The sequence below is a fragment of the Myxocyprinus asiaticus genome, chromosome 11, assembly GCF_019703515.2.
Source record: "Myxocyprinus asiaticus isolate MX2 ecotype Aquarium Trade chromosome 11, UBuf_Myxa_2, whole genome shotgun sequence".
NCBI classification, from domain to species: domain Eukaryota; kingdom Metazoa; phylum Chordata; class Actinopteri; order Cypriniformes; family Catostomidae; genus Myxocyprinus; species Myxocyprinus asiaticus.
The window spans coordinates 6,431,089-6,503,177 of NC_059354.1; the positions used below are offsets into that span (position 1 = coordinate 6,431,089).

Genomic DNA, 72,089 nt, shown 5'->3' on the forward strand with positions numbered 1-72,089 from the left:
AAAAGCTAAATCAATATTTGGTGTGACCACCTTTGCCTTTAAAACAGCACCCATTCTCCTAGGGACACCTGGACACAGTTTTTCTTGGTTGTTGGCAGATAGGATGTTCCAAACTTCTTGGAGAATTCACCACAGTTCTTTTATCTATGTAGGCTGTCTCAATTGCTTCTGTCTCTTTATGTAATCTCAGACTGACTCGATGTTCAATTGGGGGCCATGACATCTGTTGCAGGGCTCCCTGTTCTTCTATTCTAATCTTTTCTATTTGCAAAAGTAATGTTTGGGAGTCTAACATTTATATTTCCTATTGACACACTAAAGCTGAAGATATAATTAACCATCTTAAGACAAATGCTTTTGTGAAACATCTTATGTTCCTAAGACTTTTGCACAGTACTGTCTAATATATATATATAATATATATATATATATATATATATATATATATATAAAAAATAAAGAAATAGCACACGAGAAAGAGTGTGATATGGCCCTATATCAGCACTGGTGCCATAGAATATGCATCTGCCGTTGTTGGATCAGAATCTGTCGTTGCTGGTTCAAACCAAATGATGCGTCCAAGTCTCTCAAAAACATCACTTCAGAACTTCTAGTATCACAGCTTGGGCTTTTTCTAACATGTTATTGGAGATGGATATGTGTGTGTGTGTGTGTGTGTGTGTGTGAGAAAGAGAGAGAAAGAGAAAGAAATGGAGTGAGTGTGATCACCTGTTGATGATGCTGTGAAATTCATCCTATTTTCTCAGTGGAAAAGTAGCCGTTCAAGTGGGGGTATTCCTCCCTATTTCGTGGTAGCTGGTGCGCAGTAGTATTTTACTATAGAAACTAAAGTCTCCTCCACCATTTTGTCCTCTCCAATGTGGCAACTCCAGTTAGAGGTAAGCGCCTTGAGTTTTTGTAATTAATAAGTCTGTTGTGTCTCTCAGCTGTGATGAGCCTTAATGCTGTAGTTGTTAGTTTAAAGCCATTTAAAGCAATTTCCTAGCTTTAGTAGTGCAGTAGTAATACGAGCGATCAAGGAGTGCTGTTGAATTTAAACACTGAGTGACGCTGACACACTTCTCATCACCAAGTGGCTCATATTACACACAAAAAAATGGTCTTTTGCCTCCACCTACTGGCTAAAATATGTAATGTCACAAAATTAAATGTAAAGAGACAGATATACAGTAGCTCTTAACACTTCTGCGGCACAAACACAAGCGGGGTGATACACACAATGAAGCGTCCGAGTGCTGATGGTGTGAGACCATCAGTACTCATGGAACGTTTCTCGTCCAATCAGATTTGACGACCGGAACTAACTGTTGTATGTATGTGTATATATATATATGCAGTATATAGAAAATTGTTGAAAAATGTTTTAAAGAGACCACTTTTTAGAAGTTCACAGTGCTAAAAGCGCCCGGAGTTGAAAAACACCCATACAGAAGCACATTTTGTATGGACTACATACTGTATGGCCCTTTTTGGAGTAACTTGGAGGTTGGACATTCTTCATAATATCTTCTTTTGTGTTCCACAGAAAAAAGAAAGTCAAATATTTTGAAACGAAAGAGGATGAATAAAGGTTGACAGAACTGAAATTTTTCAATGAACTATTCCATTAATTAAATGCCAGATATCACTGATAATGTGAACTCTACTGTCACCTAACTGCACTGAATATTACTCAGCGAACCCCTCAGATCAAACGGCATAGTCCTTGAGACAAAAGACATAGTTCCCTTGTTGAGAGAGAGACAGAGAGATAGAGTAACCCAGGGAGGTAGAGAGAAGCGAATCAAAATAGTGGAAAAGCATGCTAGAGAGTAAACGCTGACTTTGCCCTGAGGTGATTTGTCTTTACCCTACTCTAGCTACAGATGTCGGAGCCCCTTTTTTCCACTAAAGACCTGAGGTTCTTTGCTAGGACTTTGATATCATGCTCGAATTCAATATGTGAAATAGTAGAGCCACTCTGTGACTTGGAGCACATCGCCGAGCTTTGAAGTCTGATCCAATTTTTGCTGCTCGCCATTTGATGTTGGAAGGATGAGATGAAGAAAACGTACAGTTTTTGCCAGTAACTCTGCTGAGCATATGTAAGATTAAAACAGCCCGCTCCTTTGGAGGGTGTATAGAAATGTTAAGCAGATTAATTCTTTCCTTTAGCTCTTTTATTCAAAGATAAAAATAAATGTGTGTGGAAGGCTGCTAGGACGGCCTCTGTTATTTCCTGCATAACAATGAAGCCGGCATGACTGAGAGAGAAAGAAAGAGAGAGAGATAGAGAGAGAGTGTGTGTGTGTGTTTGAGAGAGAGAGAGAGAGAGAGATAAACACACTTTACACTCATAGAACAGATACTGCCTGAATTCAGCAGAATAAATAATAGAGAAACTCTCATATGTTCTTGGAGAGAAGACTGAATGTATACGTAGATTTTTACTGTTACTCATTGTTCTCTGTAGTTACTTCTCTTTACACCTTGTGCACTTACCTATATGTTGTTTTAGGTATGTAATACATGTTTTTTTGTTTTTTAAATTATTTATTTATTTGTATTATTATTACTATTACAGAATGCTTTGGCAACACTGTACATTGTATGCAGTCATGCCAATAAAGCTAATTTTAATTTGAGAGAGAGAGAGAGAGAGTAGCAATGCATTAGCACACACTGTTGCCAAACACTGTGTTAATGGAGGCTGGTAAAATAAAGCTTCTCTTAATAAATGACTATAATTAAATCACACAAAAGACCTGCTTCTGTTTTATTTATTATGATGCGCTTGTTAGTATTTGTCTGCTTTGTTTCCTGACGTGTTTTCTGTTGGTGTGCATGTGTGTAAGTGTGTGTCTGTTCTTTCAGGCTGCACAAAAAGAATAAGTCAGTACATACGACAGCTCCAGTGATGTGTCTTTGCTGAAAACAGACATACAGGATAATAGAAAAGAGAGAGACAGACCTGCACTGAGCAAACAAGGTGAAAACACAAATATCATAAAAGGAAAGTCCCAGAATGCACACAGAACCACACATTTACAAAAGATTAAACCACAGACACTTGACACAAAACAGACACAAACAGGGTTGGTTTTGAAATGTATTCCACTACAGATTACAGAATACATGCTGTAAAATGTAATTTGTAATGTATTCCGTTAGATTACTCAAGGTCAGTAACGTATTCTAAATACTTTGGATTACTTCTTCAGCACTGGTAGATTTTTTTCACAGAGTTTTGACTAAAAACTCTGCCAGTTCAGTAAGACAAAATACATTCTCTGAAAAACCTAAATATCTTATGCAGTGTTGTTTCTAAAACAAGATAAATCAAATTGATCTTGTTTTAAAGATTTTTAGATGTTTTTACATGAAAACAATACAAAAATTATCAAGAATAAGATTTTGCCCTAATATCAAAGGTCTTACTAGAAAATCTAACTTGAATTTTCTTGATAAAATATGATTGTGCCTGGTAACATGTGCATGTAAAATGTCTAGAAATAGCATTTTATCTTAGCGTAAAGCTGACAATTTACACAAGGTTTATTTCTATTTCTTGTGCTCCAAACTTACTTCAAACTTACTTCTCTGTCTGCTCATATGAATGTAACACATCATAAGAAAGTGTTTCACCGCTGTTCAAATGCACTTTGGATCGCATCATTTATATGTGTAAATGTTTTCCATCTGAAAGGACTAAATATTAAATGAAACAAATGACAATAAAATGCAAAGTAATCTCTTCAGTAATCAAAATACTTTTTAAATGTAACTAATTACCAATGATTTAAATTGTAACTGTAGTGGAATACAGTTACTTATATTTTGTATTTTAAATATGTAATCCTGTTACATGTATTCCGTTACTCCCCAACCTTGCACACAAATTACTGCACATAAACACACACAGAACAGACACCAATTACTACATATGTACACACTACACAGAACAGACACACAAATTACTGCACATAAACACACTACACAGAACAGACACACAAATTACTGCATACACTGATCAGCCACAACATTAAAACCACTGACAGGTGAAGTGAATAAAATTGATTATATTGTTACAATGGCACCTGTCAAGGGGTGGGATATATTAGGCAGCAAGTGAAGTCAGTTCTTGAATTTCATGTGTTGGAAGCAGGAAAAATGGGCAAGCATAAGGATCTGAGCGACTTTGACAAGGGCCAAATTGTGATGGCTAGACGATTGGGTCAGAGCATCTCCATAACACCAGGTCTTGTGGGGTGTTCCCGGTATGCAGTGTTAGTACCTACCAAAAGTGGTCCAGGGAAGTACAACTGGTGAACCGGCGACAGGATCATGGGTGCCTAAGGCTCATTGATGCGCATGGGGTGCAAAGGCTAGCCCATCTGGTCTGATCCCACAGAAGGGCTACTGCAGCACAGATTGATGACAAACTTGATGCTGGCTATGATAGAAAGGTGTCAGAACACACAGTGCATCGCAGCTTGCTGCGTATGGGGCTGCACAGCCGCAGACTGGTCATAGTGCCGAAAAGTTCCTACAATGGGCACGTGAGTGTCAGAACTGAAAGATGGAGCAATGGAAGAAGGTGGCCTAGTCTGATGAATCACGTTCTCTCTTAGATCTTGTGGACGGCCGGGTGCGTGTGTGTCATTTACCTGGGGAAGAGATGGCAGCAGAATGCACCATGGGAAGAAGGCAGGCCGGTGGAGGAGTGTGATGCTCTGGGCAATGTTCTGCTGGGAAACCTTGTGTCCTGGCATTCATGTGGATGTTACTTTGACATGTACCACCTACCTAAAGATTGTTGCAGACCACGTACACCCCTTCATGGCAAGGGTATTCCCTAATGGTAGTGGCCTCATTCAGCAGGATAATGCGCCCTGCCACACTGCAAAAATTGTTCAGGAATGGTTTGAGGAACATGACAAAGAGTTCAAGGTGTTGACTTGGCAGCCAAATTCCCCAGATCTCAATCCGATTGAGCATCTATGGGATGTGCTGGACCAACAAGTCCGATCCATGGAGGCCCTGTCTCGCAACTTACAGGACTTAAAGGATCTACTGCTGAAGTCTTGGTGCCAGATACCACAGGACAACTTCAGAGGTCTTGTGGAGTCCATGCCTTGATGTGTCAGAGCTGTTTTGGCAGCACGAGGGGAACCTACACAATACTAGGCAGGTGGTTTTAATGTTGTTGCTGATCGGTGTATGTACACACTACACAAAACAGACACACAAAATAGAGCATTGTGAAGAGGAGGAGGGCGGGGCCGGGCCGTGACTACACACGCCCAGCCCCCATTCAGGCTAATCAGCCAAGGAGAGGGTAAGTGCACAAGATGCGGCAGTTCGAGAGAGAGAGAGCTACAGGCAGCTACCCTGTATGCGTTTGTGTTTTGTCTTTATGGTTATTAAAACATTACTTTGCTTCGTCCGGTTCCCACCTCCTCCTTTCCATTGAACCCAGTTACAAGCATATGTACACACTACACAAAACAGACACACAAATTACAGCATATGTACACGTTACAAAAAACAGACAAACACATTGCTGCACATAAACACACTACACAAAACAGACACACAAATTACTACACAAACATTACACAAAACAGACACACAAATTACTGCATATGTACACACTACACAAAACAGACACACAAAATAGAGCATTGTTATGAGAAGGATGGTGGGGCCGGGCCGTGACTATGCACGCCCTTCCCAGTCAGGCTAATCAGCTGAGGGATAAGTGCGCGAGATGCGGCAGTTCGAGAGAGAGAGAGCGCTACAGGAAGCTGCCCTGTATGCGTTTGTGTTTATGTTTTGTCTTTATGTTTATTAAAACATTACTTTGATGCTTCGGCCGGTTCCCACCTCCTCCTTTCCATTGAACCCTGTTACAAGCATATGTACACACTACACAAAACAGACTCACAAATTACTGCACATATACACACACTAAACAAAACAGACACACAAATTACCGTATATATACACACACACACACACACTAAACAAAACAGACACAACAATTACTGCACATAAACACACTATACTAAACAGACACAAATTACAGCATATGTACACACTACACGAAACAGCCTCACATATTACTGTGCATAAACACTACACAGATTACTGCACACACACACACACACACACACACACACACACACACACACTACACCAAACAGACACACAAATTTCTGTACATAAACACACTACACAAAACACACACACACACACACACCACTGCACAAAAACACACTAAACAAAACAGATATACAAATTACTGCATATGTACACACTACACAAAACAGATGCACAAGTTAGAGCATATGTGTATACTACACAAAACAGACTCACAAATTACTGCACATAAACACACGACACAAAACAGACACACAAAGTCCCACACATACACACACTCTTCACAAATATCGCTCAAACTCCACAAAACAAAGCACCACACACAAAATAGACACACAAACACAATTAGCAAATACACATTACACCAAACAGACACACAAAGCAACACATACATGCTACATTAAACAGACACACACACACACACTATACAAAACAGGCACAAAGTGCCACACCCACAGTATGTTTCCGCAGCTATATACAAGACACAGAGGGTTTCTGCCTAGTCGAGCTACAGCCTTCATCCATCCAAGTATACATGAAACAATGTGTAATGTTTGAGGTTGCGTGTCACCTCTGAGCAATTCCAGCATTACGGACATGACACTGGCCGTATGAACGTGAAATTTAAGTTTTCATGGAAAGTACTCACTATTAGTATATCAAACCATATATATCATAATCAGAAACATCTGTAGATAGAGTCCAAACATCAAAAAAAACATTAAGTCAAATATTCAGTAAAGACGACGTTTTTTTTTTCGATAGGGAAATGAACTTGCATTACAAATGTGACAAAAACAAACATTGAAAACAGAAATAACGTCCAATCCTGCAGACTCTGAGACATCAGTATGGTATCCATTAAGGCTGCTCAATTGTTTTAATTAAGACTGAAATCATGATATGTCCTTGCATGATGACTAAACCACAAAAGTCAGCGAGCGAGCAAGAGCGAGCGGCACTCTCTAGCGGGTGTGTGCGGAACACGCAAAGCAGTGGCAATATCATAGATGTGATGTTTATCATATTAGCTACAATTCAAATAGCAAAGTTTGTCAAAATGATCTCTTCCCAAATGTTGACTATAAAAGCAGTAAGACGGAAACACAGTACAAATTCACATTTACATTCAGTCATTAGGCAGATGCTTTTATCCAAAGTGACTTACAAATGAGGAACATCAAAAAGCTGTTTCTCATACCACTATGTAACAATTTTGTTCCTGGGTAGTGTGTTATTTCCTAATTGCTTATGCCTCAAAAGTATAGAAAATGGCTATTATTCCCCACAAATTTGCTTTTGTGACCAGGACAGTGTTATTTTGAAATTTACCTATTTCCAATGAGAAAACGGGTGTCTTTTCATTCACAAAGTCAGAAAAAAACAACATATGAATCCAAATTAACATGTATTTATACTAAAGTAATACAAAAATGACTACAAAAGATTTAGAAGTGAGTAGTTTTTCGAGATTTATGATTATACTGTAAATCACTTTCATGAATCAGCCCCCAAATGTAGTCTCCCATCATGTTCTCGTTATACTGTCCTTGGTAGTGGCATTCAAAGTCCAGTTTATTCTGATGGAAGCGCTCGCCTTGCTCCTCCGAGTACGCTCCCATGTTCTGCTTGAATTTATCAAGATGAGCATCAAGGATATGATCTTTGAGGGACATCCTACAGCCCTTTGTGCCGTAGTTCTTCACCAGAGTCTCAACCAGCTCCACATATTTTTCGGCCTTGTGATTACCCAGGAAGCCCCGAACCACTGCAACAAAGCTGTTCCAAGCCGCTTTCTCCTTACTAGTGAGCTTTTTGGGGAATTCATTGCACTCCGGCTTTGACCTTCGCCTCAGACAGCTTAGAGAAGAAGTCTTGAAGGTACTTGAAGGCTGCCAACTCCTAATCTAGAACTCTGAAAAATTGTTTCATAAGGCCCAATTTGATGTGCAGTGGTGGCATCAGCACCTTCCGGGGGTCCACCAGTGGCTCCCACTTCACGTTGTTCCTCCCCACAAAGAACTTGATCCGCTATGGCCAGTCCCACCTGTGGTAGTGCGCCTTGGTGTCTCTGCTGTCCCAAAGTCATCCCAAAAAACATTTTAATTTTAAAACCTTTACAATTTTAAAAATAATCCGAGCAACAATTGTCCATCTTACCTTCCTGAGGTGCCCAGGGTTTGTCTTGATCCCAGACAGGCATGCCGAAATATGCCTTGTAGGACTCGCACATCTTAGCAGATGCTTCCACGGTGTACTTTTTCACTCTTGTCTTGATAAATTGGCCGCAGACATAGCAAAATGCATCTGCCGGATGCTTGCAGCCTCTTGATGCCTTCTCAGAAAAATGCAGATATGTATCCACTTCAGCTGGAACTAAACTGAACTGGTGGGCTTAAGGCCCCTGTATTTATACTACTATTTATATTACTGGAAAGTTCTAGAAGTTACTCCAAGTATACTCAGCACTGAATCTATCTGGAATGTTCTGGAAAATAGGTAAATTTCAAAATATCACTGTCCTGGTCACAAAAGCAAAGTTTGTGGGTAATAACAGCCATTTTCTATACTTTGAGGCATAAGCAATTAGGAATTAACACACTACACAGAAACCAAAAACAATAAAAATATTTGTTACACAGTGTAGTCAAAATTCTGTAGTATTGCACTGCCAACACAGAAGAAAGAGACAAAAAAGTGATTTATTTTTATTTGTATTATTTTTTAATTATTATTAGATGTTAAGTGCAATTATGCTTGTGGATTGGTTAGAGGAATAATTCATAATTTACTGATGATCATTTAATTATTGTCATTCGAAACCCATGTGACTTTTCCTCTGCAGAACACAAAAGGAGATGTTTAACAGAGTGTTCATGCTGCTCTGACAAGACACATGAGAAAAAAAATGCTGTTTAGTATCACAGAAGTTTGAATACACTGAAGTGGAAATGGTATTTGAGAGCCATGGCAAAAGTGAATTTTTTTTTTTTTTTTTTTTTTTTTTTTTTTCTTAAATATATAATGGCTGAAATTTCTATTTGTTTCAGAGCTATTGCAGGGCTTTGGAAGACTTAGTGGCCATTCAGACCGAATGTATTCTTGCAATAAACAAGCTAGATGCAGCACAATGAAGAGAGTAGAATGCAGGTGTCTTGAGATGCAATTTTTTTTTTTTAATTGACACAATATCTAAAGAACATTGCGCTCCTGCATGAGATGAGATGCAGCACAATGGTAAAAGACGTCCAAAAGTGCACTTGGTGTGAATGGCACCTCAGGAAACTAGTGCACAATTTTCATCGACTAATTTTATACTAACTTTCTATTTGTATTTTTTTTCCCGGAGTGTCTATTTGCACCCCGGCGTAAATAGCATCTGCCACACAGTGTAGCTATTTTCACCCCAATAGTCTGGTGAAACCACAGAAACATGACAAACTAGACAACAGATGTCCCTGCAGTGGCGTGGGGTGTGAAGATGGTGTGAATGTGTACTGTTATACTAGCGACTGCAGTTCGAATCCGCCTTTTGTCCCACTCTTTTTCCCATCCGATTTCCTGTTTCCACTCTTACTATTTCCTTTAATACTACTTAAATAATAGATAAAAAATAATATAAATGTTGATTTCATCACAGTGATTTGTCAAGGTGATTGTCAGGAGTGCAGAGAAGGGTTTGATCCGGAGGCGGGGCCTGTCGATTGCACTCGTTCCCAAGGCTCGGCATTGATTGTGTGTGGATTGCAACACTGCATTACTAAATTTGTAGTAACCATGTTTTTTTGGCAGAAACCACAGTTTTAATGCAATTAACCATGGTGTTAGTACAGTAATATGGAGGTAATATAGTAACTTTAATTTTTTGGTTACTGTAAATTTATAAAAAAAAATACCGTGGTGAAACCATGGTTACTGTAGTAAAACCAAGGTTATTTTTTCTAAGGTAAGGTTAAGGTTATGTTTGGGGGTAGAGGTTAATGTAGTGTATCTGTGGGACACTAAATAAACACACTGCAGTAATGCCCATACTGTATGTTACTGTAATATTTAAGTATGGGTGCAAATAGTATCTGACACTATTTGCACCAGGGTGCAATTAGTATCCACCATTATTTGCAGCAGGGTTGGGGTGAAAATTAAATCTGCCACTATTTGCACTGGGGTGTAAATAGCATATACCATTATTTGCACCAGGGTGCAAATAGCATCTGCCTTTTTTTTTTCCTCTCTCTCTCTTTTGAATCTTAGCAGCCCCAGGTCACAGTACACTTATATGGAATTGTATGAAAAAGAGCAGTCTGTAGATTTTTCGAACATCTCATTTCACGTTTTGTGAAAAAAATAAAAAAAAAATAAAAAAAAAAATATTCCTTTACTGTAATATCAAAAGTACATGATTCCCTCTCTCTCTCTCGTTTTTGCATCCCGTCATATCAGCTCTTGGTTTGGTTGAGGGAGTGGATGAGAGGTGTATGTCTCTGTTGGGGTTTTAAAAAAAAAAAAAAACTGTCACATCAAGGATTTAAACACACCAGTTACTCTATTAGACTCTCACAGTCACAGTGACACAGAGACCACACATATTTGCTGAACATGTGTTTTCTTTGTGTTTCCTCCTGTGCTGTGAATTCTAACAATGAGAGCTGCCTGGGAGGCATGTGTGTGTGTGAGAGAGAGAGAGAGAGAGAGAGAGAGAGAGAGACTGTATCTGTTTGTGTGTGCATGTACAGAGTAACAAGAGAGATGTGTCAATCAGGGGCAACTGGAAGGGCGGGACTGTTGGGATCAGTTGCCGGGGGTCCGTCGTTAGAGTGATTACTGAGGAAGGTGTGTGTGGGGGTGGGATTGAGATTAGCCATGGTGTCCACGGATTAGCGATTAAGACAGATATTGTAACACACTCCACAATTCAGTGGCACAGGATTACTGTCAGAACATCACAGCTTGCCGTGGTTAGACAGCCACTCACTCTGAGGTTGAGAACAGGTGACCCCATGATCTCTGGTTGTTTAAAACACACACACACCCCCCACATCAGAGATCATATACTCAGACACATACTCAATGTCACTTGCAGTCTGTGGAGAACATTTACTGTAATCCTGGTGATGATAGTATGTTACACTGTAAATTATTTTGGTTGTTTTGACAGTATTGCTGTGTTTTCCAATGTGCCTTACTGTAGAAACTGTTTACAGTATGTTACTGTCAAACTGAGCTGTATTCTTTAGGGAACAATTAGCAGGAAAATTACAGCAATTTACTGTTAAATTGCATGAGAACTGGCCCAACCTCAAACCTGTGCATACACAGAGGGGAAATTTGTGGGATTATTCAGTGATATATTATCAAAAAGACAAAACCCTGGAGATGTCTCCCCTGCATTGGATTTACTCATATAATTGCATAAAAAGTAGAACTGTATGGGAATGCACCTGGCAACCTATGAACGTTGAGTCTGCACTCGACTCCATCACTTCAGCACCGAGAGGAGCAAAAGCAAAGCAATCTCTTTTCGACTGAACCAGGTGAGCACCAAAAATCCCACAAAACATATTTTAGCTGTTTATAATAATTTTCAAACATTCTTCATTTGACAATGAAGATCTGCATTTAATTTGACTAGTAGCTTTGTAACATTAAAGTTTACATTCTCAAACAGATACTAGCATTAGTTATAATGGCCATTCTGTTTAGTATTGAAGCAAGCACTTACAAGTTTTGAAGTAAAAGTAGACAAATTACCTTGTCTGTGAACAAATGTGATATTTACACCGGTCGAATGTGCGTTGGACAACCTGTTTTTGATTTTGATGCGCTGCGAAGTTATACCGGCCACTTTCTTTGAACTGTTGTGAGGGAGTCGACATGGAGGCGAAGGTAAAATCCATATGCAGGAAGTGTATTAACAAACAGCAAACAAATCCAAGACGCAAGGCAGAGACGTAATCGTTGATGCAGGCAAAGTAGTCATTAACAGGTAATCAGTCCAACCAGACAAACAGAGCAAAACAGTAATCCAAGAATCGGTAATCAGTGAGGCAGGCACAATGGTCATAACAAGAAGGCAATAAACAGGCAGTGAAACTGGCAATACTTCACAAAGTAACAATGGAAAAGCATGGCTATTTATATGATGCAAACAGGAAGTCACCATAGAAGAAACAGTACAGTGTTAGTATTCGGGAGAGGGCTCCCTCTGGTGGTCGGCTGAAGGGATACCAGCCTCATTCATTACAACTGTCCATCTAAAATAAAGTTATTTTATGTACAAATATAACATGTGTAAATGTTTTGCTCTGAATTTTATTCAGTATGTATGTAAGTAACTTCTATCTCAGTCCTTTCTGAATGATGCACAACCTTGACTGTTTAGAGTGTATTTTCTTTTTGTAGATTAAATGCCATGTTGATATAAAAACAAGACTGAAGTTACATGATATTAAATTATTTTTGTATTTTGTTCTCTAGGTCTGGACAGGCAAAGGATTGTAGTGTCCTTTCAGTCATTTGGACACCTGGTGAACTTAAATTTGAAAGTTTTTTAATAGACTTTTGTGTGTAGTCATAGTTTACCTCTTTCAGGGCTGTAGCAAGGTATTCTGGGCTCCTTGACTGTATATTACTCAGGGCCCATTTATATTGCAAAAATACAGTTTAGAATTTGTTGTGGGGCCCCCCTGGACCTGTGGGCCCCTAGAATCATTACCACATTTCACCCCACTAGCTACGGCTCTGACCTTCATAATTAACATTTATGAGATATTTGCATTGTCCTCGTGTAATAAATGTTCTGTTTGCAAAAAGGCCTCAATTGTTTAATTTTTTTTTTAAAACTTGTAATAGATAGAAGTTAGTTACTCTAACTCTGTAAGCTAAAACTGTGCATACCGTGGTTAGTTCTACAGTTTGGACACTGCAATTTACCATACAACATACAAACAATTACCGTAATGAATCTTACTGTACAGCTAATATACTGTATTTTAATATACGTCATACAAACAACTACTGTAATTAATTTTACAGTACAGCTGGAATAATTTTCCAGTATGCTTTAAAGTACTGTAGATTTTTACTGCGGTATGGAATACAGCAACTTGCTGGCTATTTGTTGCCAGTAAGTTACTGTTAATTTTATGTCAATTTTTTTACAGTGTACTGTACACTGTAATGATTAATAATAGTTGTGTTTGAATTATTGTGTTTGCCACTGTGATTCTTCTTGCACCCCAGACAATGGGAATTTGGCCCAAACTGAGCTGAAAAAAGTGTTTTGTTGAAACACCCTATTTCAAAAAGATCTGGAGTGTCTTTAGATTTTCATCATGATCGATGGATAAGGACAAACTCAGGATTTTACATAAATTATGATATTTCACAGATCACTGTCATTGTTATAGATACTGCTCTTTTAAAGGGATAGTTCACCCAACAATGAAAATGATCTCATTTACTCACCCTCATGCCATCCCAGATGTGTATGACTTTCTTTCTTTAGCAGAACACAAACAAAGAATTTTAGAAGAATATCTCAGCTCTGTTGGTCCATACAATGCAAGTGAATGGTGACCAGACTTTTGTAGCTCCAAAAATCACATAAAGGAAACATAGAAGTAATCCATTAGACTCCAGTGTTTAAATCCATATCTTCAGAAGCAAAATAATAGGTGTGGGTGAGAAACAGATCAAAATGTAAGTACTTTTTTTACTCTAAATCTCTACTTTTACTTTTCCATCTGAAAGTGTTTAGTTTTACTATCACATCTGAAAGTGAAAGTTAAAGTGGAGATTTAGAGTAAAAAAGGATTTAAATATTTTTCTGTTTCTCACCCACACCTATCATATCACTTCTGAAGATATGGATTTAAACACTGGAGTCATATGGATTATTTTTATGCTTCCTTTATGTGATATTTGTAGCTTCAGAGGTCTGGTCACCATTCACTTGCATTGTAAGGACTTACAGCACTTTTCTTCTAAAAATCTCAGTTTGTGTTCAGCAGAAGAAAGAAAGTCATACACATCTGGGATGTCATGAAGGTGAATAAATAATGAGAGGATTTGTATTTTTGGGTGAACAGTACGCCACCCCGCTTGACGACTGGCAGGGGGTCCCCGCAGAGTGGTGAGCCCATGGGCCCAGAGGTACCTTAATGCGCTCCTGCCCCTGACTGACCTATTCTTTCAAATTAGGAAATTTTGGCAATTTTTTTCCCCCTTTTCCAAACCACTTGGACCCTGATAGTTGACATTTGCAGCTACATTTTATTTTTATTTTTTAGAATGCATGTCAATTAGGGCCGGGTAAATCGGTGTATCAGACCAGTTTGGAATAATAGTGCAGCATACTGTGAACGGTTATACACACAGAAGCACTTGACTCTTTACTGATGTCCAACTCTAGTTGTGCTGCTCGCACTCACTCAGTTCCGTCTCTGTTAGTCACAGTTCAGTTACTGTATTTGTACAAATGAAGTGCTGGAGGGTAAATATATATCTCTGCATGACATGACTGTTTAAAGCTGTTTAAGTCAAATGATCTCACCTTGAATATTCAAAAAATGGAAGTACTGACTGGACTGCCCTGAGAACCAGCACACACACATACACACACACACATACACATGGAAACTGGTCTTAGATCACAGTTTGATGCCTTCATCATAGGAGCTGATGGCTAAACTAAAGGCTTCATTCTATCTGTTAGCAGAACACATGTAAGTGTGTGTGTGTTTTGTGTTTGAGGTGGATGTGTGTGTTGTGTAAAGGGTAAGCAGGGCACACTTTGATCGGAGGAGATCAGAGTGTGTGTGTGTCAGGGGAGACAGCAGCAGAGCCAGATGTCTGGAGTTCCGCTCACTTCCTGCCTCTCATCCTGCTGCTGTCACCCTAGAAAGAGAGACACACACACACACATATCCATTATCCCTGTCCAACCTCTCCAAATTGAATGTTCTGGAGGTCACAGCCAAAGTGCTGTACAGAGATCCAAACACACTTCTCAACTGGACATAAGTGCATAACTCTCAGCTATTCTCATGTATGTGTGTCTATGTGAACAGTTTGTGACTGAACAGTTCATCTGGTTATCCTTTACTGATGCAAAACATAGCTTCACTTAAATGGATTGCTGTGTAAAGCCCAAATTTATGCGAACACTTAGCGTCTACATACAGTCAAACGCTAGCCTTTCTAAGAATACTCCGTTTAACTGTGCACGCATACACAGGTGCTATGAAATACTGGACTATTCCTCTTCAGGAGTTTAGACCCATAAAGATGTCTTTATATTCCTTCAGGCTCAAGTTGTACAATTGCAGGTATCTCCAGACCTCCTAACACATATGTCCTCTTGACATGCATACCCACTGTTGTTGTTTCCACCTTCGTTCTCCTGATGTTCAGCACCGATAACATCTTCTAGCATTTCCTAGAGACAGAAATGGCTCAACTGTGGGTTTCAGTAGTTCATATGTTAATGTAATCTTGTGTTGAAGCAGTAAACGTATTTGGCTTGCTGTCCATATACTGGAGGGCTCGGAGCTCGAGATTCGACTCGAGCCTAATTACCCCCGAACTTTACTTATTTAGATAATGAATCTAGAGAATATGTGGAGATGGGGTGGAGGTGGGATATCAGGAGAGTTGTCACAGGAAACAGGTAAGCAGCGGCTTATATACTCCTACTCGTGGGCTGTGATTTGTCAGATTTAAATAAACATGCACCTCCCGAATCTCTGTTAATTAACTTAATGTAATCTTGTGTTGAAGCAGTAAACGTATTTGGCTTGCTGTCTGTATACTGGAGGGCTCGGAGCTCGAGACTCGACTCGAGTCCTGATTACCCCCAAAAAGGTGTTAAGATGAAAGAACAGTACCATGACTATGGCAAGAAGTATTTAGGACAGCAAGCCAGCAACAATTCTATTTGGTAAATTGACTGAATTGTTCTTCCCCCCAAAATCTGTACAGAGGGAGTGCTTTAAGCATTTGTTTGAAGGTGTTCTTGTATGATTGCTGGTTGAAAGGGCTACTCTGCGATTCGAACAAGAGACCACCACTCGTTGTAGAAGTGGGTGGGCTCATGGTATGCAAACAGGGAAGGTAAAAATGAGAGTTGGCTCATGCTGCGTTCGAAAGGGAGGGCTCACACTGTGATTCAAACGGGAGACTGTTCTAAGAGAGAGAGGTTTAGCTCACGACGTTTGAACGGGTAAGCCCAGTAAGCAGTCGAACGGGGAAGGTGAGAATGAGAGTTGGCTCGCACTGTGTTTGAAAGGGAGGGCCCACACTGCGATTCGAATAGGAGACTGCTCTATAGAGAGAGAGAGCTCTCGTGGCATTCGAACGGGTAAGCCCAGCAAGCAATCGAACAGGGAAAGTGAGCGCTAGTTGGTCATACTGTGTTCGAAAGGGAGGGCTCACACTGCAATTCGAATGGGAGACTGCTCTATAGAGAGAGAGTGCTCAAGGCATTTGAACAGGTAAGCCCAGCAAGCAGTCGAACAGGGAGAAGGCTTGCGCTTGTTCGAAAGAGAGGGCTCACACTGCGATTCGAATGGGAGACTGCTCTATAAAGAGAGAGCACTCACGGCATTCGAACGGGTAAGCCCAGCAAGCAGTCGAATGGGGAAAGTGAACACTAGTTGGCTCATGTTGTGTTTGAAAGGGAGGGCTCACACTGCGATTCGAATGGGAGACTGCTCCATAGAGAGAGAACGCCCACGGCATTCGAACGGGTAAGCCCAGCAAGCAATCGAACGGGGAAAATGAGAACGAGAGGAACAGGGCTTGTTTGCAGGGGTAGCCTCACTCAATAGACAACCCATAGATAGGGAAATATGGTGCTTTGAGAAGAGGAGGTGGTGACCGCTATCTCCTGTAATGCTAGCTGCAGCTGCTGAGAATTGAAGACAAAAAGGCTTCGGTGGAAGCATGGTAAATTGCTGCTGCGGCAGTAGAGTAAAGTGGGCCTCCTGCGGGAGCAGAGTTTAAAGCACTGCTGCGGCAGTGGATTGAGTATTTGGGGGCATAGTGAAGGAGCTCCTGTGGGAGCACTGCTGTGTTTCCATTGCTGTGGATGCACTTCTATGAAAGTATGGAACTTAGACATTGAAAGCACCTGTAGGGAGAAAATATTAACAACTGTGTACACACAATTGGTATGGGTGGGGCACTGTTGCTGTGGTATCGAGTAGGGCACAAAAGAATAGATTTATTAACACCTGTAATGGAAGTAAAGGTTAGTTTGTACTTAGCTGCAGTGGAGCAAATGGTTAGTTAGGAATATGTAAATGTATTACATTTTCTATACGTCTGTAAGGGAAGCAAAAGGTTAGTTATGAAAAACGTGTCAATTACGTTCATATGCAGCTTTGAGGAAAGCAAAAATTTTGTTAAGAATACAACTTTATTACATTTGTCATGGCAGGGCACTGTTACTGCGGTATTAAGTAGGGCACAAAAGACTTCATTAGAATCATCAACACCTGTAAGGGAAGCAAAGGTTAGTTTGTACCTACCTGTAGGGGGAGCAAATATTAGTTAGGAATATGTACATTTATATACGTCTGTAAGGGAAACAGAAGGTTAGTTATGGAAAACGTGTCAATCACGTTTATATGCAGCTTTGAGGGAAGTGAAATGTTAGTTAAGAATACAACTTTATTACATTTGTCATGGCAGGGCACTGCTGCGGCAGTATCAAAATGCGAAAGGGGTGATATTGTGGCATAATTGAGAGTATGCGGGCAATGCTATGGCAGTATCGAGCGTGGGCGGGAGCTGCAGCACATTATCTGGTGGGGCACTGTGGCTGCAGTATCAAATAGGGCACACATAGTTTATCACATTTAGGCACACCTTATTGTGTGTCGGGCTCATTTCGACCATCAGCAAAGGAAATCTAAAAGCTAAAAGGCTCTTAAGATTACTGCACCACCACTGCACTTGAACAGGAGAGCTCATACTGCGTTTTGGATGGGAGAGCCCATGGAATGTATGACATGAAATCTCACACTGCATTCGAATGGGAGAGCCCACCCTGTGATTCAAACAGGAGAGCTTGCATTATGGTCGAACGGGAAGGCCCACACTGCGATACGAACGGGAGAGCCTGTGACCAATGCATTGAGGCTCACACTGCATTCGAACAGGAGAGCCCACACTGCAATTCAATGGGAAAGCCTGCATAGCGTTCGAATGGGAGGGCCCACACTGCATTCGAATGGCGGGTGACGCAAAGTAAAGAAACTTGCTGAATTGCGGTTTGTGATGTGTATATATTTATGAGCTGTGACCCTCGAGTTTTAATAAGGGAAACATAAGAGGAAACAGGAAACATGACTGCAGTGTTGTGGGAGATTTAGTGGCAAGGCCTGAAAGGTTCCGCAGTTGCGGCACCTGGAAAAACATATTTGCGCTGCTTTGCGGTGTGGTGGAAGTTTGTCGCAAGATCCGAAGGACACCGCAGTTGCAGCACCTGTACAGCACATTTGCGCTGCTTTGCGGTGTGGTGGGAGTTTTTTTTTTTTTTTTTGCATGGTCCGAAGGACACCACAGTTGCGCACCTGTACAGCACGTTTGCGCTGCTTTGCGGTGTGGTGGAAGTTTGTTGCATGCTCCTAAGGACACTGCAGTTGCGGCACCTGTACATCACGTTTGCGCTGTTTTGCGGTGTGGTGGGAATTTGTCACATGCTCAGAAGACACCGCAGTTGCGGCACCTGTACAGCAAGTTTGCGCTGCTTAGGGATGTTTTGAGCCGAAGGCAGAAGCACCACAGTTGTGCTTTCTTAACCAAAATGGTCCACTAGGATACACTTGTGGTCATTCGCTCCTTAGGAGTATGACTGCCCCTGCTGTACAATATATGTCAATAATGCTGAGAGGAAGCGAGATACGTTGCAGAATGATTATGAATGAGTTGGAACACGGCGCATGATCTGCCTCTTGCGGAGCCGAATTCGGCTCGTGTCTGTTCGGACAGAGGCCGTGTATAACTGCAGTGTGCTGTGGAATAGTCAGAGCGAGTGCTGCGCGGCAGCGAGCTTGTATTAAAATGTCTGCGTTGGTTTGAAAATAATTTGTCATTAGATTATCGGTCGACTGAAGGGAGTTCTGTGTTGCATGATGCCCCTGTGTTCAAAATGAAATAAATCACGCTACGAAGGGCACTTTGGAGGGAGAAACAATCATGATATTCATGTTAGAAGATGACGAACAATTGCTGAATAGAGCACGCCCTCTAAACAAGCTGTGGCATGGTAATGAGGCTGACAGGCATCACCTGTGCAGCAGAACCTGATTAAAAATGCTGGGGGTTGAAATGGTGGTTGGATTGAATAGTTAATCTTTGTTTCTTTCATTTCAAATAAAATTGAATTCTAATGGCATGAAGCCGGAATGCCGCCCATTCACGGAGGCAGCTTTCACTGCTTTCTGTGTGGAAAGTTTAGATAAGAGAACATAAAGTGCAGGAGCAGCCATTTTGCGGCAGCAACTTCACGCTATAAACTGCTTCGTCGAATGGAGCATAGAAAGACAGGCAGGGTAAAAAAAAAAGAAAAAAAGAAAAAAGAAATATATATATATATATATATATATATATATATATATATATATATATATATATATATATATAAAACACTTAACGTGGTAGCCGTCAATACTGCTAAAAAACATTTGATTGAATGAATAACGAGACTTTCTGATGTTCTGATGGAGCCGAATGCTTTGCAGGGATGTTGCATCCTATGATCCATCTGCCTGGGTCTGTTCGTGGGAAATGGGCGGGGCTGAATGCCGGAAAGACTCTCATGTCAGGAGAGTTGTCACAGGAAGCAGGTAAGCAGCGGCTTATATACTCCTGCTCGTGGGCTGTGATTTGTCAGATTAAAATTAACATGCTTCTTCCGAACCTCTGTTAATTAACTCCATGCTGCCAACTTGTGGACTCACTTATTAGTGAAAATAATTCCAGGCGTATGTGCATTCTGCGCGTTCAGAGTACTCACGGTTAGAAAAGTCGGGCCGCACATGTTCAGTGCTCAAGCACTCTGCTGATGACGAAATTTGCATCACATGTATTGTACGTAGACGCCTAGCATTCACGTCTCAACAAGGTGTAATTTGGGCTTCATTCTCTTTCCACATCCTTTCATGGAATCCATGTGTGAATACTATACTGTAAGAAAATAAATAAATAAATGTTTTAAATACTAAAAATGTCAGTGTTTGCAGTATATTCCTTGTTACTTGTTGCAAGACTTCCACAGTATATTTTACAGTCGTAGTTCTACAGTTTATTACAATTAAAAGTCAGCTGTATACTGTGACTTCGCTGTGAACAGGGCAAGGAAATGACTGCAATTTAGCAGTGATGACATTCCTTCTAAGTAGAGATTGGGAGTTAAAGTCTCTTTCTCTTTCTGTCCCAATGCATCATAATTCAACTTTCTTGTTTTCTCCCCACTGACATGTACTGTATGTTTACCAAAAGCTTAATCTTCATAAAGCAGGTTAACATAAGAAGCTCAGCTTTCATAAACCATGAAGTTTGATCCTGTTTACCAGAGAGATCAACAGAAGAAAACTAACTTGCACTTATGAAGTATGGACGTATAAAACAATGATGTGTTTATTCCATATACATACTGTAAGTGTCCTTGAAAGGCATAAAGTAAAATCTAGAAAGAAACACTTTATGCTGCCTTCTCTGATTTATTTACATGTGGATGGCAGGCCTGCACATTGGCCTGAAGGGTTCTGGGGTGTGGGAGTGTTCGAATACTCTGATCTGGGCTTTACTCAGTGTGCTGGCTGTGAAACACACCTCTGTACATGTCATGTGAATACATCATCAAATACAAGATCAAAAGTTTTACAGGATTAGCAGAAATGAGTAACAAAACAAATTAATGTGTGCACACAAACAGATAGTGTCATCCCTAGTTAGTGTGCCTTCAGTCACTTCAGTGGATTAAGTTCTGTGAAGTGCACATTTCCTTTAGGTAGTTTGTGTCCAAGTAAATTTAATCTTGGTTTGGGCTGAAGCCAACATCTTCCGTTTGGTTTGTTCAGAAAATTATATATAATTAACTACAATATACAGGAAACGATGACATTATGCCAAATAATGAGATTTCACTGTAACACTTTAATGCTAAATAGATTACTAGTTATTGTGCTTTCAAGTAGTTAGAAATGCTATGGAACTTTCAAATATATTTTAGTGTTGTATTCATATCTGAATGTACTAATAGTTTGTGCGTTATGTTTGTTAATGACTTATTAATGGAATGTCATGGGATATTCCAGGTTAAAAACAAATTCTGTGATTCACTCCAGATTTTTTTTATTTTTTTTTTACAGTAGGGCTGTCAGTAGATTACATTTTTTAATTGGGATTAATCTCATAATTTCTCATAGTTAATCGAGATTAATCTCAGATTTTAAAAATAGTAAAATTTGACTCTATATATAGTACTTATTTCCTGTCATAAGGCATTTATTTGTCTTTGGAAAGAACAACACAATAGAACAAAACAATACAGTAACAAAAATGCTTTATTAACATTTTCCAAACTCCACAGTATAAAGACAGAAATTCACTAAAATAGTTCCATTCAAGTAACTAAACATTTCCCAAAGTCTAATTGGGATGTTGACTGATTGAAAGAACTAGTATTCATTGCAATGAACTTTAAACCTTCATTTAATATTAATCAGTTGGCAGGCTGTCTTTTCACTTTAGATATGGAATGCACATGATTTGTGTTAGGGCATCCAGCACTGCATTGAACTCCATATGAAAAGTGCGTCTTGTTTTGCTTTTAGTGTTGGCAATTCCATTGTAAAAATTATTCATACGAACTGTCCGATGATCATTAGCTGACACTTCAAATGTTAGGCGGCAATGGGTACAAATTTGAAATTATATTACATTTGAGCGGAGTGTCAACAGGGATAAAAACTAGCTGCACAGCATCTTGTAAGAATTGACATGCTTATGTGGTAAAATGCTGACTTACAAAAAATGCGTGAAGGACTTCAGAGAAGTCCCACAAAGTCCTTCAGCATTAGTATTATATGAGGTTCTTTCTCCAGCACTTGATCATTGGCACGGACTCACTGTTGTGTGTTTGTTTTTAGTGTGTATATGAGTGTAATGTCCCCAGTGAACACATTGCAAAGGCCCTACCCTCTAACAGTGTTTACAACTCACATGGAGCTAAATAAAATATCATAATCTAATGTCAAATCTGAACATGCCTTAACTGTGATTAAGAAAAATTAACGCGTTAAACATTTTAAATAAATCGCACGTTAACGCTGACAGCAATAGTTTACAGTAATGAACCAATTAACGGCAAGCTGGCCGTTATGTCAGCTGGTACTTATCAAAATTTGGGAAGCACAGACTATTGATTTTGATATCTGCAGTGATGCTCCCAAAAGCTGCTCAAACTACTCAATCAATTAAATTTCCTAATGAAAAAATGAAGCTCAAAAGTGATTTTGCAAAAAAACAGGCTCATCATTTACTCACCCTAATGCAATCCCAGATGTGTATGACTTGTTTTCTTCTGCAGAAAAACAATGATGATTTTTAGAATATAATAATAATAATAATAATAATAATAATAATAATAATAATAGGTTTATTTTGTATAGCGCCTTTCTGCCAACTCAAGGTCGCTTTACAATTAAAAAAAAAGAAACAACACATAAGAGAGAAAACATACAATACAAAGTAAAAGACTAGTACACAATACAAAAATAACACAACACAAAGATAGATATAATGATAAATCAGACAGGATATCAGAAATCAACCAAGACAAGATAAAAGAAGCTACAGATCAGGGAAACAATTAATGAAGTGGTAGGTTTTTAGTTGGGTCTTGAAATCAGAAATGGTGGAGATGTCACGGAGAGTTTTTGGTAGAGAATTCCATAATTTGGGGGCTGCGACACTAAACGCCCTGCCACCTAGTGATTACAGCTTAAAGCGGGGAGTAACAAGAGAACCAGAGCCAGATGACCTGAGTGCACGAACCAGAGAATAAGGGTGAAGGAGGTCAGTGATGTATTGTGGAGCAAGTCCATGTAGGGCTTTGAAAGTGATGAGGATTTTATTTTGAATCCGATAGGAAACAGGTAGCCAGTGAAGTTTATGGACAATAGAAGTGATGTGAGAAAACGTTTTGGAATAGGTGTTTGGAATGTACTGTTCCACAAAGTTGGAAGCATAGAATTTTCCGATATGTTAATGCCTCAGCTTACCAAGACCTTTTGGAAAATTCTATGCTTCCAACTTTGTTGAAACAGTTTGGAGAAGCCCTTTTCTGTTCCAGCATGACTGTGCCCCAGTGCACAAAGCAAGGTCAATAAAGGCATGGTTGGATGAGTTTAGTGTGGAAGAACTTGACTGGCCCGCACAGAGCCCTGACCTCAACCCTATCGAACACCTTTGGGATGAACTAGAACGGAGATTGCAAGCCAGGCCCTCTCGTCCAACATCAGTGTCTGACCTCACAAATGCTCTTCTGGAAGAATGGGCAAAAATTCCAAAATCTTGTAGAAATCCTTCCCTGAAGAGTGGAAGCTGTTATAGCTGCAAAGGGGGGACCAACTCGATATTAATGCCTATGGATTTAGAATGGGATGTCATAAAAACTACATAAAAGTAGTGTCCCACTACTTTTGTCCATATAGTGTGTGTATATATATATTTTCTATTCCAATTTTTTTATTTTGTTTTTATTCATTTTTTTAATTATTTTTTTATTATTATCTATGTCTTGTTGCTGTTTTGTATTATTTTTATTATTATTATTATACATTTTATTTATAGGTGCCTTACATGACACTAAAGGACACCTTACAATAAAACAATCAACATTAAACAACAAATAATCATTATTACAGCCTGAACAGACTTAATACAAGCATAAAAACAATCACATAAAAGCCTGCCTAAAAAGATGGGTCTTAAGGCAAGATTTAAAAACAAATCACTGTTTCACTGTTTCGCACATCCTGTGACAACAAGTTCCATAAATAAGGAGCTGCATGTCTAAAGGCTCGAGATCCCATAGAAGTTGTGCGAACTCGGGGGAGAACAAGAGTGAGTGCAGAAGACGATCTTAAAATGCGAGTAAGAGTGTGGATTTGAAGAAGGTCAGATAAGTATGAAGGGGCAAGATTACTGAGTGCCTTCTAAGTAAGGAGAAGGATTTTAAAGTCAATGCGATATTTAACCAGGAGCCAATGCAAGTGTTGTAATATGGGAGTAATGTCTACAGTTATAGGAGTTCTGCAAATAATTTGTTCAGCTGAATTCTGTACTAACTGGAGTTTGTAGAGAAGCCTTGATGGCAGACCATAAAAAAGAGTGCTACAATAATCAATACGGGAAGTGACTAAAGCATGAACAAGAATTGCAGTGCTCTTTACTGAAAGAGCCGGATGAAGTCTATTAATATTACGTATGTGAAAATATGCAGAGTGAATTACACTGTTTATATGTAATTCGAATGATAAAGTACTATCAAAGATGACACCCAGACTTTTAACCTGTTTAGCAACAGACACTGGAAAATTATCAATATTCACTGAGCAACATTTAGACTTGGCCAAGTTGGTTTTTGAGCCAACAAAAAGAATTTCAGTTTTACAGCTATTTAACGTAAGAACATTTTATGTAAACCACTCTTTCATCTCAGCTACACAATCTGAGAGGATAGATGGAGGAAAAGTAGAGGTAGGTTTAGAGGACAGGTAAAGTTGGGTGTCATCAGCATAGCAGTGGAATTGAATACCAAATTTCCTAAAAATATTTCCAAGAGGTAAAAGATAAATAATAAATAAGAGAGGACCTAGGACTGAACCCTGCAGAACCCCAGTAGTAACGTATGAAGGCTTTGATGTAAACTGCTTCAGCTGTGCAAATTGAGTACGACCCGTAAGATAAGATCGAAACCAAGTCAGGGCAGTGCCCATGATTCCAATAGATTCCAATCTGTCCAACAGAATGCTGTGTGAGATAGTATCAAATGCTGCACTCAAATTGAGCAAAATAAGTATAGATAGAAGACCTGAATCAGCAGCTGACAATAAGTCATGTGAAATCTTAACTAATGCAGTCTCAACACTATGATATGAACGGAAACCAGATTGAAATTGCTCGTACAGACTATTATCAGAAAGATGATCCCGGACCTGGGATGCAACAATTCTTTCCAGTATTTTAGAAAGAAACAGCAGATTTGAAATGGGGCGAAAATGATCAAAGTTACTTGAATCAGCCCCAGATTTGTTAAGTATAGGAGTTATCACAGCAGTTTTGAGTGAAGACGGAACAGTGCCAGAAACAAGCGAAGAGCGTATAATATCAGTAATTAAAGAAGAGAGAGAAGGTAAGCAGGCTTTAACCAAGTACGTTGAAATATGAACCAACTGACAAGTTGAAGATTTAGATTTTTGAATAATACAGACTATTTCCTCCATGCTTGGAAGTTTGAGAGCGGAAAAAATACAAATGAGAGGTTGGTCAGAGGAAGTATTGGAAACATAACAACCTAAATTTGATACAGAAATTTGTTGATGAATATTTTCAATTTTTCTATTAAAAAAAGACATAAAAACTTCACAAAGATCAATAGAGTACAAATGAGAAGGAAAAGAATCAGGTGGCTTTAAAATATTATTTACCATAGAAGAAAGGGTTCTTGTGTTCCCGTCACCAGAACTAATTAAACTGGCATAATAATCTGTTTTAGCTGTGATAAGAGCTACTTTATAGTTTTGCATATGTTCAGAATACAGTTTTTTTATGTACCACCAGTCCAGTTCTGACATATATGCGCTCCAGACGATGGCCCTTAACTTTTAACTGCCGTAGTTCTTGAGTAAACCATGGTGCCGAGTTGACAAATGAAACAGACCTGGTTTTCAATGGAGCATAAACATCTAGAATTGTTTGTAGTCCAACATTGTAATGAAGAACCAATTCATCTGGAGTTGAAATTGCTAAAAAGGGTGGCAAGTCCTTCAGCAAAAACCGAAACATCAATGTTCTTTATGTCCCGAAATGTAATAAAATGACATTGATTGAGTTTAAATACAGGTAACTGAGCACTGAAAGACACCAGCATATGATCTGATAAAGACACATCAGAAATAGTGCAATTATAAGGTGTTACACCTGAACAACACACAAGATCCAGCATATGACCTTTTAAATGGGTAGGAGAATTTATAAATTGTTTTAAACCAAAGCTGTCCAGGTATGATAAAAAATTCCTCACAGATACACTACCTGCATTGTCAATATGAATATTAAAATCCCCAAGCAAAATCACATTAGGAGACAATGAACACAGATAAGTTAAAAAGGCAGAAAGTTCATGTAGAAAAACAGAATTGGCCTTAGGAGGACAGTATACAGTAGCAAGAATTGTAGGAATTGACCCATTAATTTGCAGAGCAATAGACTCAAATTAAGTATATTCTGGCACAGATATATCTAAAACTTTCCACTTCTCATTATATAACATTGCTAAACCCCCACCATGGCCCGAGGCATGGGGTTTGCTGGTGTACACATAGTCTGGGGGTGTAGAATGATTAAGTTGAGAGAAGTCATTTCTTTGTTGCCATGTCTCAGTCAGACAGAGAAAATCAAATTTACGGTCCAAGAGCAAATCATAAACAATAGGGCCTTTATTGGACAGTGATCGAATGTTCCATAATCCAAAAGTAAGATCATTCTTACCAGTGTTTGTGCCGGCTAATCTGGCTAGCTTTGCTAGCACGCTGTGGTCCACAGCCCGTGAATGTTTCTTTGAGGGACGACGATTGGAAGACCAGCGGGTCGATATTGCACTTTAAGAATCATTTTTGTAACTTCGTCTAGACCCCCGATGTATGTATTTGCATCGTGGTTGATAAGTGATAACCTGATGCAAGTGCAGAGCAAGAGGAGGCTCACAGAGGTGGAAACGCAGTTGAAACAATTCCGCCACCGTATATTGTTGAATTAAAACCACAGGGCGAAAGACAGCAGAAAGGATAATCCAGACGAATGCAATCCAAGTTGGCAGATTAGTGATCCTCATATTCTCACTCAAAGCTCAGCGAGCGGACAAAGCAGACAGTCAGACAACTCCAGGGACAACATTACAAAGGTAACATCAGGTAGGCAAGACTCTAATTAATATTGCACATTTAGGCCAATAAACAGCCAAAACAGCTGAGTAAAACAAAACACAAGAAAACACACTAGAATCATAAAAACAGTAATATCCTCCTAGAGCAGCGGCAGCTAACTTGTGCCAGCGTTCACTCTAGGCGTGTCCTAGGCATGTAGGCAACAAGTATTGTTTGTGCACTGGAAGCTCCTGTCACCAAGACATATTCCTTGTATGTGTAAGCATACTTGGAAATAAAGCTGATTCTGATTCTGATTAAGTTTGAGGAAGTTATGAGTCATCCAGTCCCTGATTTTGAGAATGCATACTCTTAAGGAAGCGGGGAATTGAGGGACAGTCAGTTTGGAGCTGACATAAAGTTGTGTATCGTCAGCATAGCAGTGGAAGTTAAGCCCATGCTTCCGAATAATTTGGCCAAGTAGGAGCATGTAGATAATGAAAGAGTAAAGGGCCAAGGACAGAACCCTGAGGAACACCTTGGGAAACTGGAAGAGTGGGAGACTTTAACTGTTTGATGGATGCATAGTGCTGACAGTCAGAGAAGTAAGAGGTAAACCAGGTTAGGTTGCATGCTGTTCACTCCACAATAAATGCTGGGGCTGTTGTGGCAAACCTGCTTACTCCCAATTCCTCCCATGTTCACACATTCTTCCCCCTTCTATGCTAGGGAATATGATTTATCTGGCATTGTCTGCTGTAAATACATTCAGAGTGACTCCTTTTTATACTTTCCCATTCTAATTCAGCCTCTGTCCCCATGGCCAAGGGTCTTGGGACAGGCATAATGGAAATCGATGTATAATTAATCTCTAGTGTTCACAAATCCCACTTTCATAAACGTCACATGCTGTTCCCCTCTTAATAATGCTTGGGCCTTTGTGGCAAAACTTCTTGCTCCCAATTCATCCCATGTTTGCACATTCTTCCCCATTCTATGCTAGGGAAGATGGTTTATCTGGCGTCCTCTGCTGTACATACATTCAGAGTGACCCCTTTTTATAATTGTATGATCAAATTAGGCCTCTTTCCCCATGACAAAGTGTTTCGTGACAGGCATAACAGAATTTGATGTACAATAAGCACAAGTGTTCACAAATCACACTTGCATAAATGTCACATACTGTCCCCACATAATGAATGTTGGGTCCGTTGTGGCAACCAGCTTGTTAAAAAATATACTCTTTCTGTTTTTTTTTTGTTTTTGTTTTTTTCTGTAAACATTCCTGCTGTAAGCACATTTCAGGACAACAGTTATTATGCCTAAATACAATAAAGGCAAAACATTGTTAAACCCCATTTAATGGTGCACTCAGTAATTTTTTTCTCATAAAAAATGTGTAACTCCTAAAGACATGAATTGTAATTTTGCAATATATGTAGGAAATCATGACCACTCACTTTAAAATGAATTCTCCAGTCAGATCAGTAACCTTATAAAAGCTGTTTTATTATACATGGAGAGGGTCCGCAAATGTGGGTTGTCATTTTAGAATCACATGACCAGCTGAATACTACTCGCTTAATCTCAGTAACCGTCCTGTTATTTGACACTTTAACTCACTGATTAAAGTAATCATGGCTGATTGTGAATACTACATTTCTACAATGACATCTGAAACTAAAAACTATTGATTTTAAATGATGCTGCATCCAAGTCACTAGGTGTCAGTGTTAGTCCAGGATGACACAAAGACAAAAATAACTGGGTGCACCTTTAATCAGCAACAATAATGGAGGCTCAAGGGCTTCCCTCCTCTGTGCCGCTGATTGAAAGGCAGCTCCCAAAAGTAAGCTAAGAGCATCATCTTGTGGTTACTCGTTGCGCTGCAATAGAGAATCATGCATTCATTCCTCTGTCTGCACTTCTTACGGCTTGGCAGCAGTTACAAGACATTCTGAATTGGGTAATCAGAATGAGAGAGAATGCTTTTTTTTTTTTTTTTTTTACAGCATAATGTCACAAGTGTGGCTGGGGGACTGGTTTTTGACAATAGATTTGAAGGATGCTTATTTCCACATTCAAATTATGCTAAGGCACAGGTATTTTCTCAGGTTCGCTTTTGGGGGAAAAGTGTACCAATGTTGCCTCCTTTTTTTTCCGACTTGCGTTAGCACCTCGTGCGTTCACAAAATGCATGGATGCAGCACTGACACTACGAGGCTTCAGGGCATCTGCATTTTGAATTATCTTGATGATTGGTTGGTGTTAGCTCACTCAGAGTGTTTGGCTGCCCAACATCGAGATGCCGTTCTCAGTCACTTAAGCAGTCAAGGGCTGCGAGTCAACCTAGACAAGAGCTTCTTGTTGCCAAGGCAACAGACTCTTTTTTCTAGGGGTGGAGCTAGACTCGTGAACAATGCAGGTGCATCTGTCACTAGCTTACATTCTGTCATCCCGCCAGTGTCTAGCAATGTTCAAGTAAAACATGTTCTCCCTGTGAGAACATTCCACATGATTTTGGGGTTTATGATCGCGGCTTCCGCTGTCATTTCCTTGGGCATGTTGCATGTGAGACCTTTTCAGTGCTGGATGAACTCCATAAAGAGACTTCAACCACTAAAGCGTGCATTTCATCCCAACAGAGTGATGCGTGGGTGCTACCACGGATGTGGATGGATGTTCCATTGGAACAGGTGTGTCACCGCAAAGTGATAATGACAGATGCCTCCTCTGTGGGTCAGAGTGCTGTGTATAAAAATAAAAAAAAGTCCAGCTCTGGGAGTACAGACGGCTCAGTGGTTGAATTGGCAAGATGTAAGAGGTGCTGTTGGCATTAAGGTCCTTGCTTCCAGAATTTTGGGGCAGTCATGTCCTCATCCGGTCAGAGAATGGACATTACATCCTCAGATTGTAGAACAAATCTGGAGGAGGTTTGGCAGAGCAGAAGTGGATCTGTTAGTGTCGAGCGAGACATCACACTGTCCCCTCTGGTTTTCTCTCTTGCCCCCGGCACCACTTGTTAACCAAAAGTGTGTCTTTACGCGTTTCCACCAATCAACCTACTGCACTCGGATCTGCGGAGGATTTGAGAGGATCGTGATCGGCTTCTGTTAGTGGTGCCGTATTCTCCTGGAGAGAATGCCTTGGGAGATTCCAGTCAGAATGGACATGTTGTCTCAGGCGCGGGGCAGCATTTGGTTCCCCCAGCCCGACCTATGGAAATTGTGAATGATGGTTTATCCCCCGGTGTGTTTGATACCATCTTAAATGCTAGAGCTCCATCAATAGAAGGTTATATACATGTAAATCCGTATTTTCATCTCTTAGTGTGCAGCGTGGAGTGAGGATCCAGTCTACTGCCCAGTTGGCTCAGTGCTGGATTTTTTCTTTTTTTGCACGAGCATTTTGGGGCTGGGGTTACCCCAGCAACGCTTAAAGTTTATGTGGCCACTATAGCGGCTGAGCATGCGCTGGTGAATGGAGTTTCTATAGGAAGACATTGTCTTGTCTCTCGTTTTATGTGCGGAGCACGCAGGCTTAGACGTGCCGCTTCCCTTCATGGGATTTATCTATGGTGTTAGAGTCGCTCTTGGCTGCTCTATTCGAGCCTTTAACATCAGTGTCTGATAAATTTCTGTCTCTTAAAACAGTCCTGTTATTAGCATTGGCATCGTTTAAGAGGGTTGGTGATTTGCATGCCCTGTCGATCAATCCTTAGTGCATGGATTGTGCGCCAGTGTTATCTAAGGTCGTGCTGAGACCTTGTTTGGGCTATTTGTCTAAAGTCATCTCTACATCCTTTCGCTCACATGTTATTAATTTGCAGTCTTTTTCTTCTCCACCATTTGAGTTGGAGGAGCATAAGAGGCTACATATGCTATTGTATGCCCAGTATGGGCTCTGCAGGTTTATTGTACTAGCTAATGGCATAAGTCAGATTTGTTTGTGTGCTTTGGTGGCTGCAACAGGGGTGTTTCGGTGTCCAAGTAAAGACTGTCTCATTGGATTGTGGATGCAATTCCTTGTGCTTACGAGGTGCATGGTTTGCCTTTGCCTCTGGGTATTCAAGCCCATTCTACATGGCTTCCTCATGGGCATTGGCTTGAGGTGCATCCTTGAAAGACATTTATATGGCAGCAGGATGGTCCTCTAAGCATACTTTTGTTAGATTTTATAATTTATTTGAGAGTTTAACTCCTGCTTCCCAAGTTGTCTCTGGAACAGGAGTAAGTTTATGAGGTTTCTTTTTTTTAGCTTGCTTGTGTGCCGCTATAAGCTTGCCACATGGGCTTAGACAGTTGGCAGCTATTGTTAGCATGGCGTAATGGTATTCGTTGACGTTTCGGTTACAAATGTTACCTTAGTTCCGTGAGAGGGAACAAGACGTTGCTTGGCTGGCCATACTCTCTAGTTGCTGCTTAGGCTCGCGCCTTTTGCAGAAAATCTGGTGAGATGGTGCCAAGCGCTCACCTATATAGAGCCCATGACGTGGCAATCTGTCAGTAAATTGGCGTGATTGTATAAAGGCTTCAGACAACATGATACCACTTATGTAGTCCCAATTGCGTCATTCCGCAACGTTTTGTTCCCTCTCAGGGAACCATGGTTACGTTCGTAACCGAGATGTAATCCATACGAATCCAGTGGTTAAATTAATATTTTCTAAAGCAATATGATCGCTTTGGGTGAGAAACAGATCAATATTTAAGTCCTTTCTCTAGAATTGCTTTCGGTGGCTCTCCAGTGTGCGTCCATGAGGGGAATCAGTTCACGCTGCCTCTTGCGTGACGTAAGCATGAAGTTCTGCTGAAGAAAGTCATACACATCTGGGATGGCATGAGGGTGAGAAAATTATGAGAAACTAAGCCTTTAAGTCTATTTCACGTTTGTTTAACCTGTAATATTTCTCTAATATAAAGTGCTAATAATTTTCTTATTTTTGACAGTCCACCCCTGACTTTGGACATAATCAACACATCTTAAACTGAAATTTTATGACAATGCGAAAGGAAAAATGGTTTTACTTGCCACCAATGAAAATATAAATAATTTTTTAAATCTTTAGATATGGTTGTTCCTGTCATTCACCATTGGTCACTGAGTGTGTCAGGTTCTGTTCATTAATATCAGCAGTAAAAAGATCTTTGTAAAGGCACAGGCTTCCTGTGCTGCACTGAAGTCATTGACTGTGTCTAACTGGCTGTGTTGCTGCCTGTGTCAGCCGCAGGGAAAATGTCATGTCATGTTACACGAACACAGATCTGGGGTTTATTTTTTGGGACCTTTACTGTCACAACTATAGTCATCAACTCTGCCACACCAACCATCTGGAGCCCAGTGAGACTGTCTACAATCTGTCTATCTGTCTCACTCTTTCTGCTGATTTAAAAAAATGTCACTGGATGTAGGTATGGGCAGGGGTGGGCTGAGCCCACCCAAACATAAGTCTTGCCCACCCAATCAAAAATTAGGCAAACATGGTATTAAATAAAATATTTTATTTTTACGATTTGTACATTGGTTTAAAGCAATTTGGGAGTGGACTGAATGTTGCAAATGTTGAGGGTGTGCTTTAGACCACGCCAACTAATCACAAAATAGCACCAGAAATTTTTAGTATTTTTCTGTTTATGTATTTGGCCGAATGCAACAACATACTCGAAAGGCAGCTTCACTCTGCAGCGGACCAAAGAACTTCACACAAGTCGGGAGCAAGAATGATAATTATAAATATTTTTGTGCAAAGCATATGTTTTTGGTGCCAATAAGAAGCCTCCATCTTCCTATAAAAAAGCTATACATTCTCCTCCCTTCCCAGTAGGTGGCAATATGCACGAAGAATGCAATTCGCCAAAAACAAAAGAAGAAGAATGTGTCACTGAAAGTTAAAGTGGAGAATGATAGTAAAAAGGACTTACATATTGACCTGATTCTCATCCACACTTATCATATCACTTCTGAAGATACTGATTTAACCACTGGAGTCTTATGGATTTTTTTATGCTGCCTTTATGTGCTTTTACATTTTGGTATCCATTCACTTGCATTGTGATGACCAACAGAGCTGAAACATTCTTCTAAAAATCTTTGTTTGTATTCAGCAGAAGAAAGACATACACATCTGGGATGGCATGAGAGTGAGTAAATGAAGTGAGAATTTGTATTTTTGAGTGATCTATCCCTTTAACGCTGCATGATAGCCTACCATTCGTGACTATGGCTGGAATAGTGTATTGCAGGACACAAGGTTTTGTTTCCCCTATCGTAAGTTCGGTGTCACTAAAGATAGAAAGATGCTGTCTTATATTCCATCTTACATCTCTTTTATTTACATCTATCATTTACAATGATGTTATAGTTTTTTGTTCTATCAATCTGTCTGTCTGTTTATTTGGCTATCTATCTATGATTACTGGATATGTAACTAAAGGAACTGTATTCTACCTAAATGGCATGTTTAGTTTTACAAGTAAATACCAATGCACTACCCCACAAAGGCCAAACTCAGTAACTACATCAATTAAACAGAAAACAAGTATTTTGATGTGGATTTTGTAGTTACTGCATTTTCACTGCATTTTCTCTGAAACTCAACATATGAGCCAGACCCATCTGTGACAGCCAGGACACGTCATAGTCTAGAGACCTGATTTCAGTCATAGCTCAATTTTGCATTTTGCCTTTGTTGGGCAGTTTAATCGCTTCCATTTAAACAACTAATCACATAAGTCAAAGATAAATAATCATCATCAATTAATTTAGTTTGATCCCAAAAGTATAAATATTGTACTTAATATTGTATTATTAATTTATAATATGTTATTAAATTGGTGTGAGCTTACTGAAATTCGAAACAAAAAAAAAGTGGCCAAAGCGGTAAATGTTGTTGGGCTTATGCTGCGTTCCATTTGTCTCGGAAGTCGGAGCTCGGGACTCAGATTGACGTCATATCCATTAAAAAAACAAGAAATCCGAGTTGGATGCGTTCCTATTACACACAATATGACAAGTCGGAAAAAAAGATGGACGCCTCCAGGAAAGTAATTGTTGCACTAGCTCTTTTGGAGTACAGAGAGCTACAAAATAAGTATGCCCTTCACCTAAGAGACCTCGAGGAAGTTGACAGAAAGCGTAGAAGGTATTTTAATGTTTTCACGTATTTGATTGTATCAAAACATGTTAACCACGTTTTAATCAAACCAGCGGTGTAAACAAAGAGCAATGCCCTTTGGAAGTACAAACGTATATTTGCAATATAAATTTGCCTAACGGGGTTTATGTGTAAATGGTTTTACGGTTTGTAACGTTAGGCAGTGTTGTTGTAGCAACATTGACCATTGTTCTTGTAGCAGCAGTGACCATTGTTGTTGTTAGCAACAGCGACCTAGCCAATTTTAGCTGTACCAGTTTATAAACAACACATTACGCGGTAATTCACGCATAACAGGATCGTAGCAACATGCCTATAGGCAACGGTAATACAGAATTGTGTATACAACTTTAAACCCACAGCATACTACAATCGATGCTCTTCACAGCCATCTTGCTTGGGGTCCTCTGAGTTTGTCCGACTTTCCGAGTAGGAATTCCGACATCGGGGGGCATTCCATTTGTCAGTTCCGGTCTCAGAACTTGGAAAATAACTCGGAGCTCCAACTTGCGAGACAAATGGAACGCACGATTACTTTCCAGGTGAAATGTCCACAGAGGGACACCAAAAGTGAGTTGTTTTCAGCTGTACAGGCTGTAATTCAGCAAAGAGAAATGCATATTTTATAAACTGTATTCTCCAACCCAAATCCCAAACAAAAACCTAACCATCAGTGGAGTAAAGAGTGGAGTAATGGTCGAGGGTTAAATGCAACCTTACAATTGCACTTGTCAGTGATTATGCAAACGCAGTTACTTCCTGGTTTCAATGCAGGATCTGAATCCAGATCACTGCGGACGCAACGCACTTTGGGTCACATCATATGGGAAGGTAAACACACAGGAGCCGATGCAAACTGTTTGATAGGAGATGGCACTTGTTGGTAAGTCTGCATAATGTGGCCGATCCTAGAGTACTGGAGCTCTCAGAAACAACATGCCAACTTCCCGTGTGATTATGATGAAAATGTACATTTTTGTTGCTTTTGTGAAAAAAAAAAAAAACATTGATCTAAATTTTTTTGTAGTGCTTAGCCTTAAAAAGCGCAAGAATAAAAAGATATCTAGAATTTTTTTAATTAATTCCTGTTTTCCACCAATTTAGAGCACATATAGTACATTGCAATCTTTGTTTTTCTTCAAAATTTTGCTTTTATTTTAAATTTGAAAGCTTATAGAAATCATGAAATTAACATAAGAACATTTGCAGCCTTCTCAAAAAACGCCATGATGCTTCAAGATAAAAGATTCTGAGTTAATGTCAATGTTGTTTATACAAAGTCACATGGCCTCAGTATTTACCTTATATATATATATATATATATATATATATATATATATATATATATATATATATATATTTACACACACACACATACATTTTTTTTATTTTCATTTAAGAGGGTTGTGTCAGAAAAATCAAGGTGGTGAGAAAAATGCTTTTTATCTCTGCTCCAACATCTATGTTGTTGATATTTTATCCACAATGTAGTATGCTGTACTGCCCTCACTTAACTTTCTTACCTGTTTCAGTAGGTGAGATTTGGCTCACTGAACAATGCATTGTGGGAAAGTCTAGTTAACTTGGTGCCAACTTCTGAAATCCTCTTAATGTCAGTGAGAAACAGAGTAACTTTACCAGAGTTTACGGGATGTACTTTAACAAGGGACAGTTAAAGACTTTAAAATGATACTCGAAAGAAGAATATCTGTCTTAAACTGTCCCTAGTATTAGCATATTAGCATGAGTTGTGTTATGGTGGAAGTCTTGGTGACGTGTTGTGTGGATTTCTGTTCATCCTCTGGAGGTGTGACTGTTTTGAGTTGAAGACTCGTCTTGTTATCATGCCAGATTTCCCATGACTACAGACACCAGGAATAGAGACTGAGGGATGTGTGTGTTACATGTGAGGATGGGCGCAAATTTGAAACGTGTGTGTGTAGAGTGTGAAGAGTGTGTACTGGCTCATCAGAAATGTTGGGCTCATTTTCAGTGATACACACAAATACACACTGTTGTCCTGAACACAGACACCAGGAACATAAGTATGTTAAGGGAAATCTCACAAAAACTGTCAAGAAATCTCACAAAATCTCATTTTCATTACTGTTTTGCAACAACAACAAAAAAAAAGATATATTATTTCTCTCATAGAATCACGTTACAATACCTACATTAGATTATCAGTTCATAAACTCTTACTTTTTTACCCTGTTCCTAATACAATGTATCGTATGACATCAAAACACTTTTACAATAGTGCATGTCTTGTAAGGCATTACATTTGAACATTTACATTACATTAACAACTACATTTACAAGTTTGTTCAAGTGTGATCAAATTGCCCTGTAGCTGAATCGGGGTGCATTTCCCATACAACGACATAATTCTGGTTAACTACCATAGTATGATGCATCGTTGGAGAAATTAACTTGCTAATCACGACTTTTTCCCGAAAATTTAGTAACTATGTCACACATCCATCATTCAAACCATGTTGGTTCGACAATATAAAGCTGTTATTAATGACGTTACGCAGGGAGTGGAGTAATAATTTCTGCGGTGATTGAATAGATTTCAAATTATAGCGCATTTACATGGATACCAGAAAGCCATTTACTGCGAGAAAGCTCCTTAAGACACAAAAGCGGCATCTCTGCGTTCTCTTTACCCCATGTGCATGCGGCTCGGTATGTTTCCCCTCTAAAGTCACACTCCGGTGTTCACCCCCCAAATTTGAGAACATACTGTATAAACATGCGCACTCTTTAAAAACCTATAAGAACACAGTTTATGGGATTACATGGCCTCATAATCTGCATTCTATAACAGAAACCTGTTAATTCACTTTCTCTTAACCCCTTTATTGGTATACAGGAAACCGGCCTCACTTGCATGATGTTTCAGAGCGCAGCTTTCTGCAAAAAAAACATCATTAACCTTAAAAACTTCATCTGTTTGGGAGAACATTTAACTCACTTTTAGTGCCACACAGTGGACATTTCACCTCGGGAACTGCTGTGATACATGTAATGAACCACTTACTATTAATTTTGCAAAGATTTCACCACAGTCACATAATTTAATGAGATCAGGCAGTAAAATTGTGTAGTACATGTGTAAAAAATATTTGTGAATGACAGTTGTAAGTATTCATCTTGGTAGTATTTGTTGTACTGAACTTAATTCATGAGTATTTTAATTTAAAAAAATAATTCCAGACACGATGATTTCCTTTACTGTATTACAATATAAGAATGAGATTTTTGTTGTTGTTGTTGTTTGCATTACAATAATCATAATTGGAGTAGGGGAAAATGTGCTTAATTTTCATGAAAATAATGTCACAATGCAAACATTTCAGTGTGAAATGCGAGCCAGACATTTCTTTGTGAGATTAACCTATTAAAAACATTATATTTTGTTTATAGGTGTGCGTGTGTGTGTGTGTGTGTGTGTGTGTGTGTGTGTGTGTGTGTGTGTGTGTGTGTGTGTGTGTGTGTGTGTGGTTGTGCGTTTAATTTCATGCGCATTGGTATAAGCTTTTGACAAGCCTGTTTCAATTGCAATCTTCAGACATCACTGAGAGTCTGATCTCAGAACAGTTCCACGCTGGCCTGGAAATCCTCCGAAGTTTCTGACTTTAGTTTTGTTCTGTAGTTTTGTTTGGGAGTGTCAGGAATGCAGTCTGTGTGCTCTCTGAGAGGGCAAGACTGTGTTAGCATGTGTGTCTGTGTATGATGTTTCTATGTGTAATTGTGTGTGTATGTGGGTTAGTGTTGTCTATATGCTTTTATTTGTGTTTGTCAGTGTGTGTGTATTGTTTTTCAGCGTCTCTGTTCAGTTGTGTGTGTGTGTGGGGGGGGGGGGTTTGGGTGGTTTACGGGGAAATTTTTTTAGGTTACAAACTGGTAATTACAAGAGTATTATGCTATAAATGTGGGTTATGAGGACATTTCTAGTGTCCCCATAATTTAAATCACTTAAAAAAACACACTAAACAATGTTTTATTGAAAATGTAAAAATGCAGAAAGTTTTTTTGTGAGGGTTAGGTTTAGGGGTAGGGTTAGGGTTAGGGGATAGAATCTATAGTTCGTACAGTAAAAAATCATGTCTATGGAGAGTCCTCAGAAGGATAGCCACACCAACATGTGTGTGTGTGTGTGTGTGTGTGTGTGTGTGTGTGTGTGTGTGTGTGTGTGTGTGTGTGTGTATGGTCTGGTTTGCACATGCTTCATTTATACATCAAAGAGCGCTGCTGATGATTTTGCCTTACAACCAACCCCCCCACCCCCCCACCCCTCCTCCATCTGTATAAACAAATCCCGGCGGCTTGGCCCAGCCCGAGACATGTCAGGTGATAAGTGCACGTGAGCGACGGGAATCAGTACGCCTCCTGCATTTATACAGCTAAAACCCCTTTTAGCATCTCTTTTATGTAGTTTCTGAAGCGCGCTCTGATTTTCAAGGGATTTAGAGGTGCTTTTTAAAAGCCGGCCTGAGTCTCTTCAAATTAAAACCTGTCTCAAAGAAACATTTGCAGCCTTTTTATCTATCAAATACAAACATTTACGATATGCAAGGCAAATGGTAAAACCTAAAAAACATCCCCTTAGTGGTTTATTTTATTGCTGTTTTCTTCTTTTTCATCTTGCCATCCCTAAGACAAATCAATAAGCAGGGTTGGGAGGGTTACTTTTGAAATGTATTCCACTACAGATTACAGAATACATGCTGTAAAATGTAATTTGTAATGTATTCCGTTAGATTACTCAAGGTCTGTAACTTATTCTAAATACTTTGGATTACTTCTTCAGCACTGGTAGATTTTTTCACTTGTTTTGACTATAAAAACTCTGCCAGTACAGTAAGACAAAATACACATGTTAAAAATACATTCTCTGAAAAATCTAAATAACTTATGCAGTGTTGTTTCTAAAACAAGATTAATCTAATTAATTTTGTTTTACAGATTTTTAGATATTTTTACAGGAAAACTAGTATGGGAGCAGGCCGCACCAACCGCCAATGTTTTTTCTCTCAACAGAGTATTTAGATTCGCCCGGGGCCATCTAACGCTTTTATTCGCACCGGGGAAGGAGTTCTTTTCCCTTCCTATTCTTTCAGGGGGAAAAGACACTGCGGAGGCCACATCGTGCCCGAAGGGGAGTGTGAGAAGAAAAAATCTGAATGAGTGGTTGCGAGCCAGCTCCTTTTATACCCGTATGTCCGGGGAAGTGGCATGCAAATTCCACTCTGCAATTCTCGTTGGCCTTTCTCAAAGATCAGAAGTGTTTGGGGCTCCCAAGAGCGACCCCTAGTGTCACTACATCGACACAACGTTGAGTGAGTGACAGATAGGGAATTGGCTATAACTTTACACAGAAATGTTAAGTAAGTGATTTTATCACACTAAAATCATGTTTACACATATATCCTTTGTCTTGTGGCTAAACTTCTGAAACAGTGAGTATTTTAACGTTTACGGATTCACTTCCATTGTAAGTGTCTCACCGTAACAGATTTTTGCAAGTCAACATTTTTTTTTTTTTTGGTAATCAATATTTTGCCATAAGTGCTGTCAATTGAGCTTAACTTGTATTGAACCTGGAATATTCCTTTAAGAATGGAAGAGAGATGACAGACTATACAACTGTCTCTCTCCGATTTCTGGTCACATATTGACTGAATGAGAATGTAATTCATGGGATAACTTCACCCTGTGAATGTGTGTGTCATGCATTTGTCCCTTCGTGCTTGTCGTAGAAAGTATATGTTCATGCTCAGCTTCAGTGAGAAAACAATGACTGCATCTGAATATGCATACTTCCCTACTATAGTATGGTAAATAAAAGTATGTCAATAGGGTAGGGTGTCCGTATCCTCAGTATTCATAAAACAGTAGGCGATAAATACTCGAGATAACCTTCTACATTTAGCGAGATTCTGAAGTGTGCATCAGCTGGAAACTTTACTATCCCATAATGCTACTGGAGATGAAGAGACATCACATTCAAAACGCTGAATTGAAAAAACAAACAAAAAACAAAAAACAACAAAAAAAAAAAATGGAGAACTGCAAGTCAGGTGGTTCATTTTACCTGGAAGTGCTCTCGGAGTGTCTATTTACACTAAGTGCAGATAGCCCATCTTGTTGTCAAAGGCAATTTGCACTAACTCTGCCCACCATTGCTCAGACCAAACTCAAGACAGCCAAAACTAATTTCCTAGGGGTCAACTGCTGGTCAAATAAAGGCGAGCATATTTGAATGTTTTGCAATGTTAGGGAGGATGTAAAACTTTTGAATAAACCTAACCAATAGTGTTATAAAATATAAATGAGATGTTTAAAAACACCCTTACCTAATCAATGCCTAAATCTAACCAATTAGTGTTTTAAAATGCAGAAGCAAATTGAAAAAAACAGATTTTCTGAAGCAACCATATCAGCTTGTGCCAGTTCTATGACTCTGTACTGTCATGTGTCAGTTTGAGTTCATGACTGGACTTGACCTGTGGTCCTCTGATTTCAAAGCCAATGCCCTATTAGGTGAGCTACCGTGCAAGCTAATTGCATTGGAATAAGTGTATATATGTAGGTGGGTCTGTAATACAAGCATTAAAATTTATTATTTTTCAAAACATGCGTTAGAGTAAAAGTGTGTTGATATCATACATTTGCAGGGTTTGAACAATTGATAGAAAAATTAATATTTATAAAGTCATAATCAGCCATTAAAGTCATGATTTGAATAAAAATGAATAAAACACAGTTGTTGTAGCACCCCTAGTGTTCATTTCACCTGGAAACTGCAGGGAATTGTACCTGGAGACACATATAACACGTTTTGCAAAAATGTATATAGTCACGTTTTCACTATGAGACCAGGTTGCAGCTTAGTGCAAATAGCCTCTGCCATATTATTTATGTGGTTGTTGTTATTACATCATATATTCAGTGATGGGTATTAGCTTAACTACATTTCTAAGTAGCGAGGTTGTAGCTTCGCTAGTTTTTATATCAAGTAGCTTTTCAGTAGCGAAGTTATATTTTTGATCAGGTAGCAGCGTTGCTTTGACAAAAGCAACACCGCTACATCGTACATTACCCCATTGTTTACTATCACCAGTTTTGAATCAGAACTAAAGATTTTACCACCAAAAGAGTATCAAAAGACTTACACGAAAACACACACACAAAAAGTACCACGGCATTACCATGCTTTTGGAAATGTACCATTACCTGGGAGCAACATGTTAATACATATGCAAATATGGTAATCATATAGCGAATTATCATGGCAGGCAGTACCATGTTAATCTCTGGATTACCTTGAAGCACCATGTAAATTCAGTTGTATGTGAATATGGTAACCATCAAAATACCATGATAGTACCATGGTATTCTCTGAATTACCTTGAAGCACCATGCAAATGTATATACAGCAGTAGCTTATATGAATATGGTAATCATATATCAAATTACCATGGTAGTACCATGGTATTCTTTGAAGTACTTTGAAGCACCATGTAAATACTGAATGGCACATAAATATGGTAATTGTATGTCAGAATACCATGGAATTACCATCTGATACCATCAGATATCACATTGATATTGCACAGATGTGCTCACACACACAAATTTCACATCTGATCAGAAGCTTCCAGTATATACAGAAATACAAGCTAGACACAGAATTACAGGTTAAGATGAATAATATACTGTATGTATGCAGAGTTTTGGTACAGGAATGTGCAAAGAAAATTATGTTTAAATGGATATGGGTTTGTAGACGTAGTATAAATATGAAAAATAAAATGTAAAATAGAGATTTTTCATATTAAACTCATGGGTTTGTATAGGTACTGTAGCATGTATACATATGAATTGACATGTTTTTTACATACACATAATTTTTTTATTGCACCAAGCTGTATACTTGTATACTGCATTGCACTATACTGTACTATGCTGTTCCATGGCTTTCATAAACATCATCTGAATAAGTCTTTTAGATGCTTTGTCTATGACAGTATGCTCTGTACATCTGATTGAAAAAAAAGTAGCTTAAATGTAGCGAGCTACTTTTGCCGTGTAGCTTGTATTGTAACTTGCTACTTTCTCTGAAGTGTAGCTTTTAGCTTGGCTTAACACATTTTTCTGTTGAGTAGTTAGTAGCTTACCTAGCTACATTTATTGAGTAGCTTGCCCAACACTGCATATATTTGGGTCACGAGACAATGCCCACGTTCCCGGGTGAAGTATGTCCAGGAATGTAGTCATACCACTCAACTGCATATCTAAAGAAGGTACTTTTTTTTTTTTACCAGCCAAGATATATGTCCAAAGAACATTCTCTGACAGTAAGCTATTTCGGACATAGCCTTATTACATTAAAAAAACATACACTATCCTGCCTTCACTTCATTTAATTGTAGGAGAACCCCAGAAAAATGCTTAGTTACACTGTGATTTGTGGCTTTGCGTTTGCTGAGGAAAACGTTCGGATTAGATCTAAACAAGTCAATGGCTTGTCAGTTCTTTAGCATAAGAAGAAGCTCATTGGTCACTGCAAATGAAAATTTCAAACTTCCTGGATGTTTTCAGAGGGTTGACAGGGCCATTAACTCAGGAGGTAATTGAGTCACTTGGGCAGATAACATCCACCTGCTGAGAGATGCCCAGTTCACACCAATTCCATCTAATTCTCTAACTTCTATTTAAAGACATAGTGGCGAATTCACTAAACAGTTGCACCACTTTGTCAAGTTTATTTGGTTTAAGCAGGCACATTCAGCACTGAAATTGCAGACATCATGTGCAAAAAAAAAAATTAATGCTTAGTGAATTCACCCCTTAAGTCCTTATTCACTATAAATCTTCACATCTGCAGTGTTCTTGGTGCATTCACGAGAGAAGCTTGTTCATAACTTTCTCACATGTGCAGAGTGCTGTACATAAACCAGACACAGTATTTTCAGGTTCACGGTTTTCACATGCAGATGGCCTGTTTTGAAAATACTGATGCTAGTTAAAATAACAGAGACATAGGTTGGTTTTTTTTTGGGATACTTTTAAAATATATCACAGTTGCCAAAAAAAAAAAAAAAATGTTGATAAACACAAAAAATTTAAAATGCAACTTCTTTTGGATGTAATGTATAATGACACCAGGATTGAATACCTGGCTGGCTTTAGAAACCCCTCCCCTCCAAGATACCTTAAATGGAATAGCCTACCTGTGAGGTAGACTTCAAACAATTTAAAGGTTTGCATGTTTTTAGAAATGTAAAATATTTAGGTAAGCACTGACATCTTTGATTGACTAGAAGCCTGAAGAAAAATAGAAAGTTAAAAAAATTCAGAATCTCACAAATTCAACAAATAATGTAGCATTACTATATTATTTTCTTTTTAGGAAAGAAGACAAATTTCAATGCTGATTTATGATGTAGTCCCAGCTCATCTGTAGAAGGTCAAAGCACTGGTTTTATCTGGGGTGGTTTTCTCTGCAGCACTGGTGTGGCACACAGGCCCTGGGCAGGATGGAGAGCGTTTAGACGGCTGTTGGCAGGCTGTGTGCTGCTGCTCTATCAGGGGAAGAGCAGTGGCCCTGAGGGAGAGCTCTGGATCAAATGCTGCTGATTTCCCAGACAAAGGGGGAGGATCAGACACTAACATGTGTGTGTGTGGCAGAAGTCTAACCCACTCAATGATCAGTAGATTACTAATGGCTCAAGGTCATACTACTCAAAGGCTGGGTGGGAGAGTATCCAACATAGCGATACTGTTCCATTCTCTCTTTCTCTCTCTCTCTCTCTCTCTCGCTCAGTGATTTTATGTACATGCACTTGACTTGTTCAATTAAACTTTCTCACATTTTAGGTCTTTACATCAGGGATGTCCTGATAACGAAACTGATATCAGAATCTGGTCCAATACCACATTCATGTACTTGTTCTCATGCTCTTAAAAATGCTCCGATACCAAAAAACGATACCATCTGATGTAAGAATGTCAATCCTTAAACATTCAGAGCACAAATTAAAATCACGTTATGTCCTGGTGTGATAATTAAACCTCAAAGGCTACGATTTAATGAGTATGCATGTGCTGCTCGCTTCAAATATGAGCACTTGTGAATGTGTGGTGCTGGTGTTGTGCCGACGCCGGCTGCTCAAACCTTTTAGAGCTCCTTAATACAAGGAAAACACCTTCATGTCATTTAGCAGATGACAGCGAACAGAGCGCTAATTCACTTTTTAGTGCAAGGCACATACAGATCTATATTTATTTAATTAAATAGCAGTTTAATTAGGTTTAATAATCACTTTGAGTCACGTAGCGACCGACTTTTCTGTATTGAGATGCAACCGTCATAACAACACAGAAACAATTCAAAATAAAAGCTCTGCCGAAATAAAAGCTCAATTTAAATGAAAAAAAAAAAAGTATGACAGAAATAGATCACTTCTGTATAGTTATTCACTGTAATAGTACTACTGATAATAATAATAATAATAATAATAATAATAATAAATCAATAGTAATTGTATTATATTTTAGCAATATCTTACATCTGTGATGCTCTTATGCAGCACTTTATTTGACAAAACATATTTGGATTGTGCTGTGAGATTCTGTATATGAGCACTTCATTTGATAAAAATAATACAATATTATGTTGAAAATTAATTGTTATATTTGAATATGATTTAAGTTTTAATGAATGCATTTATTTAAACACCATTTTAATAATAACATTTAAATAGACTGTTGATATGAAATTCAGAAAAAAATAAAAAGTAAAACAGGTATCGGACTCGGTATTGGCGAGGAACAAAAAGGATGTATCGGTACTCGTACTCGTTCTCAATGATATCAGGACATCCCTACATGTTCATTGAATTTGAGATTAGAAGTGCTTATAAATATCAGCTTAAAGTCAAAATGAAATGGTTTTCCCAACCATTTTTACTTCGATAAAGTCCAATTGAAACAAGGTATTCGCTCAGAAAAAAAAGGCCAGTATTGATTTTATCTATCAGGAATTGATTGGATGATAAAAAAAAGCTGTCTCCTTATGACAGGTGGTTGGGGCTGAGAGCCTGACAAAAACAAGAGGGCTTGGCAACATCAGCCGAAAAGCTAGTCTGATGAAAGATTACCAATATGTTTTTGGGAACACTTTATTTTAAGAATCCACAATAATGCACTAGTTAATCATGAACAAGACAATAATTAATGCTTCACTATTAATTAATTCACTAAGGCTATCTTAGCCATAATTTACAACATAATTAAACTTAATTAAGCGTATTATTTTTGTGCAGAAATTCATGTAATGTTTGCTCTGTTTCAGAGATCATATATCACGTATACTAAACAATATAAATTTAGCAACTAAGGCTTTACAAAGCTGTTACAAAAAAAATATTTTATCTTCTAAAAAAGACAACTTGACTACCCTGTTCTAAAGTGGAAGATTTACTTACAAGTTTGTGGTTTGTTTTGCACGTTTCAATAACAATAAAACTCTCTGAACATTTTTAAGTTTACTGCAAATACTGTAAACACCTAATTGATGTCAAACTAATTAATAACTTGTGTAAGTAAATGTTTCACTTTGGAACAGGAAGTTTAATTGTCTTTATTTTAAGATTTTAGCAATTCAATAGTAAAAATTTAGTTAAAACAATACTAATTAGTCATAATTACTTTCTTAATGTATTTAAATAAACTTTAATACCACCTTATAAATGCAAAATAAACCAATAACTTGAGTAGGTTAAACTTTCACTTTAGAACGGGGGGTCAAGTTTAACTTAACTAGGGGGTTCAGTTTATTTTATAGAAGATTTTAGTAATTTATTTGTAACAGCTTTGTAAAGTCAATACTAATTAGCCTTAATTGCTTGCTTATTATTGTTTAGTAAACTTGATGTATGATGGATCTTTGAAACTAAGCATTTATTACATTAATTTCAAGCAAAAATAAGATGTTTAATAAGTTGTAAATTATAGCTAATATAGCCTTACTATGCATTCAGTTATGTATTAATTACTTTCTTATTCATGCACAACTACTGCATTATTGTGGACCCTTAAAATAATGTTAGTGGGAAAAACAGCATTCTATTCTTTACCATTATCAACTGCACTGGTTTTGGTAACTGCAGTGACTCCTGACACATGATCCAAATCTCAAATTTTATTAGTCAGGCAAGGAAAAAAAAAAAAAAAAAGAAAAGAAAAAAAAATCAACACACTCACCATAACAAATCGCTCCTGGTGTGAAAGGCTCCAAAGGAATTTATTGTTTCAATTGAAAATCTTCATCGCAGCAAGAAACCGTGGCAAAAATTTGCATTTCATGTGAAAGGGCCTTAAGACCAGGAACATGCAGTAGAAAGTAAATTGGGTCAGTTGATTGCACATTGACTTAAATCTCACATCGGGTTCTAAATAGGCATGACACAATAAAATGTCAAGTAATAACTCTCTTCCATGTAAATCCGAGATTTTGTCCTATTGTTTATGACAAGCGACAGGCAACAGTATATTTTGTTGATCGCTTGGTTTCTATTTCTGAGTGAAATCTCTTTGGTCGAAAATCCTGCTCCACACAAACAACTTTACTTTCAGTCATGAAATGTACATATTAAAGGACCTTTAATATGTAATCTGTTAGCCAATTAACTAGCGTACTCTCTCTTTGTCTAGAATTTAAATTGCCTCAGTTGTTTACTGGTAAGCCGGTTTCACTGCAGCGCATTATGGGAGTTTTCTCTCTGAAACCCTCCTTCTCCCCAGCACCACCCGTCTAGAATAGTGTAGAGCCGAGGAGGGCGGGGCCGGGCTGGAATGAGACACACCCGGTCCCCAATCAGCCTGATGGGGCGCGCGAGGGATATAGGCGGCCGGGGACGACAGTTCGACAGAGAGAGAATTACAGACAGCTGTACTGTGTGTTTATAGTTGTGTGTTTTGTTTAAGTTGTTTATTAAATTATTATTTAAGTTGTCAAGCCGGTTCTCGCCTCCTCCTTTCCACCGAACCCCCTTACACTGGTGCCGAAACCCGGGAAGGAGGAGGGATTCCCATCGCAGAGTCCTCGACACTGCCGTCCACCCAGGGGAGCGCCGCTGCCGTCCGAGGGGGGACGGAGTAGCCCGACCACCCGGACGCGGGGAACGGCCGCCGTCCACGAGGCGAGTGGGGACGGGACTCCCCGAACACTTGGAGCGAGGGAGCCGCTGCCGGGGGCGGAGGAGTGCCCTGCCGTCCCCCGAGAATGCGGAGGGGTCGAGAGAAGACCGCCGTCTGCGGGGGGAGGAGGGAAGCGACTCCCTGACCGCCTGGAGTGGTAGGGCCGCTGCCAGGGGCAGAGGAGTGTCCCCACGGGACGCCGGGAACGAGGAGGGGCGTTCTGTCAGCTGGGGGTCGGAGGTCTGACTCCGGTCTGCCCGGGGAGGAGCGGCTGCAGTCCGCCTGAGAGGGTGGAGTAGTGATCGAGGACCACGCGACGGCGCATCAGAGAACCGGTGAGTTTCTTTTTCTCTCTCTCCTCTCTCTCTCTCTGTTGCTCCGTGTTGGCCTTTCCCTCGCCATTTTGTTTTGTTGTTTTTCCCCTCCTGTCTCCTCCCAGGTCGAGGAAGGCGGGAATGACCCGCCGGCAGTCGGGGCGTAAGGCACGCCCCCCCCGGAGAGGAAGGGTGGGGGATGTACGTCATGCCGGGGGCTCCCCGGCCTGAGGCAACGCCGGGAGGAGTGTAGAGCCGAGGAGGGCGGGGCCAGGCTGGAATGAGACACACCCGGTCCCCAATCAGCCTGATGGGGCGCGCGAGGGATAAAGGCGGCCGGGGATGACAGTTCGAGAGAGAGAGAATTGCAGGCAGCTGTACTGTGTGGTTTTTGGTTGTGTGTTTAAGTTGTTTATTAAATTATTATTTAAGTTGTCAAGCCGGTTCTCGCCTCCTCCTTTCCACTGAACCCCCTTACATATAGTATGTATTATGTGTTCTAGCATTAGTATATCTTCACACTAGCTTTGCAGCAGCGTAAGCAGATCTTGTCCACCATAAGTGAACCTACTAACTTGACATATCCATTAAAATAGTTACTCTGAGTGTTGTCACGTCTAAACTCTATATTAGATTAAATATCAAATATATTCTGATTGGCTGTGTGATTGTGTCAGGTCGCACAACAGTTTTGTGTTCAGTGTACACAGACTAATTGCTTGTCGCTTGAAATTGCTTGTCGCATTGCACCTGGTTAGGTTTTAAGGTTTTATTCAACAAAATGCCCAGTAATGTATTTTATATGATTGCTGTAGGGAAATATTCTACCGTATGTTTAGTATCTGGATGACATTACTGGTCTGCTGTCATAACAATTTGTTAATAAATGTGCTTTTCCTATTTGTCACTCTTTGTGATGCTTTCTGTTTGTTCTCTTCTCATTGGACAAATGTAGAGTTTCTCTCCTAACCTGTTTTGATTTATACTGGCTCTGTTATACAGGAAGGGTTCACTTGCTTAACAAGGCACTGCATGATGGGAAAATCAACTTCTGAAAAAAGAAAAATTTAATTTGAACTTTAAAGCTTCTGGACCAGAACCAAGCAGCCATTACAGTAGAGTACATCACCCTCTTTTTAAACGTCTTTGAAGCAGAAAGTCAAATCTATGTAAAGAAGAATTACACCCAGCGAGAGAAAGACTGAACCTCTGTGCTCTGAAGTGTTAGAAGGAAAGAGATGTTTTGCAGTCCGTTTAAAGCCATCACGCTGATCTCTTCCCAATGTTGTACGTCACTGAACTCTGTTTTAGAGAAGATTTACGGAGGATCTCTGGAAAGATGATGAGTGGAGGAGCTCTGACTCTTCTAAAACGAAGTCGAGATGAAACAGGCCTAGATATTAAATATATATGCCGATGTAGAAAGGTGTCCTGGATTTCTGCTTGTTTTGTCGTGTTTGTAGATATGAAAGGTTACAAGTGAACATGAACATGAGGAAGGAAGATTTTCTCTCTCTTCTATTCCTGACATGCTGTTTGATCTACTATAATTGTAAGCCAACAGAGTTTTGGTGGATCAGATCACTGGATCTTATGTGTCACTGTGAAAAGTACACGTGCACATTTAAACTACTTGCACTTTTAAGTGTGAGTGTAAGAATTCTTCAAAACCATTATTTATTGTCAGCATTATGAATTAACTTTAAGGTCTTTATTAGAATAGAATGGATCATTGAAAACGTATATTTATATTAAATGCTTGCCGGGTCAACTACAACCTAGTAATTCTGTGTGTTTGTGTACATTTAGTCGCCTTTGCTAAGACAAGCATCACAATTAGGGTACAATGGGGCTAAAGGCACCCCTTAAGGAAAATGTGCTTCTTTTCTGGTCACAAAGTGTATCAAGTTTGGGGGGGGGGAGGGGGGGGGGGAATGCATTTGTTTTTATGAAAATGTATAGAGAAACAAAATTTGTGTGAAAAGAAATAACAACTGAGGATTGTTTTGATTAAAAGTCATAAAAAAAAAAAAAAAAAATACAAAAAAAAGCAAGGGGGTCTTTTACCCCACACTTGGGGTTAAAGGCCTATGTGGGGGTTATAGTGATAAAGTGTAGATCAGAGTAAGAATTAACTTTTCCAACAAGAGGGGAAGTAAATGCCCCCTGGATTTGATTTTCAGGGGCATTTTTTACTTTTAAGAGGGCGTATTTTGTTCTAAACAATATATATACTGTGTCATCCTTTCAAATACAATTTCAAATACTCTCATTTAATAATTCATTTACATTGTTCCCCAGAATAATTTGATTGAGACTGAATATATTACCTCTTAAATCAACATCAACTAATTAATAAAATTAAATGAACATCAACTAATATTTTATGTCATAATTATGTCATATAATGTCATTTTATGTCATAAAACAATATCAGCAGAATTCATTAGAGGAGCAAATTTGGAATATTTTTGTCACTTTTGGCAGCATTTTTGCCCCGAGTCCCTCTTAATTTCTGACGCTGGTGTAGATATAGGGACAATAGTTATAGGGCAACATTTTTCAAGTAATGCAAAACCTATGAGCCGAAAGATGCCCCTTTGAGTAACAAATTAGGATAATGTTTATACAGATTTACCCCTTCAGGAAAGGGAGCACCATTACCTGTTAATTTTCACATTTCACAATCACATTTGCATTTCAGAACATCTCAAGTATTCTATAAACAAATTAATATCTGTTATAATTGTATTAGTCAATGTGAGCCCACTTCTTTTTGTGGGGCTTTTTTTAATGGGGGGCCTTTAATTACCCCCAAATGCTATCCTTTCACTTATTGGACTGTTCTTGAAAAACTTTTGATTTAATCACCTCAAAGAAAACTAAAATTGACAAATGAGTATTTTGTCTCAAAATATATTTGATAATTTCAGGGATTCTCATTAGTTACATAATTTTGCAACATTTTAAAAAGTTATTAAATGTTAGATCAAATTACCTCAAAACCAACCTTACACACTGTGCGCAAAGACCTCATGGATCAGGAAAATTTTGCAGATCATAGTGACAAACAGGTGATTAGGAAAGTACTGTGGTACTTTTTGTTGCTATTTATTTCTTTTTTTTTTTCTTTTCTTTTCTTTTTTTTAATCAAAATTGACTTTTTACCCTGTGGGCCTTTAGCCCTGTTGTACCCTACTGGTGCTCATACGTGGGATTAGGGATTTGAACAAACCCCTAACCTTTCATATAAAACTTCAGAGTGTAACATGTCCTGCAACTTTTATGCCACAGACATGATTAATACCTCATATCATGCAGCTTTTTGAAGTTCAGTTTGTACTAAAGTGATCAAACTGTTGATTTTTTACCTGGCAGATGATAATTTTTTTTAAAAAAGTGCAAATAAAAAAGTCCCATATTGAAGGAGAGACCCAAGCCATATCAGTAAAACACCTTGTCGACCTCATAGCAATGCTCAATGCAGCATTGTGGTGCTGACTTCTGAAGGAGGGACTCAAGAATGATTGTATTTATGAGTTGAGAGCACATGAACGCCACCACAAAGTCGTAATTACTAGTGTGAAACTCTAGACTTTCTTTGAGCCCCGACTGAGTTGGGGGCATGCCCGTTAAAGAACCATGGAGGAAGCAAATTGGTGTTGGTAATAATTCCGTTTTAATTGTGGGTTTTGACTGTACAGTTTAGTTTGTATGCATTTGTTGTACCACTAATGAAGAATAGCGATAAAGTTTGCCAGAAAATAAGACACATTTAGCTGATTTATGAGACGACAGGCCTGTGCAACAAAACTACATTTCCCATCATTATATGTGGCCACACAATAGTGATAAAATTGATAGAAAACATAATTTACACACCTAATGCATGGCTAAAAAAGCCTGTTGTCTTTGTCAGTAAGTGAAATAGAGTGAATGAAATGTGAAATAGCCAAACGAGTACATTCTTTCCAACTAAAAACACCTGAATGCACATCACATTGTATTTACGACTCCCGACCTCCCAAGTATGAACTTCCCAGGTGGACTAGAATATCATCAAAACTAGGGGATGTACTCTTTTGATTTGAGCCAGAAAGCAACCAACCGGAACACCCTAACAACCACCTAGCAATGTGCTAAAAACCATTTAAGACACCTTAGCAATGGCCTGGCATTGTTACAGCAACTTTTGGCAAGCACCAGTCACATTTTCTTCAGAAAGCATAAAAATATTGAGTTTTGTTTAGAGTGTATCCCTACACTCGAATATGCATACTTCCCTACTATAGTATGCCAAAAACAGTATGTCAATGGAGTAGGGTGTCTTAAACTTCAGTATTCATGGAAAAGTAGGTGAGAAATACCCAGGTGACCTTCTACAGCCGGCGAGATTATGAAGTGCGCATCCACTGCACACTTTACTACCCCATTATAGCTTCGGGAGCTCAGTTGAAAGATTGCTGAATTAAAACAAAAAGAGACGGAGACCTGCGGCTGTTTTCAACTGTAAGTGCTGGGTCATTCCTAAAATTACATGCCTTTTTGGGTTTGGAACCTTTGAAAAATGAAACACTTTTATAAATATCTTTATGTTCCATCACTAAAGGTACAGTATATGTTAAAAATATTATAAATCATAAAGGTCAATCTAAATGACTTTTTTAAACATTTAGATGTGCGCACACAAAAAACCTCCACAATCAGTTTTAAAATGACACATAACCACAAATTAGCACATGTTAATGAGGGAATGTAATACTAAACTCTTCATTTTATGAAAAAAAAGATAAAGAAAAAATAGACATCCGTTGATTTAGCACTTATTTTTTTGTCTAAGATGTTTAGCATGCAGCTGTGGTGACATGAGGAAATGACACTAGTGCAATAAATAGAAATGATTTAAATTATTTAAAATTTGAATTTTAGACCCAGCAGCATTTAAGATTATGTAGTAAATAGTCTTTTTAACAAGCCCATTAAAATTGTAATCGGTTGAAATTAAATTTATCAATTCTGTAACTTGTACTAGGGACATAAAAGACATCGAAAGGCATCATGTCGAAATGACTCTGCTACATATACCAAGAAAGTTTTTTTCTTGTGGTTAACTTTTCCCAAAAAAACAGAATAAATTATTTTTTGCGGCTGTTGTTACTACATCATATATATTCGGGTCATGGGACAATGCCTACGTTTCCTAATGAAGTATATCCGGGAATGTATTCATACTACTCACATGCAAACCTAAAGTACATACTTTATTAATGGCTGAGAAATAAGTTCATAAAAATACAGTATGCATATTTGCTCTGCTCTGCTGACACAATTCCTGCAGGGCGACACAAAGGGGGACATGTCACTGATCCGAGTGCGTGTGTTTGTCCTGCAGGTCCACTGGTGAAGCTACATCACTGTTCCCCTCATCGAAGAGGACAGCAGCCCAAGCTCCTCAACAGCCCGGAAGACAGTCTTTATTATAACCATCTCAACGTGAGTTCAAAGCCTTCCATGGAAGCCTTTGTCTAACTTTGTTTCCAGATGATAATACAATTAGAGCTACCTGTGCCAGAGCCCCCAAGCCCCCACCCCCACACCGCTCCACCGCTCTACCGCTCTGTTGTCTCCACCATGTGCTTTAGCGCTTTATCTGTTGCTTTCATGTGAGGATGTCTCCCTTCACGGTGAATAATTGATGTGGTTTATCAAAGCCGAGCAAGATGCCTGCCTCATCAGCTGCAGCCCCGTGTGCTTTGATCAAGAAAAATTATGCTGTGACTTCTGATATTATCAGCATCTGCACACATTCAACACAAAATCACTTTGAATTAAAAATTAATGATTCTCCCGCACATGTTCGTTCGCACTTGTCTTTTCTGAAGCTTTTCTAACTTGGTGTGTGTTTGTCTGCATGTGTTTGTATGTGTGTGTGCACGCACGCGCGGGTGTGTGTGTGTGTGTGCTCTCTCTGTGTCCTCTCTGCAGAGAAGTCTGGATTATCAGGGGAGCAAGAGGAAACCCAGAAAACTGGGGTAAATAACAGCTTTCATACTCTGTATCTAAACACAGCTCAAGAGGGGAGCAGAGAAGACCAAGCCTCTGTTTGCTGCGAATGAAAATTCACAGAGCTATTTAAAAAAAGCAGGGTTTTTTTCTGTTATTTTTGGGAGGAGAGAAGGCATATAATAAGAATGCACATATTGATTGTAAGATATGTGACCTCACAGTATGTGAAGTTAAGCCTGGTTCCTCTAATACCCCAACCATGCTTGGTATCAGCACTCACAAGAAAAGATTAACCAATTCTTGCATTGTATTTATTTTATTTTTTTAACCCCTGTGGAATATAAGAGGTCTTTCTTGCACTTTACTTGTCATTTTAACCTCTTAGGTTATTGTTTCCTTTGTTAACCCTCCTATTGCATTCAGAATCTGCATACATTTTTCAATTTCAAGCTTCTAAATTATTCATAACTTGATGGTTTTCATCTGAAAGTATAATTCATATAAGTCATTATTAAGTTCTTAATTGTTCAAACATGTAAAAAGATTGATATATTTGGCATGTTAACCGACAAATATAAAAGTTCTTAGTTAATATGCCATTTTATTTTATTTTTACAAATAATAAAATATAGAAATTATTTGACATTTCAAAATATACATTAACTACAGCAAAAACAGTGTGATACATGTGAAGACATCTTTTTATCAATATTTCTGTCAAATCGTATCTAAATATAACAATGTACAATTTATATTAACATCTAATATGAGAATTACGAGAAATTTGAATGAATTTCCTATTACTAACTGCTCAATACAACTTGGTGGTCGAAATGTATCAAACCAACGTAATCTTTCTCAACTAAACTTTATTAAAACAACTGTACAACTCAAGTATACAACATTAATACGTCTTTACTATGTTTTTAAGCAAAATCTATTCTATTTACTTACATTTATTATGTGTATTTTGATAGTCTTGACAAAGTCACAAAATTTGGTTCCCATACTAAAAACGATGTGGTATTGAAAAATTATTATCTACAGTACCTCTCCCGGGTCAAAAATGACCCAAATGCAATAGGAGGGTTAAAGGAGATAATACAACTTTATTGACAGTTTTTGTGGCATAACATTGATTACTGCAAAAAAATATTTATACTCGTCCCTCCTGTTCTTTTCTTTACAACTTTGTAATGCCATTAACCCTAAAACCTTAAAACAACCCTAAAACAATTATTTAAACAACTTTACAGCTCAAATAAATTCCTTTATACATTCATCTAAATTTGTACCTAAAATCTTGATATTGAGCTTTCATTTAAAAAAACTAGTTTGTGGATATGTAATGCATCAAATTACCAAAATCCTTAAACTGTGCAGTTGTTAACTCAAAGAGCTAAAGGCTTTCATTGGTGCAAGTTAATGTAGTCAGGTTGATTGAACTTAAATAAAACCAGTTCATTTACAACATACAAAATAAACAACTTACAACATAAAGCACATTTTTAGGCTACATGACAAAAAATGCATTTATTCAGTAGACCATCTGTCCCTTCTTTAGGCCTTTTATTTGACTTTGTCTTCTTTGAGTGGTCTTCTTGTCACTATGAGAGTTTGGACAAACCCTTCTCATTTTTTAGGCAAATCAAGCTGCTGGATGACGAGGATGAATATTATCAATTACAGTCAGCAATAGAGTCCGTCCCTGAGAAGGAAGTATTATCAGGCACCTCCCCAAGCTCTCCATATGCCCTGCCCCCTGTCCCTCCCACCATCTCATCCAGATGAGCTGTGCTCCGCCCACATCTCTGACTTCTGGTGACAGCTGGTGAGAGCTGCACAGACAGCAGACTCTGCATCTGCACAATTAAAGGGATAGTTCACCCAAAAATTAAAATTCTCTCATCATTTACTCACCCTCATGCCATCCCAGATGTGTATGACTTTATTTCTTCTGCAGAACACAACCAAAGATTTTTAGAAGAATACCGCAGCTCTGTAGGTCCTTGCAATGCAGAAGTTCCAAAAAGGACATAACATCAGCATAAAAGTAATCCATACAACTCCAGTGGTTAAATCCATGTCTTCTGAAATGATATGATAGGTGTGGGTGGTGAGAAAGATAAATATTTAAGTCCTATTTTACTATCAATCTCCAGCTTTGACCAGCCCCAACCAGTAGGTGGCTGAATGTGAAAGTGAAAGTTACTTCCACAGCAGAATGTGACAGTAAAAAAAGGATCTGAGATGGCTTGAGGGTGAGAAAATGATGAGAGAATTTTCATTTTTGGGTGAATTTTCCCTTTAAACAGACGCTACTGACCAACCAGAAAGATCAGCCGCAGTGGAACAGTGAAACCAACTGTTATGTAAAAAGAACATTAGACCTTCACATACATCAAGACTGATATTTCCACAGACATACAATACCGCAAGCAGTAAGATATTCTGCTTTCCCTTGCTTTTTCTTTGTTTTCTTCAAACATCACTTGTCTCATATTTTATCTGAAGCATTCTCTTAACTGACACTTTTGTCGAGTACACTCACTTGTTCAAAATGGCTAAAATGTTGGTGTGGTGGAAATAATGCCACAACTGTGGGATAGATGTAATCTTCTAATGAAAATGTATAGAAATCCTTTCACACAATAAATATTTTAATGGTTTATGTTTATTTTACTCTTTGTTTAGAATACAGTAGTATTCAACATGTAAAAATAGTTATTTACATAATGAAAATCTGGGACAAATCTTAAACAGTAACATCTATAATGCCTTTCCGAATATGGTATTCGGCTTCGGGCACATCCCTAACCTACAGATGTAAAAAATTATCACCGCAGTTGTTATAGAAATGTTGTCAGCACATTTGAACATTAGGCAACAAAAGCAATTGATTATGAAAACTGAACGTTCACAGAAAATGCGCTGAAAAGTTTGCTTATATTCACTATTCTTGAAGTGTCAAATGATCGTTTCCCATCTGTTCAGGGTCTGTAGGGCTTGGAAAATAATTATAACATGAAACTGAACCTGCAAATATACGGATTATATTTGGTTCTACTGTACATACAGCTGTGAGATGGCCCTCTCAATCATGAACAGCATCAACTCAGTTTATTCTTCTTTTGCCAATGATTACCCACACAAAAATCTGGCTCCTGCACTGGCTATTGTGTGTAAATTCACAATATTTTCAGGACTATTTTTTTCCTCACTGAATAGGATGATACTTTATAGAGAAAATGGAAGAACAGACATTTTATATCTTTTTTTTTCCTAAAAGAACATTTAATTTAAATGCATTCTTAAGTAAACATGTTATTTTTAAATGACCATTGTTTTCATATGTTGGGTTGATATTGTGAGAGGGCTTTAGCAGGTCTAAATGTTTCTCCTCAGTTTTAATAATTGTTAACAATAGCCCTTAAATGTTAAAATGATTATTATGTTTTGTTTTTTCAAATTAAAGTTGATAAAAAATTATTTGTTAGTTAAGAGTATAAGTCATGTTTTCATCTGGATAATCTGGCCCCCGCAAGAAAGTAGTTAAAGAGCCCTGATTTATAGCAACTGTATGTAGAATTGCATAGTAATATAGAATTCAGTTAGTGTGCGATCACAGCAATGTGTACTTTGGCTATTATAAAATGGATAGTTCCAGTCCTGGATGTTGATTGGTGAATACAGCGTTCAAGACATAAACAAGCCAGCTATAATGGAAAACACCTGTTCACCTTTAGCTACTGTATATATCACTGCATAACACACATAGAGACCAACTATTAACCTTAGTTTACATGTCAGGGACTAGATCTTCTAGCAGAAAGATGTTATGTCATTTACTTACTTGAAAGTCCTTGATATTTGTTATTTAATATCTGTTTTATAAAATCAAAAAGCCCATGTGACATCTTCGTACATGGCTCATCCAATCAGATTTTAGAACCAGAAATGTTTAGTTTTTTTAACATGAATTGAACACGTGTACATGCATCACTGATGCCAGTTGGTAAACCACAATACTTTCTGAAGCAGTTACCCTCAGCACACAGGACTGACAGTGTCACTGCGATCTTGCTGTGAACTGTCACTCTCTGTACTCACACACAGAAAAAAATAATCACTGCTTAAGTCAAGCAAATCTTCAGAGAAGCATGTTTCAGTCCATATCAACTGTAACCCCCATCAGATACAGTATTACAATACTCCAGCATGAACAGCTCACTCACGGACTCCTTTATTTCTGCTCTCTCTCCCTTTATGTGATTGTAGTCTTAACTGTGACAGACTGTCAGATCCAACACGTTTTCGCCTTTGTACCCATGACAGACAGTGCAGATGTCACATGGCATGAATGAATGAAGAATTTAATGACAGAGCTCACTGGGTTAGGAGATGTTGGTGTTCCCTGGTGTGATGATAGTTAGTCAGGACAGAGCAACTCTGACTTTCTATTGACTTTCTGCCCATATGTGATCTCTAAAAGTATTTGGACACATTAGCCACACTGAAAAATGTTTTTTTCAAAATTACAAAAATGTTGCATTAGATAACAAAATATCAATCCAAGTGGCACTTAGTTTAAAGATAGCACAAGTACACTTTTCAAGTGCAACATTTCATTAATTGTTAGGCTTTAAATGTTAAAACAATATAGATACCATTCAAAATGAAGACAAAAAGTATTTGGACACTTTCTGGTTGCCAAACGTCAGTGGAACAGGTTCATAGTTAATGTGTTGAACTGCACTGTGGTTACTCTGCTAGGACACCTGTGTGAACTTGAGGGGAATTGAAAATCATACATCCACTAAAAATCACTGCAACTTTCTCAAAAGTCATTGCAAAAATGGTATAGAAAAGTGAAGTGAATGCTCGAGCATCATTTGTTTGATCAGACATTGTTGTTTGTTTTTGTTGTTGTTTTTTTGTATTTTAAATATTTTGTTATCTAATACAGTGACATTTGTTGTAGCCTATAAATAATGTCAAAATGGCCAAAGAAGTTGAGAGAATAAAACAAAGGTACAGTAAGTAATTTATTTTTGTAGGGAAATGCCCAATTGCCTAAACCTACATTTTTAGGGCCCTGTGCACCAAATAATTAATCTGCCCTTGTGAATATTTTGCAGTGTTTAAGACAGGCGTGTGCTCTCATAGATGGATTTGACCTCATCTCATGGCCTCATGCAATATCTGCATTTCAAAGCCTCTTGTGGTTATGGAAAGTTTGAGGAATACCCTACAATGTCTTTCTTATTTTTGATCCACATCCTTGATATAATTCTTTCATTAAACACAGTTTATCAAACCAATAATGATACAATCATCAATTTGAATTCTCCTCAAGGAGGCAGATAACATTAACACATGAAAAGTGACACAAAGACATGGAGAGAGCAAGATAAGAGAGCTCATGGAGAGAGCAAGATAAGACTGTTATGAATGCCCCTTATTTAAGTCTGTTTTCAACTTTGTTCTTTTAAAAGCCTTTTTTTTTCTTCTTTTTTTCAAAAAAACAATTTTCTCCGGGTTTCTAATAAAACACCTCCATATATGAGGTCTTTCAATGATGCCATTCTAGATGAGCAATTGTGGAGAAAGGGTTGTACTGTGTTCACAAGCAAATTTGTGGTGTTGTATATATATATATATATATATATATATATATATATATATATATATATATATATATATATATATATATATTTGCATATCATTTGGTTCATCTTGAGTTGTTGACCCCTCAGAAGAAGATCTGATCTTTAGTAAAGCTGTAGAGAGCGCTTATTCTCTCAAACTCTCTCCATTTCTTTCTGTCTCTCTTTTTCAATTTCACTTTCAGGTCAAAGAACGTTTATTGGCTGATAAACAAAGGTCCTCCATAATATATCAAATATTTCCCAAGCATTAGTGATCATGGTGCATACAAACATATACAATGAAGCTCTTACAACCCAAAAAATGGGTAGTCTGTTCTGATAAGGTCACGGACAGTAGCTGAAAACAACAACAACAACAACAACAACAAAATCAATGTGAATAATAAAATGCAATTAAATATAATTGTGCATATTTAGGACAGCAAAATGAATAGGCTATCATCCTTAACCTCTTACACCCTGAAGCCATTTTGACGGATTTCCACTAAAATGGCATACCCAAAAGTAAGAGCTTATAACTTTTTTTTTTTTTAAATTGCAAAGAACATCACTTGCATGGTATACATTTTTAGAAAACCTTTCAAAATGTAAGAAAATATATGTAGATCCTACAAGACTGCTGACAAAAATTGAGAGTTCACTGCAAATTTGCAGCAAACTTGCCGCAATTTCGCCACAGATAATTTTCAAATGCGATTTGCAAATAAGTTTGCTGCAAATTTGCTGTAAACTCTCAATTTTTGTAAGGGGCGGCATAAAAGCTCCTATTTACTTGAATGGGGAAAGACTGAAATCTCTAAAATGGTTTGTTGAGATTATGATCAAAGAACATGTTTCAAATCAGCAGTTAAATCAGACAACAATTGTGCTTCTTTAGCTCAGATCACGCTAAAAAACACAAATTTTCAGACTGGTCCAGCTAATGCTTATGCATGTTCTCGACTTCACTGACAGGTGATGTCTGTATCAGAAAGGTGATTGGCTCTTTTACCTGTAAGGCGGGACTTCCTTTTCTACATATGCCATATTGGGTGTTCCAATTCCTCCCATTAATTTGTTTTTTAACTCTTTTTTTTATTTGAAAACAAAGAACAAAAATGAATCATGGGTGTTACAATGTCAGATCACAGTACATTTTCTACATACATCTTGATATACAATATCACACTTTTCTCAATGGTGTATATACATAATCCATTTTCCCCAGTACTTGTTACTTTTTTTCTAAATTAAGCCTTAAAATAAATGTGTCTTTCCATACAGTATATTTCATTTATAATCCCTAGCTATTGGTCCCCTGTTGGAGGATCAACCTGTAACCATTTACTAGTTATGACTTTCCAACCACTTGCCAAAAGTATCTTTAATAAATATTTGTCCTTGACTAGTACAGATTCTGGTATTTTTCCTAGGTATAGTGTAAGGAATGAGTAGTCAATCTCCACTCCCATTATCTTTTCGATTTCAGATGCCACCTTTTGCCAATATGGTTGTATTTTCTGGCAGGCCCAAAAAATATGGAAATGGTCAGCCATTGAGATTCCACATTGCCTCTAACAAAAGCCCTGACTCTGTGTTCCTGTATGCATTACTGTTAATTTAGGGGTGATAAAGAATCGCAATAGATTCTTCCATCCAAACTCCCTCCAGGATCTCGAGTTTGTACTAGTTGCCTGTGCCTTACATGTCTCTGTCCATTCTTCCTCTGTTATTTGGGAGTTTGACTCTTTCTCCCATTTTTGTTTAATGTAATTTGTCAATTGATTCTTAGAGGCTTGTATACTTCCGTATAGTCTTGAAACCAACTTTTTGTTGTCTTCTATTTTGTATGCATTAGAAAATATAATGATCAAGTTGTAGTCATTTGCCTCTATGCTTTTTACTTTTTTGTTAAAATAATCCCTAACTTGCAAATATCTGTAGAAGTCCCACTTTTCTAGTCCAAATGTGTCGGATATGACCTGATAGCTCTGTAGTTGTCCATTTGAGGTGGATGAACAGTAAGACTTAACACCTTTCCCAATCCACTGTTTGAACCTCCCGTCCGTCCTAGCAGACCCAAATCCTGGATCATATGCTATCCAGCTCAAGACCCCAGCCTGTTTATCCAATTGTATTTTCCTCAAGACCCTGAACAGCAATTTACTGTGAATACGGTCCAATTGTTTAATCTGTTGTAACTTCTTTTGGCCTGACGTTTATTTCCTAATATCGACTGTATTGGTGTATCTATCTGTATAATTTCCAGGGTAGATTAATAGTTCCATTTAGATGAATAGTTTGGCTGACACCAGCATATTAAGGGTTTCAATTGTGCAGCATAATAATAATCCTGTAGGCATGGCAGAGCTCTCCCTCCCTTCCCTTTTGCCAACTGCAGTGTCTTAAACCTTACCCTAGGTCTTCTACTGTTCCAGACAAACCTCAAAATCATCCCATCCCATTTGTTAAATTGTTTCTGGGGTACTTCCAGAGGCAACGATTGAAAAATATAGAGTATCCATAGTAACATATACATTTTAATTATTTCTATTTGATTACTCATGTCTAATGGAAGCAAAGTCCATCTAGAAATGTCAGATTTTATCTCCTTGTTAATGGGGCCATAGTTGCTGTCAAAGAGTTTTGATATGTCTTTTGTTAAGTTATTCCCAAATATTTTATTGAGGGAGAGTTCCATTCATATCGTCTTTTTGTATCTGATGGGGTGTAAAATTATAAGTGAGGGTTTGAGTTTTTGGGATATGAATTTATATCCAGAGTATGAATTATATGTTTTTAGAAGGGTCATCAATTTGGGAATTCTAGACTCAGGGCTCGCCAGGAACAACAGGACATCGTCTGCATACATACAGACCTTATGTTCATCTCCTCTGGTCGAAATCCCTTTTATCTCCGAATCCTCTCTTATTGCTTGAGCCAAAGGTTTGATAAACAGTGCAAATAGGGCAGGGCTCAAGGGGCAGCCCTGGTGTGTCCCTCTTTCCAAATGAATTGTTTGCAACAGGTGTCCATTTACCTTGATCCTGGCTATTGGTGAGGAGTATAACATTTTAATGCACTTAACAAAATCGTCATTAAAGCTGAATCTTGCAAGCGCTCGATACAGATAGACCCAACCAATTGAATCAAATGCTTTCCCAGCATCTAAGCTCACCAGCATTGCACTAATGATATCTGTTGTAATATGGCTCATCACTTGTAACGTTCTCCGTAAATTACCTTGTGTCTGCCTGTTTTGTATGAAACCGGTTTGGTTTAGATTCACCAGCTCATGGATAATAACCTCCATTTTCTTAGATTGGATTGAAGCAAATTGTTTATAATCTACATTTAGAACTGATATTGGTCTATATGAGCTGCATTCCTTCTTATCCTTCCCTTCTTTTGGAATAACTGAGATGACTGCTTCTCTCCATGTTTGTGGGGGTTCCTCCGTTCTCAGTGTATGGTTAAAGCAGGAAAGCAGCATAGGAGTTATCTGGGGTCAAAATGTTTTGTACCATTCAGACGGATAGCCATCTGTGCCCAGAGCCTTATTTGCTTTTAACTTTGAGATAGCACTATTCAATTCTTCTATCGTTATCTCAGCCACCAGTTCTTTGTTCTGTTGTTCTCCTATAGATGGTAGGTCCAAAGAGTCTAGAAATCTCTCCATTGTTGGAGTGTCTGCCCTGGCCAGTATGTATAGATCTTTGTAATATAGTTCGAAGCATTGTTGAATATCTTTTAATTCGCTGCATACATTTTGGTTTTTAGGATTCCTGATTTTATAGATTGTGTTCTTTGCCTATTGTTTTCGTATTCTCCAGAATAGGAGTTTCATTGCTTTAGGACCCGTCTCATAATACCTTTGGCAAATTTGATCCTTTTTTTATTTTCTCCTCATATATCCAATTTATGTCTTGTTTAACTTTGTTTAATCTAATCAATATTTGTGGGTCTTTCTTTTCGGTATGTTTAATCTCTAAATTCTTCATTTCCTCTTGTAGATATGATAATCTTTTCTGTTTTTCTTTTTTCCGGGAGACAGTGAGAGCAATAATTCTACCCCGAACTACAGCCTTTGCTGCATCCCATAAAGTACTTGGAGACACTTCTCCATTGTCATTACTTTGGAGATACATTTCAAATTCCTTCTGAATCTGCTTCTGTACCGCTATGCCATTTAAGATACTCATATTAAGTCTCCAGAGTGTGTTTTTCTGTTGATTATCTAAATGTAAAATAAGGAATAATATTCAGGCCCTGAGTAAGCTGATAGAAAATAAATTAACAGAGTATCATCCCCTTTACTTAAACAATATCACATCCACTCTGTTCTTTAGCCAAGTGTTATCACTGTCCGTGTGTCATTGATATGCCGTTTGCCATTGCTAACATTAGTTTACTCAAAACTAGGCGGTTTAATAAAGTCTCAGGATCTGGGTAGCTCAGCGAGTATTGACGCTGACTACAACCCCTGGAGTCGCGAGTTTGAATCCAGGGTGTGATGAGTGACTCCAGCCAGGTCTCCTAAGCAACCAAATTGGCCCAGTTGCTAGGGAGGGTAGAGTCATCTGGGATAACCTCCTTGTGGTCGTGATTAGTGGTTCTCGCTCTCAATGGGGCGTGTGGTAATTTGTGCGAGGATTGCGGAGGGTACCATGTGCCTCCACATGCGGAGTCTCCGCGGTGTCATGCACAACGAGCCACGTGATAAGATGCGCAGATTGACGGTCTCAGAAGTGGAGGCAACTGAGACTTGTCCTCCACAACCCGGACTGAGGTGAGTAACCACACCACTACGAGGACATACTAAGTAGTGGGAATTGGGCATTCAACATTAGGATAAAAGGGGATAAAACATTTTTTTTAAATAAAGTCTCAGGATCCGCATTGATATTTACATTATCAGTCACTGGGTTGACCCGTTGTTGAGATGTGTGGCTCCAGCCACTTACCTCTCAATCACGCTAGAGATAATTACCCTCCAACGTTTCACTCATCAGTATGAGATGGTCCCGGCGGGACGTGACGAAAGCTCTGTAGCCTCTCCCGTATCCTTTCTTGATCCACTGCTTGTCGACAACGAACTGCACCTGCCTTCTCCCACATTGCTGGTCTCCACTGCTTCGACTCTGTAGAGTCAGGCTCCTTGACATTTTCTAATGAGCATCCTTTCTTCTTCAAATATTTAGCTGCTTCTGCTGTGCTTTCGTTGATTTGAGTTCCTCCCATTCATTTTAATACCAGTGCTCCATCTCGGGCTAAATAGTCTCTGATATAGTTCAGTTTCTACCGCATTCTGTGTGCAATAGTGGCACAGTCAATCTCATTTTGGAAACCAATGTCTGATTGTCTCAATGGGAAGGCTATGCTTGCTGAGTCTGTACTAGGTCTGGTTATCACCAATTCATCAATGTATATATTGCAGGGAGGAAACTTGGGTATGTGTTGCAAATTTTCACAACACAGCTGATGTTAGTGTATGTTGATGTGATGACTGTATGTTTTCCCTCTAAAGGCCCCGGTATAGTTATGGCAAAGGTCTTCTTCACTCAGAGCCAAAAAGAAGTTCAAAACAGCTGAGAAACGTTATACTGTTTGCAAACATTCAGACACCAGCCACAGGCGTTTAGTAGAGCATTTTTAAAATGAGGATGCGTGAGACTACATGTGAAACATTAACTAATATGACATTAAAATGTGTTATCAATGACTTCATGCCTCATTTTATGAGTAGAATTCCCACTATATCAATAAAGGTAGCTGTTTTAATGACTCGATGATGATTTAAAATAATATATATGCAGTAGATAATGTGTAATTTGTAATGTTTACCTTTTGCGTTCATGGTGCTAATGCGCTAACACACTATACACGGCCATAATATGTGCTGATTACATTCTGTTATTTTATTTTATGATGACACTGATACTACTGCAAAGATGGGTGTATAAAAGGGTGTTAATGGGTTGAATACAGACAAAAGAATGTTGATAAGAGAGGCATATCTCACTTTGGGCAGATGTGTGAATGGCTTTCGGCTGCAGACGACACAGGAGTGAAGCAGCATATCAGACAACAGAGTGAATGGGCACTTAAGAGTATTTGAGTAGATTTGATTCCTTTTGTAGACTAATTAAACAAAAGCAAAAAAAAAAACAAAAAAAAAATCACATGGCATGTTATTAGAAAATGTCCTTAAGCAATCGATCGTACAGATGTAGGAAAGTTTTCACCAGTTTGCTAATAACTCTGCACGCTGCACTGTGTTTTCATTTTGACTGAAAAACGTAACCAGAATTAGTTGTTGACCTCAAAGTAGGTAGAGTTCTAGGTCACACCTACCGATGACATGGACCAGTGGCAGTAAGAAGGTGTTTAGCTGCCGGTACAAAGACTTCTTGTGGCCTGTTCCATGAAGCTAGTAGAACAAACTCAGAGTTTTAGAGTAAGTTTTATGTTGACAAAACCAGATAAAGCCAAACCGGTTTAGATCAGGTTCAGCGATCTCAAGATGCTCTGTACAAACATTCTGTCAACTCAGAGTTTCATCCTGAGTTCATGATCAACCCTGAAGTGCGTGCACATGAATGAGTAACGTTTGCCTTGAGCAGCCAATGCTTGAAGCTTGGAGAGAGTCGGCATGATTTACTTCTTGTGAGAAGTTCAGCATTAATTACATCTCCTCTGAAGATCAAAAGATCATTATGAAAATATGAAGAATTTGAACATTTACACAGCATGAAGAAACACCGGTGCTACCGGCTGAAGTGACTGCTGAAAAAAAAAAAAACAGAATATAATATGTAATGGAATTTGTATAGATTCACAATAAGAACTTGTGCTGTGTTCGTTTTGTGCTAACACATTTTGTGTTTCCGGTCAAAAATAACCGGTCCAGTAAGATTGTTTATAAATCTCTCATACTGCATATATTATCACAAGATACCACATTAGATCTTTTTATCAACTTCTTTTTTAGTAATTATGACAGATTTTGTACTCCTTTTTTAAGAAGTTTATATATTTTTATTGATAGAATGATTCATTGAACTGAGCTGATACCGAGCTAGTGGAGGGCACTCCCTGTGGAAATACGAGGACATTTTTTTTAGGTTACAAACTGGTAATTACAAGGGTATTATGCTATACATGTGGTTTATGAGGACATTTCTAGTGTCCTCATAATTCAAATAGCTTAAAAACACACTAAACTATGTTTTTTTGAAAATGTAAAAATGCAGAACGTTTTATGCGAGGATTAGGTTTAGGGGTAGGGTTAGGGGATAGAATCTATAGTTCATACAGTATAAAAATCATTATGTCTATGGAGAGTCCTCATAAGGATAGCCGCACCAACATGAGTGTGTGCGTGTGTGTGTGTGTGTGTGTGTGTGTGTGTGTGTGTGTGTGTGTGTGTGTGTGTGTGTGTTCAGATAACATATGTGAACAAAGTCAAGGAATTTTATTCCAGTTGGATTAAGTAAAAAAATAAAAAATCATAAGAAAAAATGACTGGAACACAACATATGGGTTAATTTTAAAAGCATAACAATCTAAATATTTGTATCTAAAATATGAAATCGTTTATATTCATTTTAATTAAAAGCCTAATATAATTTAATTAAGTGCAAGCCATGTCACTTTGTGTGATAGTCTACAATATAATTTAAACCAGTATATTTGTTCAGGTGGAAAGACTCATCACACAATAAATGTTTCTTTCAAGTTTGAGAATCACCTTCTGCAAACAGTATTTTTTTCAAGGTTCTCAGCATCACACACTGCATTTACAGTAGGTACAGTTTGTAAAGAAATGCAAAGGAACTCAATAATACATTTTAATGTGTTGCTCAAATGATACAAGTTTCCCGATCTCTCAAATAAACCGTCTTAAAACATTTTAATTTACAGGTCTAATAATATGTTAAATCTTAATATATAAATATAAAATCATGAAATATATACATTTCCCTGTGAAGGGCGCTTTCATTTGGAATGAGAGATACAGTGTGAGTGACTTTATTGCATCAGAGATGTCACTTTATTCATAGTTGATTGGTTCTGCATCAGTTTTTGATCTGTAACCCAGAATAAAACCTGCTACGCAGCAGGTTAGCAGTGTAGCGTAAGCTGCTATGGCGTGAACATCGGTAAAAACCAACCCGCCTTCTTGAGCCTGAAAAAACAGAGCTTGCTCAAACTAAACTCAAACTTACCTGGGTAGCCACGGAAACTGAATTTGTGCAAGAGGACTCTGAAAGTTTGTGCTGGCGAGCTGTTACGAAGAGATATTGTTCAGAAAGATTTTGTTCAAAATTACATCACACCCATTATTCTTTGATATTGTATGAAGTATACCGGGGTCTTAATACTGCTGTCAATCAATTCCAATAGGAGACTCTCATGCAAAAATGTTACAAAGATTTTTTTTTTTTTTTTTTTTTTGATCAATGAAGCATTTGAAGGATCTACATATATTTCAGCAGCATCTATAAATCATGTGATGTGATATTTTTGTAAGTGGCCAATTCGTCATTTGTTCAGTGTATTTCTGTAACTAAAGAGGTGGAGGTGTGTCACTTTAGCAGTGGATTTTATGCAGGTTGCTGTTTACAAATTTTCCATGCCTATTATTATGGTCATATTTGTTTCAGCTTCGATGAATTGGTATTAGATCATTGATTGTAAGATCATTGATTGATCAAGAATTGGTGATTTTCAGATGCTGGGAAATATGCCCGACTTGAGGATGATTTTTAAGAGTTTGAGAATGGCAGATCTAAATGTAATCTAAAACTAAATGTGATCTAAATGTGATATGTGAATTTAAATGGTTGCTAGGGTGACCCCATCTGGTTACTAGGCAATTGCCAAGGTGATACTTAAAAGGCCTTTATTGTAGCCTGAGTCAAAAGAGCCAACCCTGAAGTCTCTATGACATTCTGGTCCAAATATATACTTCTTAGCCATTTTGAATGGAAACCTATGGGGTTTGGTTGCTAGCATGCTCTAAATGGTTGCTAGGGCATGGCTAAGTGGTTTACAGGGTGATAATCAAAGACTGTTTGCTAGCCCGAGTCAAAATAGCCAACTCCCATGTCTCTATGATGTTTTGGCGCTGAGATACGGGTGTTGCTGTACTGTTGCTACTGTGGTACTGAGTACTATGAATGGTTGCTAGGGCGTGGTTAGGCAGATCCCAGGGTGATTATTAATGGCTGCTTGCTGGACTGAGTTAAAAGAGCCAACCCACATGGCTTCAGCAGCGTGGGAGACTTGAGTTGTCGTCCCGTATTGAAACCAAGAAGTAATTGTGTTTGCAAAATAAGTGACAACCATTGATTCTGAGATTTCATTCATGAAAATTTTCCTCCACTGACGGTTAGGTTTAGGGGTAAAGTTAATAAAATATGCATTCCTCTTTACTGTATAACATCCTTTTCAGATAAAAACAACATGCTTTACAACTCATTTCAACCAGAAATTGGAGCTCACATGTGCCCTTTCGTTCACAAACACTTCCTGCATTGGACACTAGGGGCAGTGCTTTAAATTTTCGGAAAATTTAAATTTCCTTCCTAAGGCTTTTACATTCAGCTGGTGATGTTTAGGTTAGACAGGGATGTTGCCATTTCACTTCTTATCTTCTTCAAACTGACACCAAGGTTGAAACATTTATGAAAACACATTTCATTGTAAAGACAGATATTAGTGTGAATGATTTTCAAACTAACACATTTTGCAAGCTTTTTGTGAATGCAATGTGGCCATAATGGCTTTCTCATATGTTACAGTAAATAAACAAACTTCCTTTTTCATAAACAGCCTAACCTGCAGCTGCCATACCTTCGAACACAAAAGGGTTAGCCAGATTTGATTTTTCATTTTACATATTGAAGGTATAGATTTAATGGACTTCTGTTTGTTCAAATAAAATAAACGCAATGTCAGTGTCAGATATGAAAACTTCCTTCTACAAAATGGAATTTCCTATTAACAAGGTTCCAAACATGTAGTCTCATGACAACTCATAATAATTTGTACGAGATGGCGAAAACATAAGATATCGTATACTTGGCTCATATGAAAAGGCACAACTTTTATTCCCATAGAGACCAACCAGTCAACAGATAGAATTTCAAATCGATACAATACAGGCATTAAATTGTAGCTTGCCTCCTATACAACACTTTATTTTGAACAAATTTGGTTACTCATTCCATATTTATTTACACAGTGATGGATGTACATCTATAACCTGTAATACGCTTCCCTCATCTTGCTCCAAACCCAAATGTTTTCTTACTTCTGTGGTTCACAAAAGTGACTTTCCTATCAAAATCATTGTTAGGTTTAGGGCTTTGGGTAAGGGGTTACACTTTGTGGTTAGGTGTAGGTTTGGGTTTGAAGTTAAACGTAGGAAACACTGAGCCTGGTATCATGAACATTACGTGACTGTGGCAACATTGTTGAAAAAGCTAAATATTGTGCTCCATTAGAAATTTTATTGCAGTTTCCCAGTGAGATGTCCAGCTGGGGGTGCCTAAAGTGAGTGAAATGGTGTCGTAATTATTAAAAAGATTTTAAGGTAAATAATAGATGGGGGTTTAAATGAGTAAAACATACCTCCCTAACCTAAAACTTTAACCTAAACCTGATCAATAGTGATCTAAAATAAAATGTGAGTTACACAAAACAGACATCCTTACCCCTAAACCAACACCTTAACTTAACCGATAGTGTCAAAAATCTAAATGAGAAATGAAAAGCACATTTTCTGAAGCAAGCAAGACATTTCGTGTTACGTCTATGACTCTTATCTAATGTGTCAGCTTGCATGCTTGACTGGTTTCGAACCGTGGTTTTCCGAATTTGAAGTAATACAAGCGTTAAAATGAATCATTTTTGAAATGATGCATTAAAGTGTTTTGATATCATAACATAGCAGTGTGTGAGTTATGGTGTGAAAAATAAGTGTTTTTAAAGTTATAATTAGCCGTTGTAGTCGTTATTTGTGTGAAAGTTAATAAAACGCACAGTTGTTGTAGTGCCTCTATTGTTAATTTCACCAGGAAACTGCAGCGTAATGCAGAATGTGGCATGTAAATGTAAGTTTGCAAAAATGTAGTTATAGTAATGTTTATTCTTTGAGAATAGGTTGGAAAAATTGCAATAGCAATGTTTATTGACTGGTTTATTTTTCTCCATGATAGTAAAAGTTGGTTCCCATGGTCATGGAAAACCTGGAAATATCAGGGCAGTTTAAAATCATAATTTCCAGCCCTGGAAAAGTGATAGAAATCAATACCATTTTAAAAAGTCACTGAAAAGTCTTGGAAATTTCTATAATTGGAAAAATATAGATTTTTCTTAATGTAATTTTTCGAGTTATGTTCAGTTTTAATATATTTCATTACCTAAAAATAAAAAAAAAAATAATGTTAATAACTAATTTGGTTTCTTGTGTTCACACTGAGTAGTTCTTGTTCTAATCATAGCTGGCGGTGTCCAGTTTTCTTGCTCTTGGTTAAGGCAGTAATGAGAATATTCTGTGAGCATTATTCCCAGTCTGAGAATATTTAGTTCCTCTGAAGAGAGCACAGGCTGAAATAGGTCACTCTAACACCCGCGGATGCCTCTTTAAAGAACATCCAATCCATTACGAGAGATCTTGTTCCCTAGATTATGTTGGCCCTGTTTTGCTATGGAAATGTGCTTGCGAGAACCCTCTTAAGTTCTCTTCAGTACATTAACTGGTTAACTGAGACCATATCAAACCAAATAAATTGTTTGTGGCATCAAAAGCAGGTAGAGTATCAATTACATATCTTTGATTGTCAAGCACAATGCTTTTATTGACAAGCAAATCTAGTAATGATTCCAGATCTTGTATCCGAAGCTCAGCTGAAGTAAACAATGTTGGCCCTGCACCTGTGCTCTTTAATATCTCAATACCTCTTAAAACCAGGAAAGCCTTTCTTTCCACTCATTAAAGCGCTCTTTGCATCTGGAGTGGCTGACGATCTCCTTTAATGTGGTCCACACACTGCCGAAACCCCCCCCCCCCCATGTTAACTGATTGTTCTAGATGGTGTGTTTTCTTTTCCAACTATGCGGAGCAATGTGGTACCTTTCAGATATTTTGTAGCCATAATCTTTAGATAGAGGAGTATTTATTGTCAGACAGCACACTCTCTCATACTAATAGACAGGGTGGACTTCAAAGGGGGAACACAAATAGACTGGCATTGTCCTGTCTCTATATCCTCTGGAGTTCAAAGGAAAAGTTTTGAATAGCACTGTTTCCAAAGCCTCTCTTTCAGACCTGCTGGGATGTAAAGCAGGTAACTGCTATTGATACTCAAGAACACACACACACACACACACACACACACACACTCGCATATATGTTCATTTGCTA

The 72,089-nt window shown here is 38.3% G+C and overlaps 1 long non-coding RNA gene across 1 annotated transcript; it reads left to right on the top strand.

Annotated features, from left to right (window-relative positions):
* Positions 1-34,332: 34,332 nt before the first annotated feature.
* LOC127448083 (uncharacterized) lies at positions 34,333-56,435 on the top strand. The gene is made up of 3 exons (XR_007898453.1): positions 34,333-34,461; positions 53,395-53,495; positions 55,652-56,435. It is a non-coding gene; the product is annotated as an uncharacterized LOC127448083 (long non-coding RNA).
* Positions 56,436-72,089: the final 15,654 nt, after the last annotated feature.